Source organism: Miscanthus floridulus, chromosome 6 (assembly GCF_019320115.1).
Source record: "Miscanthus floridulus cultivar M001 chromosome 6, ASM1932011v1, whole genome shotgun sequence".
In the NCBI taxonomy this organism is placed as follows: domain Eukaryota; kingdom Viridiplantae; phylum Streptophyta; class Magnoliopsida; order Poales; family Poaceae; genus Miscanthus; species Miscanthus floridulus.
Genome location: NC_089585.1, coordinates 16,548,046 through 16,620,134, shown reverse-complemented (window position 1 = coordinate 16,620,134; position 72,089 = coordinate 16,548,046). Strand labels below are relative to the sequence as shown.

The window sequence follows — 72,089 nt, the reverse complement described above, 5'->3', positions numbered from 1 at the left end:
TCCTCTTGCTAGCTTGCTGTAGTACGTAGGTGCACAATCGTACACGGTGCCGATGCGCTAGTACCCAACCAGCACATACACGAATCCTCAGCACGTGCACGAAATTGATTCGGAGATTGATTCGACGCTGGAGAGCCGGCGGGCACTGTGCCGATCCTAGATCCATGGGGTCCCATGGTGGCGTTATTCCTCGTTGCTGGAGGATGTCGCCGTGGGACGTCAAGTCCTTGCTGGCCGCCGCGTGCAGCCGCCAAGATCCGTGCCGTGGAGCCGTGTGCGCCGAACAGGATCCGTTGCTTGACTTCACGTATCAAAACTTGCTGCCACGAATTCGCAACAAGTTGCGCCGTAGCGTCAGGTTGTCGCAGATGATGTTGATGTTGATTTTGAGATCCCATCTGGCGACCATGCTGAACCGATCAATCCCCACGTGCGCAATCGGGCGATGATTTTGTCGACCACTAGACAAGCTCCGACTTGTAGATGGATTTGATGACGATTGCCGCGCACGATGTTAAACGCCGCCGCCGATTTGTCGTAGATGTTGTTGAAGGAGGCCGTCGCAGCAAGATGAGTTGCTGCAAATGACGTTGGTCGTGAGATCCCATCTGGTTCGCCAGGGATCAGCACGCACATCCCCTACCTGGCGCGCCACTGTCGACGAAATATGGTCGGCAGTCTACCTAGGGGTATGCCCAAGGTAGTAGATTATCGGCAGATAGATGCGCAAGCCCCAAACAAGATGGTGACGCGAGACAGACACGAGGTTTTATCCAGGTTCGGCCGCCAAGAAGGCGTAATACCTACGTCCTGCGTCTGATTTGTATTGCTGTATGTCAATGAGAGATATTTTTTAGAGGGGTCCCCTGCCCGCCTTATATAGTCCGGGGGGCAGGGTTACAGATCTGGAAACTAATCCTAGTCAGTTACAATTGCCATATGTGGCCGGATAAGGATTCCTATTCTAACCGATCAGGATCCTGCTTGGTCGCCAAATCCGTCTTGATTCCTTGTGCGGGACTCCGACCAGGTTAACTGGACCGCACGTCATCTTTCGAGTGGACTGAACCCATCGATCCGGGCCAGCCCAAGCTTAGCCGTAAGGGTATAGGGGTTAATACCCCCACACACTGCATGAGCATCGTGTTTATGTGTTAGTGCATGTAATATAGGGTGTAGATCAATTTCCGTAACCCGAAATGATCATCGGAAACGTGAAACGAAAGCTTGTTTGCGACTTATGAAATTATCAAGTAAGGATGTTCGTTAATTTTTATTAGGCGAAAATGCTATAGAACGCATATACGGAACTTTAATAAAGTTTGAAGTACAAACTTTGTAGATGACGATGAAATACCTACGGTCGAAAAATGAATCCCCTAGCTAACATACCTAATAGCTTGGAAATCAAATTTGACGCAAATCCAATCAAGACTTAGTCAAATTTCTTAAGTCAGAAAATGGTTTGACAAGGCTAAGTTTGGCAATTTTTGTAGAGTAATTGGGTTAAGGAGTGATGGGGTATTAGGGCTTGTTTTAGTAACCAAACATGCCCTCTTAAGTATGGCATAGGTGGTTTGGCGTTTGAATTAACGAATTGGATTTTTAGGACGCTTTTAAAAAGCGTGCATGGCGCGTTTGGGTTGGGTTCCTTGCATTGACGCGGTCACCGCGCTCTTGTGCCATCGGCGGCGCGCCAGCCGCGCACACGTGCATGTCTGGCCGAGCCCTGGCTAGCAGTTGTTTTGCCTCACTGCCGCTTGCATCGCGTCGCCGCTGCTGCCGCTTGCGGTCACGCTTGCTGGGTCGCCCGCGTGCGCCCACGCCGCTTGCGTCGTGTCCGCCTGCGTCGCCGTCGTCCTATCACCGCGCTGCACGCCAGCTCGCTGCACCATGCTATCACCACCGTGCCATAGCATTGTGTCGCGTCCGCTTGTGCCCCTACGCCGCCGACGTCCTGTCACCGCGCTGTTGCCTTGCCCCTGAATAGCACTTGGCCTGCTGCGGCCGACACATGGGCTCTACCCACGCCGTCGCCTTGCCCCTGAATGTCACTGCGTGTGGCCGGACTCATTTATAGCGCACGTTGTCGCGTGGTAGCGCCGCACGTGTGCGCTCACTATCGCCATGTGCATCCCACCAAGACAGGGATGGGTCAAGCTCTGCCTACCCCTCTCCTCCATCACCTCCGCCCATCGAGCCAATTTGCAGTGCCTAGTCATTCACTCGGTTAGTGCTTGAGCCGGACGAGGGATGGGGAGCCTAATTTCATGCCATGCCCGTCTGCTGCCATGGTTGGGCCATAACGAGCGCCAATTTGGGATTTCCCCCACCACCGGCCACCTTAGACCGAACTATGTCGCCCCCTAATCCACCCTTCCTCAGAACCTTAGCACCCACTCCAATCGCGTCAGTAGCTTCACCGTGACCCCCTCAGTACCCTGTGTGCCATGGCCGAACCACTACCACTACCTGGTGTTGCCGGTGTGGTTGTGTCCGCTGTGGGACGCCGCCGAGCTACTTGGTCTACTCGTCGCCAGCTCGTCTTAGGTCTTCTCCGCCTCAACCACCACCCCTTCTGAGCTCATGGTAAGACCCTGGTGCTGTAGTGTCTCTTAGTTGGCCCTGTAGTCGCCTATGCTTGCTGGCGTAGCTTCGCCGCCGCCATGAACCGTGCCACTGTGGCCTTCGCCGTGGTCGATCGTGTTGCGCTTTCCCACGAACCACGCCAGCACCACCCAGGCATCTGTGCTAACCTAGCTTAGATATCCGACCCCTCCCAGCCGTCGGCGAACCCTCGTTGTGGCCAGCATAGCCGCTGTGTGTCGTGCCTCCGCCGCTCTATGCGTCATGTGCATAGTAGCACGCCTAAGGACTCTGTAGTTGTAAATATGATAACAGCAAGGAGCTCAGTGTGAAATCCCTCTCTGTTGCTATAGTGTCGCGATGGTTCTCATAGTTTTTCAGTTACTCGGGGGCCTTTTTGCAAGTTTGCCAGCACGTGGGGAGCGAGCCAGTTGGGCCGGCCTACGGTCGCGTGCGACAGCGCCCTGCTTAGGTTACGGTAGGCCGTTGGGCCGATTGAGCCGTGTCAGCCCCTTTTCTTTTTCTAAGGGATTAGAAATGGTTTTATTATTTTACATTCTAAGTTGAACTTTGAAAATTAATATCAATTTATGTAAGTATCCAAAAATTATGAAATAAATTCTGTTGAGTTCCTAAAAATGTTGTCTGTCTGATAGTGTAGTTAGTTTACAATTACCAGTGATAATGTTAGATTCATTAATTCATTTAGGAAAGCTTGGCATTATTTAGCTTAATATTGGTAGGATTTTTTGAGGCAAATTGGTAATAGCTTTAGCCATAAACTTTTTATAGTAGGTTCATTAGATTATTCTGTGCCCATTGTAATTTTTGTAGCCTTAGAATAGGTTGATAAATATGATAGCTAGTACTCCTTGTTTTATCGTATATATAGTAAATCGATATTAAGAATAAGGATGCCTTTAGTTGCTAAATAATACATGCAATGTTTCATACCTGTTTAGTTGAAATGATAGGCAACTTAGCACCTTAGTCGGTAGAGCTAGCTTAGTAGCTTGATAGATGTATTCTTATTTTAAGAGTTGCTATTGCCGTATTATTAAGTGTTGCATCATCATTTCATGCATGTAGATAACGAGTTGGTAGAGTTCGTGCCTACGGGCGAGCAGGATTATGAGGAGATCATCGAGGAGTACGAGGAGGAGATTCTCATATAGGAGGGAGCCCTAGAGTCATCAGTTGCTGACTTTGTTGACACCTCGCCTACCCAAGGCAAGCCTCAGTGCATAACCCTTATTTTGAATGATCACTGAATATATATATATATGATGTGCATTTACGTTACAGGCATTTTATGGAAACTACATGCATAGATTTACCTACCTATGAGTCCTATTAGCATAGGTCGAGTAGTTGCTATGCTCAGGATTTCGGTAGCATGAATAACCTGCCGTTACTCACAATAGGTGATTATTATTATCACTCATGATAAAAATGGTGAAAGGAAAATGGAGACCAGGCAGGGATATGGTTAGGGTATTGGTGGGTGTAAAAGGTTGTATCCTACGGCCAACGGGGCATAGGTTGGTTACACTGTTTCCCTATCTATGTCGGTTAAGGACCGGTCATTGCATTGGGTTCTAGGCAAGTCATAGACTTATTATCCTGAATACATACTTGTGTATGGGCGTAGGGAAGGCTTGTTGCTCTCTTGTCATGGGTTTTGGCTCTTTCCGAACCAATTGATTGGAGGTGGGGATGGTGGAGGTCTGAGCACCGCACTGAGTCCAGGACTCAGGAGCGGGGGCTTGGAGTCCAAGTTTGGACGGGGACCTACACCCCATGATAGGAGAGTGGTGGGTTGGCCCTGCTTGTGCCTAGGGTGCAAGCAGGGCATGTGTGTCAGGGTACCCAGCTAGGCACATTGATTCATGAATCGCCGGCGATCCGGTACGGCTTGTCTACAGTCTAGCACCGTAGTAAGAACTGAAAGATGAAAGGTGGGGAAATGGAACTGCTTGCTCAACTCCTGCTTGAAAGTAGAACATGTGCTTACATAGAATGGCTAGATAATGAAATAATCATGACTTCTGATAATAAATATATATAAGGATGCACTATTAGTATTGCTTTCTGCAAAAAGGAACTCAGCAAACCATAAAGCTTATCATATCCCTTGGAGTCGGGAAGTTATTCCCACTAGTCGGATAAGTCTTGCGAGTACATTGTGTACTCAGGGTTTATTTACCCCTGTTGCAGGTGCAGCTTGAGAAGTAGCCATTGTGTGAAGGATTCTTCTAATGGCCATAGACGGATCCTTGTATATTATCGATAGATGTTTCTTTTCATTGCGCTGTTTAATTTCCACACTCTGAATTTGGTCCTGTAATAATGTATTTCTAAGAACTCTAGATGTATGAAATAGACTAAACAATGTAAATTCATTCTCATTATTGGATCCTGAAGGAAAAATGTGGATGATTCGGGCTCTCCCTTGAGGTGTGCTCGACGGAATCCGCCCAATGTAGCTCGCTCTCGGGGTGCTTAGTGTCTAGTGGAAGACAAGCGCATCCGTAAGTGTGTTATTTTGGGTAGTTCTGCCACAAGTTCTTTGTAAGATATTTCTTCAGGAATCATAGGCTACAAGTTATTGAAATCAGGGAAGGGTACTATCTCAACAGGGTCAACCTAAAACAAAGGAGGAGGTAAAGCATCTCCCTCAGAGTCATCAGTCTGATCATCCATAGAAAGGGCCTATCCAGGCTGATTGGCATCTGCAATTTCAATCAGACCTTCAAGAGCAGCCATGTTCTCATCATTAATAACTTCTTCAATTGGCTCCTGGGGGATAGGGATCAACTGAGGTGCAACATCATCTGCAGCTTCTAGCTATTGGGCTTCAGTAGGTGGGTTTTCAAGATTGGGCCAAGCATTCCAACCAAAGCCCTGTGGATTAACATCATTCGGCCCGACATCAGGTTCTTCAGCAGGATGATGGGGAGGTCCCTGCCCAGGCTGCCCAAAACCATAGAAATTAAAATGATTGGGCTGAACATCATCATCATTATCTGGGGGCATATCCTCATCCTGAGCCACGGCACCCAAAAGAGATGCATGAAAAACTTCACATTGGACAGTCCAACTGTCAGCTTCTGGATCATCTCCTTCAGCAAAGGTGAAAAACCATGGAATTGCATCTAGGGAAATAACTCTAGCCTTCACCAAAACCCTAGCCACATTATCATGATCCTCCTCCCAAACTATGAGTTTGCCAAACTCAGAGACTGCTTTATCAACCAAAGAATGACTCCAAAGGTCTAAGTTAAGCCCAAGCATAGCAAACCAAACTTCATGTGTAATAACAGTGGACCTATTATTCCAAGCTTTGTTATGTGGAATGAAAGAAATTGTGGTATTGCCATAATGATGAGGACCACAATTTATCAGCATATCTCTATGATGCATATAATTGAAACGAATATAAGCTTGACCCAGAGGCCAAGTTGTCGTTACTCCGTATCATGAAAGACATGCAAAGCGCAGCCAGCAGAAACATTCAGGAAACGAATCGACAGAGTAACGTACGCATCCCTTTTATGATTGTATAGTTACTGGGAAGTCTCAGCAATTCTAAAAATATTTATGGCCTGATTCCTAAGAATTGAGAGGAATTAGAAAGTACTAAATCCATTCCAAATTATAGTTCGTTTGACTTTTTTGACCCCAAGTTTGACCACTCGTCTTATTCAAAAATTTGTATTAAATATCACTTCTTTTGTTGTGGATTGCTTTATTAACAAAAAGTTCTTCAATAATGACTTAAATTTGACTATGTTTGTACAAGAATAAGATGAGCGGTCAAACTTGAGGTAAAAAAAGTCAAACAAATTATAATTTGGAACGGGATATTATTCCTAATTATGCGTAGTAGCCCATGGATCTATGAAAAGATATTGTGAGTACTCTCTATGACACAAGCTTGCACCATATCAATAACGATGTAGATGGATCTCGTAAATACCTAGATGACAACATTAAAGCAACCATGACAAACGATTAGGATTTTGGCAAAGCCGACCGAAAATTCTATAAGCACAACTATAAAGAATACATGTGGTTGTCGCTCTATCACAAACCTAGTTGACCCTCTAGGACGCATTGATCCTTGCCCTATATAAGAATCTAGAGCAATAGAACTATCTAGCATAATCCTCTTGAATGCTCCTAATTGCTACTTACAAGCCTTGGATGAGACGGTTAGGAGGCATGCCTATGACCTCTACCCTTGTTTACATAGTCCCACCCAAGGCCCCCTTATACTACTCCTAGTAGTGCTCTATACTAAAGTCTTAATAACACACATCTGTTGAGTCAACGTCGGACTAAAAACAGAAACGATGATGTATGGAGCAAAGATGTGTCACTCAAAAGTTTATGGATCCAAAAAAACACTTTCATAGTTGACAGACCTAAGTGAAACCAGGACAAAAGTTAATGGACAAATGATGAATTTAACTCAAATATTTAATATACAATACATTTACCATTGCAGTTTTATTGTGTTATATGTTTCAAAGCTCAAATTTATCATTTCAAAACAAGATTATTGGTAGATGTTTTCAATGGGTTTAGGGTTGCACGGTTGCACCAACCACATGTATAAGATTAGTTGCAGGGGTGCACAAACTCAAGATCTTCCCTTAAAACTAATTTGAATGGCCCATATGTAGAAAGTGGGAGTTATGCGATCGTCCTTCCTGAGTCCGCTTAGAGTCCGTTTGTATCGGCTTTTCTTTTTCAAAAAGCTTGGCCTTTGTGAGCTGTGGACCAGCAATCTTCTTCTATATCTATATCTATATCTATATCTAATAATAAAGAGGTAAAATTTCAGCTCATTTTTGTACTCATTTTTTTTGTATGGCCTCCTCTAACTAATTATGTGAATATGGAAACTATTTATGTTCATCTCTCTATAACTTCTTCTGTTTTCTCTATATCTATATCTATATCTATATCTATATCTATATATATATACTTTATATAATAATAAAGAGGCAAAATTTCAGCCCATTTTTTTGGAACACATTTTTTTATATGGCCTCCTCTAACTAATTGCGTGAATATGGAAACTATTTCTGTTTGTTCTCTGCAACTTCTTTTGGTGATACCAGGGGAGTGTGTTGTTTCTCAATATAAGCTTTTGGTGGCAGACTTTCGTTTTCAGGTACGTGCTCGTAGGGATAAACAAACTAAGATTGAAAGAACAAAGTGGTGGAAACTAAAAGATGAGACATCAGAGATATTCAGGGAAAGGGTTATCAAAGAGGGCTCTTGGAAGTAAGAAGAGGACATAAACAACATATGGGAGAAGATGACAACCAACATTTGGAAGGTGGCCTCAGAGGTGTGTGGAGTAACCAAATGAAGTGGAGGTGAGGCTAAAGATACTTGGTGGTGGAACGAGGAAGTCCAAAGGGCTATTAAGGAGAAGAAAAAATGCTATAGACGCTTGTACCATGATAGGAGTGTGGACAACATAGAGAAGTACAAGGTGGCAAAGAAGACTGCAAAGCGAGCTGTAAGTGTGGCAAAGGGTAGAGCGTACGAGGATCTTTACCAACATTTGAGTACGAAGGAAGGAGAGAAGGACATTTATAGGATGGCTAGGGTTTGTGAGAGAAAGACAAAGGACTTCAACCAAGTTAAGTGCATTAAGGATGAAATGAAGCATCTCTTGATGGAGGAGGATCAGATCTGACATCGATGGCAAGAGTATGCCGGCCGGTTCGAGCAACGCGTCCTGGCGTAATCGGAGCGGACATACGTCTCGTCCAGCTCCTCGACGCTACGGTACAGGTTGCCGACGGAGCCAACCATGGCGTCCTTGCTCAGGATCTTGACGACCGTGCCCACGGGCAAAGTGAAGAAAGAGAAGAGGAAGTCCACGACATCCTTGCTCGCCTCAGAGTACAGCACGCGCCCGGCCTTGGTGTCCACCAGCAGCTTCATGCTGAGCGCGGGAGGGCCAGCATCAGGGCTGGATGGAACCATGTCTCGTACGAACTCGTGTTACTACTCGTATGGTCTCTGTGGTCTGGGCTATTCGTCGCTGTCGCTATGGAAATATGGAGTGAGCTGCTGATACACGAGAGATGGCCTCTATATATAGACGTGTTGAGTGAGCTGCAATGAAGGCTTCTCGGAGAGTATGCACACCGTTTGTTGGGAACTTCACGTGGACCGTTTATTTTCGTGCGATCCCGATGCAGGGCAGTAGGCGGCCGTGCATTATTGTCGCTCAAGAACCGATACTTGCATATGTAATCCCAATGCACAATGCAAGCTGCTTTGGCCCTTGAGTCCGGAGCGAGGTTGCGACTGCTCTCGATGTGCTTCACTTTGATGTTTAGCTTTAGCGTGCATATAGTATTACAGAAAATTTGAAAAGGTTCTTAGTCTATACTCCATCCCAGGATATAAGACGTAACTGTTTTTTTTCTTAGTCCCATGATACAAGGCGCATGCACTTTAGCTCCTACATGCAACAACTAATGCAGGACTAAATCTGACTCCTAGGCTCCCTCAGGAATGCATTTGTGTAGCATGCATGCATGAATGCTGAAAGTTAATTGGCTAGACAGTCCGTGTTGTGTCAGGACGTCGAGACAGTCCGTGTACTCCCTATACTTGCGCCTCGCATTCCCTCTAACTAACTCTGCTTGGGTCCAGATATACAGAGCTATAGGCAGTGTATCACGCCCGTTTCAATGCTGCATTGAACACGATAATGAATTAGCCATTAATAATTTCATCATATATAACTGCCTCGAAGAATATAGTGAACTGAAATACTTACAGGAAAATCAGTAACAAGGTTTGTATACCCTGAGGTGCGACGGCAGACAACGCATAGCTATCGATACGTCCATGCCAGAACTGTGCTACCCCAGCTGTACGCCACTATGTTATCCCACGGCTGACGTATTATGTCAAAAAAGATCCAGCTGATGATGTTGTCCGAGACGTCTGGGAATAGGAAAGCACCAGAAGGTAGGCTAGAGCTGATGAACAAGAACAAGATGATGTGAGATGGAATTTTAAGATTGCTGATAATAACGAAGTGCAGAGGGAATAATGTAGAGCCGTTTGACTTTTTGCCTCCTTGGACGGCATGCATGCGATGCGAGGTGTCCAGAGGAGAGGATCATTATTCGTTATCGAGCAGGTGATCGAGACGTCATAAAGCGGCCGCGGTTGCGGCGGGGAAAAGCGGGGAGCTGAGCCTGTTCTTTTTGCTCCACAGCTTTCAGCGTGGTATCTGATTCGAGATGATGAAATTTGTAGCGCGGAAACGGTGGTGTTATAGGACAGGAGAATCCACTAGCCTGCGGCTGAGGGTAGCCAGCAGGATCGCATGCTGAGCAGAGTTTGCACTGATGCTGCGAGCAAAGTTTTTCTGGCAAGACGCAGTTGAAAAGTTCAAACTCTGTATGCTTTCTCTAAAAGCCGGTAAGGTTTACCTCTGTCAAAAAAAAAGAGAGAGAGAGAGAGAGAGCCAGCGATATGCATGTGTAGCAAGTCCAGGGTTCAGAGAGTTCCACTTTCCTTTCTTAATACAATCCATGTATGCATTTTACTTGATCGTGAATGAACGATAGAAATAACAGAATTTCACCGCCGGAGTTCAATACAATCTGAATCTCTAGTTACTGCCCATCTCTGTTAAGCAACGATGATACTTGCGCGGACGATTAGGGAGAGCATTCTTGTTCACGTTAACACTTGGCGCAGTTGACATGCATGTATGTTCAAGATGAAGCTAGCTGACTAATCATCGTTGGGACACTATAAACGACTACTACACTGATTCCAATTGGGGGGAAAATAAGATTTGATTACCAGCGGAGACGAGCTGGCTCCCAGACGTCCGACGGCCGTTTCCGCGAGCGCCTGCACAGCCTGCCCCTTCGTCCGCTAATTTGCCAAGCCCCCACGCGCATCGCGCCATCGTCGCGTCCGTACGACTCGCTCGCAATCCGCCTTGTCCGCCTCGATTCGACCCGCCCCATCCGTTCACCCTGCTCCGTCGTGCCCCTGACCACCGGCCCCAAGCGCGCCGCGCACCACATCCGCCGACCATCGGCTCGCCGCGCTCCATTCCCTGGCGCTTGTGTCGTGCCATCATCACTCCCCCGCGTCCCTGACTCTCGGAATAGCATGAAACACGTGCAACATGAAACACTTGAATGCAACATAGGTCTGTAACAGATAAAACATCTAAAACATACACTTGCAACATATGTATGAAAACATATGCAACATCCAGATAGAACACTTCAATTTGCAACATGAAAACAGTTGTTGCAACGGAAGACGGGAACAGATGAAATATTTGAAACATACAGTTGCAATATATGTGTGAAACATATGCAACATCCAGATCAAAACGCTTGCAACATACGTCTGTAACAAATGAAACATTTTGAACAAACTCTTGCAACATGTCTCTTAAACACTTGCAACATATGCAATATCTCCGATCTATTTTTGCAACATCCATATGAAATAACTGCAACAAAGCTTTAAAACATCTGAAATACTCATATATTTGCAACATAAGGGAGGGTGAGCGCCTGTGCCGGTTAAAAATAGTGGAAGTTCATTTTATAACTCTAACTATAAACTCAGTTGAACTCAGGGTATGCAATTTAGAAGAAGTGATATAAGTGTTTAATTTCAATACATGTAAATGTTTATCAATAAGTAAATATATGAATATTTACACAAACATATAAAAACTAAAATACTCGATTAAGTCCATTTTTGGCCCCTCAACTCATGCCTTTGTCTAATGTTGGCACCTCCACTATCAAAACTGTTCAATTTTGACCAAGATCTGATTTTGAGCAGTTTTCAGATGGCTCTTGGTTCAAAATTGAAAAATTATGATAGTTTAGATGCCAAAGTTAAATGATTTTGTAGTTGGAGGTCAAAATTAGACAAACAAGAGTTGACGGGCCAAAAATGGACTTAATCCTCGTTATCTATATCTCTTGTAAACCTAATCCCCACTATAAGTATATCTCAACATGCAAGCCATCCACATCATCCACACTAACTATCCACATCATCTCTCACTAACAGTCATGTGATCCCCTAACTTTTAACCTCTTAATAGAGTTGTCCACATGTCGCGGACCAATACTAGGGTACCTAAAGAGGAGGAGCTAATGACCATCAACATTGATTCATCCGAGCAGTCAAGAGCGCGACTACAGCTACCAACCGACCCCAAGCGCGCAGCCTCCGACTCGCCCGACCTCTGGGGCGGGCTCTGCCTCGCCTGACCCCGAGGCCGTGGGCTTCGCCTCGCTCGACCTTTGGGGGCGGGTTCCGCCTCGCCCGACCCCCAGGTGCGCGGGCTCTGCCTCGCCCGACCTCCGGGGGCAGGCTCCGCCTCGCTCGACCCTAAGGACGCAATTTCTGTCTCGCCCGACCTCCGGGGACGGGCTCCGCCTCGCCCGACGGGGACCCATACCACCGTCAACCACTCTAAGTCCAAGTGTATGGGCCTGAGTTAAAACTCTGACACCAAGAAAGAGACCGGCATGTCCCGATTTAACCAGTGGCCATGACGGGCCATACCTGAGGATTCACATCAAGAATAGCGTCGGGCGTATCGGTGTTGTTCTGCCTAACCCCCGTACGAACGCTGACAGGCGCGTCAGCTCACCACGACGTCCGCTGCGACGAAATGGAACGCCATGACTGCCAGATGACGCCTGCGCATGGCGCCTGTGACGGACAGGGCCACGACGTGGAGCTGTCCCTGTTGACATCTACAGGGACGGCGGGACCCGTATGAAGGATGAGAAGGACCCGGCGATCCTGAAGGACTTCTTCTCTCTCGTTCTTCTCTTTTTCTCCGCTGTAACCCGTACTTTTCCTTGGCCTATAAAAGGGAAAGCAGGGCGTCCCATGAGAGGGGCTGATCCGATTCGAACCAATCGACCCATCGAGACCCAAGGGATCCAGATCCAAGCGAAGATAGAAAACACAAGAGCACGACACGAACACACGGTTGAGCAGCAACTGAGCTCTCAGCACCCGTTCACTCCTTCCATCAGAGACTTGGGATCATTTCTCTCTCTCGCCCGTTTGTAACCCCTACTACAAAGTTTCAGTACTACTGTACTAGTAACACGAGCAGCAGTGACGAACTGGGCGAAGGGACATTCTGCCATGAACCAGTATAAACCTCGTGTCCTCTAAGCACACCATCCGAGCCAGACGCACAATAATATAAATTTACTTGTCGGTGGTAACTCGAAACACCGACACCACATCATCTCCATTTAATTTCAATTTGAATTCTTTCTAATTGACGCAACACTTCTAGTATACTTATATTGCTTGTGGTGAAACATAGCCACCCAGAGTCAAAATTTTGACTTCTTATAGGTGTTCTTATAATCGTATTGGTGTTTCTGGGTGATTTCGTTAATCTTACGATATGATAGATTAACTCAACCGTAGACGGTGGTAATGGCCAATTTGGTAGCGCTATAGCTACTCCACTCCTAGCGACAAGCTGAGGAGCATTACCAAATGGTGAAATTTCTTCTAGCTCCACGACCTGATCGAAGCAAATCCCCACTACAAGTATATCTCAACATGCAAACCATCCACATTATCTCCACCAACTATCCACATCATCTCTCATTAATAGTCATGTCATACCCTAACTTTTAACCTCTTAATGTAGTTGTCCACGTCATCTCCACTTAATTTGATTTCAAACTTTTTTTAATCCCCGCTTCACTGCACGGGGCATCTTCTATTCTACTTATATTGCTTGTGGTCAAACCACATAGCCACCTAGAGTCAAAATTTTGACTTTTTATGGGTGTTGTTATAGTCGTATTGGTGTTTGTGGGTGACTTCCTTAATCTTAAAATATTGTAGATTAACTCAACCGTAGACAATGGTAACGGCCAATTGGGTAGCGTTATAGCTACTCCACTCCTCGTGACAAGCTGAGGAGCATTACCAAATGGTAAAAATTCTTCTAGCTCCATGACCTTGCTTGCTCTCCACCGCTCTCTCCACAATCATCCTCCTTGGCCTGCTCACATGAGGTCATGCCCCTTCCCCTGCTTGCGACGATGTCTCGATGCGCTACCAAACGATTGAGATGCACAACAAATGGAGCTATAGCAGGAACCGAGTGTAGTGGGCTGAGAGTGCTACCAAACTGGCCCTAGGTCATCACGAAGTTCAAGTACCAACTATTTAACCATAAATCTTTCAACTCCCAACTTAGAAACTGTTTACTTTTAAACTTAACTAAAATTTAGAGGTTTTCATAACAGGGTGATATGACAAAAAAAATTATAAATGAACTTTAAATTTTGTAAATTGCCCAATTAACATTTTCTAATTGAAGTAAGGAATAATAGGACTGTAAAAATAGCTAGTGCATAGAACTAAACTAACGCAAATCACCAAGTTGATGAAACAGAACCCCATACCAAATTGATTTAGGCTTTGGATAATCCTATGTGCAAATGAATCTCCTCAAAACAACAAAATTACAAATTACCTCAGAAATTGTGCCCTAATTTAGCAAATTAGTATATTGCTTTTAAACAACTATGAAAAAATATATAAATGCATATGAATACATTAGAAAATAATTTTGGTCGAGATGATATTAGATTTTAATTATGACACAAGAAATTATATTATTTTTAGACATAAGTTATACTACTTTACTTTAGATATATAAATATTTAAGCACTACAGTGCAAGTGAAAATTTGAAAACGTTCTTGTTGGAGTAAGGATTTTTCCATTAAAATAATATTCTTGCTCTATAGTGATGAGTACATATATTATAAACTTTTTTAGTTATGTCCAAAAGTTTTTGCGTCTGAATGAAAAGAAAAAACAGTGAAAATCCAACGACAGCAAGTGAAACCTGACTCGTGAGGTCTAATAGAAAAACAGTGAAATAAAAGTGGAATTCACGGACTTTGGTGTCACCAAGCACACGTGCCAGCAAACACCAAAGCCACCTAGGGCCCGCGAAAAATAACGAAATGGCAAAATATTGATGATCACCCTCTTTTTTTTTTGACAACAGATCATCACCCTTAAAAGAGTAGAGAATGGAAAAGAGGATTAGCAAGAAAAAATCTCAACTCCTCTAAATATGGTAGCCTTTAAAAAAAATCGAATCCACAAGTCAAAGGGTACATATAACCATCGACGCACGGCTAGATGAGACAAGTGCATCCAGGACATGAACGAAAGGAACGAACGAATGAAAGTCTTAGGGTCTCTTTGGCATGGCTTATGCCGGCTTCAGCTTTATCTATTTTACGCAAATCGAGACACTGTAGTGTAAGCTGTTTTGTAAGTCGGGGTTAAAATGAACTAGAAGCTGAAAAAAATCAGTTTTTCTGGCTTCACCGGCTTTGGCTTCACCGATGAAGCCGTTTTGGATGAGCCGTGCCAAAGGAGGCTTTAATCGCGCAAGCGCCTCATCGGCAAGTTGAACCCTTCCCTTTCTTTTTCTTCGATGGGGCTTTTGTGGATTTCTTCCTGAGGAAGACGTCTATGAGCATGGCCTTGGACAGTAGCCTTCAGTTTCCTCTTCTTGTTTGATGGTGCTGCGACAGCCTGCTGCCTCATGTTCTTCTTCCTGAGGAAGACGTCTGTGAGCACGGCCTCGGACTGCAGCGACGCTCTCAGCATCTCCAAACCCTGCACAACACCATTGCATTAGCACGGTAAATATATAATCTAACATGCATACTGATTTAATTTTTTAAAAAATCATTTACTACTGCAAGCTGCTTATTATGTGTCCATCAGTGCATAGTACATATGTACGTATGAAGAGCAGGGCAGAGATCATTACCTCGGCGTACCCCACCCGAACTGTCATCTCCTGGAGCGAGCTGATATCTGCGACACCCAAGGCTTTGAGGAGAGTGATGACGGAGACGGCGGACAGAGGCGCTACCTTGAGGTCGTCCATGATCGTGTACGTCACGACCTCCTTCACAAACCCCACGCCTGCAGGATCAGAGAAACCCACGACCTCTATGGGCTCGTTCATCTTTCCGCCGCAGAGACGACATGGCGCGCTCCTCGCCACGGTCACGTAGTTGTAGGCTTGTAGCAGCTGGCGTCGCCTCCCTTGCTGCACTGGAAGACTTCAAGGGCCGGCGCCGGCGCCGGCAGCTGGGGGAGCCGCGTTCCTCTCCCGTACCCGCCGGGCCGCGAGAGCAGCGCGTTCCTGGCGTCGGCGGAGGGGATGTAGGCCGAGTCCATCTCCTCGACGCTGCCGTAGAGGTTGCCGATGCAGCCGATCGACCATGGCGTCCTTGCTCAGCATCTTGACGACCGCGCCGACGGGCAAGGTGAGGAGGGAGAGGAGAAAGTCCACCACGTCCTTGCCGGCCTCGGCGTACAGCACGCGCCCGGCCTTGGTGTTCACCAGCAGCTTCATGCTTAGCGTGCTCCTACAATCATTTGGGCCAGTTGTTGGGGCCATCCTTGGACCGAGACCGGTGCTATGGACTATGGATCGGAGCGTACTTGCAGCTTGCAAGCGGAAGTGTATGGCAGGTGTAGCACCGCGTGAGAACTGTATTGTATGTATACGTATAGTCTGAGAAGGGAGCGCAGCAGCATGTGAGAGCAAGGCCAATAAGCTTGCGGACTGTTCGGCTGGTATTAAAGTCGACTGATAAACCGGCTGAAGCTGTTTTATTATGAGAAAAAAAATACTATAGATTCTAGTTTACGACTGATTAGCAGTCTACCTAATCTTGTGACAACACAAGAGACAAGCAATACAACAGCTTAGCTGTACAAAAAGTACTCATGTATTTAATTCACTGAAGTACACTGGACCTGGTGATCGACACTAAACACATCTCTGTAGCTACTTGTGTTGCTGGCACATTCAGATCAATGGACATGTTCACAAATAAATCAAACAAGGTGTCGACTGAAGCAAATAAGCAATAATATTGTTCACTAGTAAAATATAATGGCTCTTACAACCAAGTCCACAGCATTAGATAGACTAATGACACACGCAAACTTAAAAGCTTAAGGAATAAAACATGGTCTGCAGTGCAACTAAAACTTGATCCACAAAAGAAGGCTACTACCATGAGCAGCTATTAAACTAATGACATGGAAATAAATCTAGCATCCACAATTTATCAATTTATTTAGCCATATCTCTTGATGAGCAGCAGCCGTCCCACACCACAAAGGGCCGGGAGCTATAGACACCAGCGTGGATTTCATCGAAGTTGGTGGTGCAAGGAAACACCCAGGCCCGGAGGACCCTGGTGGTGCCACGGGCGACATGCTGACGGACGGAGAGGAAGCCGGAAAGGGGTGAGGCAACGGCGCCACCTCTCTCTTCGACCGGCGAGGCATCCGATTTATCCAAGGCTAGGGTTATCACAGATGGAAAATCATCAAACAAATTGTGGGGAGAACTTAAATCGACATTGAAAGAAGACGATTCGGCTTCAGGAGGATAGGATTTGGCGCCTGGTGGAGAGGATTTGGCGCGAAGGGGAAATTGCCGCAGGAGAGAGCGGGCTCGGGGAAAATTGTGGCGGGAGGGAGAAGGGTGGCGATGCACACGGGATCGAGAAAGGAAGAAAGGGGACCACAGACCGTCTCCGTAATCGACCGGTTCAGCGCTAAATCAGCTCTAGCGCATTGTTTCTCGTGCTGGAGCCCGGCACAAGATGTGACGCCAAGCTCGCTCTCTCTTTCACCTAGGATTTTGCAGACATGGCTTAGGGCAGTCCCGATGATCAAGCCTGTTAATTTGGCTGGGCTTGTTCATTGCTGGATCGTGAAGAAGTATCGTTGGCTGGCTTGGTGTGAGAGAAAAATAATGTTCCGGCTGAAAATTTACGATCGTTTATGAGGGAATAATCCCAGCCGAACAGGCTGAGAAACTATACATAATATTTCGGAATTGCTATCTGTTGCCCGTGTGTTTCTTTTGTTGGCAGCACACGGTTTTTTGCTGCATTCATCTGGCGATGGAGGGCTAGGAGCGCTGGTTTTGGTGGAGAGTGAGGTGCCCTTTTGTTGTCTGGCTGATGCGTGGGTCCCACTGCTACTGTTTGTATTTTGGAAGTCGCGCCTGGTATCTGATGGGTCGCGTGGCTCCCCCATTTCTCTCGCTCACATTGCCTTCCTCCCGGCGGTAGTCGAGGGGTCGCGTCCCATTTCTCTCGCTCACATCGCGGCGACGGCAACCCTCTCCCTCCCGGCGCGGTGACCAGGCGGTGTATCGGCGGCAGCGGTGCCTCCTCCTATTGATCTGCTCGGTGACCTGTCGACTAGCTGCTTCCCGGTGCGCTAGAGGCGATTTGATCGGCGGAAGCGGCAGTTGCTCCAGCTCGTTCTTCTTTGTCTCGGACTCATTGTTGAGGTTCGTATTCGATCCCGTTTCTGTGTTGGTAAGATTGCTGGGTCTCAAATCTGTTGGATTCCGTTCCGATTTGGTTTGGGTTTAGGGTTTTTTTGGGTTGTGTTTGTCAATTTGGTTGCGGCAGCGGATGTGGTTGAGGATTAGGTTGCAGCCGAATCCTCTCCGCATCGCACGGTGGCGCTGGCAGTTTCCTCGTCGGTGCTGAGCTTTTACACCGCGCATAGGCGGTGGGTGGGGCGGAGGTTGTATGGCAGGCGGCGGGTGGGTTGGAGGTTGTCCGCGGCAGGGAACGGGTGGGGTGGAGTTGTGGGTGGGGGCGCTTTCCTTGCGCTTCGCTTCCAACTGTGCTGTGGTGCCTCGCTCAGGCGGTGGGTGGGGCGAAGCTTCTTCGGCCTGCATTCCGGCGAGCTGTGAGTGAGGTTGTCCTCCTTTTCATGTTGGTCAGGTGCTTGTGTCTGTACCTGTCGATTTAGAGCAGATGTGGTTTGTTTGTAGATCTTGTTTTGATGCATTGCTTATTCTTCTGCTAGTTCCAGATTAGGATGTTGTTTTGGTTGTTCTTAGGGATCGCTTATTGAGGAGCACAATTGTTGTCAGTGTCACCATGGCTTTGTTCCATGTTTATGTGAATTGTTTGATTGTAAATCCCACTGTTCCAATTGCTTCCCTGTTAACCAATGTCCCAATTGCTTGCCTGTTAAGTCTGATTGTCTTTCTGAACTGCTGTGAAATATCTGAAAAGGGAATTAGAACTCCTAATTGATTAGTTAGGCCATTTGCTCAAAAGGGAATTAGGATTAGTCAGGCCACTCCTAATTGATTATAGTGGAGATTAGAGTGATGGAGTAGGTTTAGTATAGTGTCAACACTATCTGCATTTTTTGTGTTGCTTGAAAACTACTATAGATTGGAGTGATTTTGGTTTTCTGTCTTGGTGCAATCTCTTTTCAAGCTATAGTTTGGTTGGACTACTTTAATCGTTCTGTTTGATAGTTTGATTGCTATCTGGATAGTAGGAGCTAACATCTCTTAACTGTGTGTTGCATATACTGTACAATAAAGCTATGTTTAGTATCTATTTCTTCATTGCACATTTACTAGAAGTAAGTTGCACAGTTTGATTTCTGCAATTTTGTTGTTTAACATGTGCAATATGTGGTATTTACATTTAGATTTCACTCTAATCTGCTTCAGTGCTTGTTTGCTCCTGTCCTGCCCAAGGTGATTTCATTGGCGATGGCTCGATTGGTCTGGAAAACTCGCGCTGCCCCGTCGCGCGCTGCTGAAGGTGTGTACTTGATCCCTTTTCGATGTGTCCATGGACTGTTTAGTTGTTTTTGTGTACTGCTCTGAAATGCCTGAAACATTATTCGGAAACTAAAATTGTGAATATGAGCACATGGCGTCTGCTTGCTCTCTCTAATCTCCCAGCAGCAGTGTTCTTCACTGAACATTCATTTCTCTGTTTCTGTTGGTTTGAGTTGTCCTTTTGTGTTTAGTAAACTGTGAACTGGTATGAACTTAATTGTGAATATGATGTTTAGTAAACCGTGCGTCGCCCTGCCTTCACCAATCGGTTGCTTGCTCGTCGTTTGCCATTGCTAGAGCTCTGAGGTACCTGCGTTCACCACTTTTCTCCCTTCATATGAAGTTTGCCTCATCTTTTTTCCTAATGGATGGAGATTTGGGTGGGGGATTTTGGGATGTAGCCTGGGGATTCGAGCATTTCTCTTTGGCATTGATGTGTAGGTCGAATTTGTGTTGGATTTGGGGGATTTTGTCTGAGTTCATGGAGGGATGGAGTGCGTTTGCTTTCTCCTCAGCTAGACTGGCCTCGTCTCATCGGGGATTTGCCTTGTGTGTCGTCGATTCCGCTGCAGATGGGGTGGGGATGATGTCAAGCGTGGATTGAAATGCTTGGAGGGATGGTGCTCGGCTAGAGGAGTTGCAGTCCGTGAGTTGCTGTGGAAGCTGCTCGATGTGCTTCCTAAAGATCATCATTGCTATATGTAGATAGTGCTGCAAAATATCTTATATGCATAGGTTGCAGCATGTGTGTTGTTTGGTATTGGCATTTTTTGGGTTTGTGCAGTTTGCTATCTTTAAATTCTTTTGGCTATGCTTGTATTTCTTGTTATGAGGTTTTCAAGGGAGAAATGATGCTTAGACATGGAAATTGATGCTTTGGGTTCGAGGGTGTGGGGTTGGCAGCTGTGGTTGGGGTTATATTAGGGACCTTCTCATTGTAGTGCATGTGTGAAAACTTATTTTATGGGGGAATTTACACATAGGGCTGTTGGCATCAATATTGATAAGATACAATATGCTAATGGAACAAGGGAATTGAGGGCTGGCTGCATATTTTTTGGGGGCTGAGTTATTAATGGCACAAGTGAATTGAGGGCTGTTTGTAGCATCAGGTCTTTTGTTAAAGTTCTTTCTCCTCGGGGAAATTGCCATGTGGCTGCTTGTGCTCTTGCATCATGAGTTTGCGACTCTGTATGCCATTTGATGTGCTCCATCTAACACCTACAGTACTATCAATTCTGAGCTTTAGGGCCATAGTTTTCTGTTATCTTTTAGCAAATGCAAACCAAGCTTCCAGCTGGTTCTAATCTTCCACCTGTTTTCTTTAACTATTATTTGACCGATCTTCCTATTGCATCCTATTATGCATGGAGGAAGTGTACCGATCTTCCTATTGCATCCTATTATGCAGGGAGGAAGTGTACTGTCCCTCTTGTTCTTCTAAAGATGACGATCTGATCCGGTTAGTGATCTTACCTGCATTACCTTTTTTTTAGTTTGAGCATGATATACTTTGCTGAATGTCCTCTATGTTCTAATGACACATGCTTTCCCCCATTACTTGTTGTTTGAATGTCCTCTCCCAGTTAAACATTGCTACCTGCTGTGACCATCCATTTTTAGTACATTCTTCTCAGAAAATATAGATGATAAAATAAACGTGCCCAACTGGGAGAGGCCGGGCCATGGCCCCTCATGTATTAGTGTTTTAAGTATCCAAATCTGTATTTTGTACTGAATTTTAATTCTCTGATTCTTATTCTTGTTTTTTTCAGGTTGATTAGTTAAATTACATTATCCTGTAACTTATAGTTACACCAATTGGGTTTTCTGTGATATGATTATGAGTTTGACTTTGATCTTGCAGACCTAAATGTTCAAGTATGATTTTTGTGCACACACACAGGAAGCACCATGAGGTAAGCTGTCAGTTAAAGTCCAACCAGCAGCCGATGGAGATCATTGTCCTCACTACCATGTCACCAGATGAGCTTTGCATATTTTTGCTCATCTCAAACCTTTTGATGGTGGCTCAGCAGCAACTCAGTGTAAGGATTATGCTTTGAAGACCTCTCATCAGACAAAGCCCTGGGGGTGTCTTCCCTGTGGCTTTACTTTCTTACATTATTAGTCATACTATGTGTGGTATTTTTCTGGACAGAATTGTACTAATTGATGCTTTTGTGCAGTGGCTGCTCATCTTACAGGAATACACAGTGCCATCAAGACGCTCAATAGCAGGGTCCGTGTTATCCATCAGTATTTCATTGCCATGCAAAAAGGTTCGTACATATATGAAGTGCTACATTGCTTTATCTCTCGCTACTGAGATAATGCTCTATCGTGCTTGCCCATTTAGTTTTCTGTTTTGTGACTGCTGCTCTATGTTACTGTAACACAGAGCAAAGTCCTCAAGTTGTTGGGATTCATGGGTTGTACTATTGAAATTTTGTTACATATATAGTCAGGTTGTGCTTAGTTTGGGCTTAGGTGGCTATATCTTGCACTCTGTGAGTGTATTTTTCTATGAAATTAATTTTAACTTGTCTAAACTGTGAACTAGTATGAACTTAATTGTGAATATGATGTTGCTTCAGCAGTCCAGCATAAGTTTTTTGAGCTGGACAATTTTTTGACCTGCATGTAGCCATGGAGATTGATGAATTTCTACTACAAACTACATTAGAATTCTACTGAATTGTGATTTTATTCTATTCCTTTGTGTACAAGCACCATTTTCTTGATTGCACATTTATTAGTAGTAAATTGCACACTTTAAGTACTGCAATTATGGTGTGTAACATGTGCAAGATCTGGTCTTTATAAATAACTTTGTCACTATTTTTAGTTAACTTAGAGCATGCAATTGTCCTTGTCCTTTTGGGTATGTTCTGTTCGGGGGTGGCTGTTTGTGCTTGTTTGTCTTTGCAAGATAGTTGTTGCTGCCCCTAATTGCCTAATGACCACTCTTGATTGGTGTGTCTTAGCTCGTGGGAACACCCATCTCTCCACTCTGGTGAACTACACATAGCGGTCATATGCTCCTCTATGCTCAACAACAAGCAGGCTGATGCGATATTTTCCTGAAGTTATTATATTTTCAGTCTATGCCAGACATCTACATGTAACTCCACCACCTTGGTCTTCCCTTTTGTTTTGTGTTATTTTATTTGCATGATTTTTCCTTCTCATTTCCCCACTTCCTACCAGCACATCAACTCCTGAAAAGCTTCTTTTCAGGTAGATGGTGCTCATATAAGTGGGGTATGCCTATCTCTCTGCACTTTGCCACATACATTGGCTGCACTTTGCCACATACATTGGCATGTGAAGAAATTCAATTCTAGTGGCTAACTTGAAATATTCTAAATTTCATTTCTTGTTTTCTCTTTTTTAGGGTTAATATATTTGCTGTGTTCAGCCTACATCTGTTGCTGCCCTAGTTAGTTTTTTGTGTGTTTTATGTACTATCTGATGATGAGTACAGGCCCGATCTTCCGAGAGGTAGCCGGTAAGTTCGATTTGTGGAGATCTCGACGTTGGCGATCCGGCTTCAAATCAGACACGATTCGAACCCTGCAACCGTTACACCACTGCTCCGTTGGTTATCAACCAAGCACAACTTGATTGACCTCGCCAAGAAGGCTTTTCCTGCAAGCGCATCGAAGAGCATAAGCAAGAAGGTAAAACACGCAATCTGAAATTGCAAATATGAATGACGCGAATATCAATAGAGGATTCAAGAACTCGGTTCCAAAGGACTAATCGACACAGTGGAGGAGATCAAGAACGGGGGCCCTAGATCACTGTAAAAGGATTTGTCACCACAGTTACAATGAACGATTCAGTTTCTCAATGGAAAACTAAACTCTAAACAAAAACCCAATTGTGTAGCAGCGGCGACGGCTGTGTTTATAGTCTAAGACTCGACCTAGGGTTGGGGACGGCCAGGGGTTGGGCGCCCACAACTTGGGCTTAAGGCCCGACACGATACATGGCCAAGTTGGCCCAAATAGGTGACGCAACACCTTGCTGTGGTCACACAGAATGATCCATGGACCTTCTGGAGCTGGGACCAGATCCAAAACGACGGTGTCGTCGTCCCCTTTCCAACGCATCCAAGAACGGCCCGTTTCGATGTCGTATGAGAAAGTTATGACCGAAACAGTGACGACGTGTCTGCTGAATCCGAGGGCGACGTGGCAGCTGAGTTGGGAACGAATTGCAACTTGGGGAAGACCATGGCGTCGGTGTGTCCAGCGTGGCGATGTCCTCATCATCTGAGGTCAGGGCTCATCCTTGCTACACTTTGCAACTTCATGCTATGGTTGCAGTGGGTTTGTAGTGGAAAAGAATCCCACATACTGAGGTAGCTGTTTATTTTTCAGATCTTATCAGCCTTATAGATCATTTTTTTCTGTGCTATGAAACTGTCAATTAATTGAAGATCTTATCTTATTTGCTAATTGCAGGGAAGAGATTGATTAGCTAGAACTTAGCAAGCACTGGCCTGTGTTGGCTGTTCATATTTCTCTTCACTTGGTTATTCCTGAAGGGGAAAACTTGCACAAGGCAGCTCAGATACTACAACAATGGATAGGTAACTTTTATATTGACCGGCTATTTTAGGTTGCTACACTTCTTAGTTCTACAGATTCTCTAGTTTAGGTTATTTTTGTCTTATAACATGTCTACGCAGATTCAAGTTGATTAAGGAAGTTGGCTATGGGACTTTTCGGGAGTGTATGGCGTGCTATAAATAAATAGAATGGCGAAGTTGTATGTATCTGAAGATAGAACTTCTATGGAAACATTTTTTTACTGTGAACTCTGAATGAAATGATAATTACATGAGAATTTTGTCAATGCTTTAATGTAGGTTGCTGTTAAGAAAATGAAGAAAAAGTATTATTCTTTTGAGGAATGTATGAGTCTGCGTGAAGTAAAGGTATTTTAGACCAGTGATGTTGTTTTTATCATTACCTGTTATGTTCATATTTTTTTAAAAGCCATTTTGAATTGGTTACTGTTTTGTCTTGTCTCTACAGGGTTTTGTCTGGAAACTTGCTTTATGTAGTCATCCCCTTCTCCATCTCCAAGCTCAAGCAGCCTGAGGACCTATAAGCTCTAGCTCTCTCTATTCCTGTTTCCTGACTGCCTTTTTATCAAGAGCTATGTCTTTAAAGATATGGTCACTTTTTGCACCTAGGCCATCTTTATCTCAGTGTGTATGTAGAGTATTGTAGGTGATATGTTGATATAGATAGCATAAGAGTGTTATATCTGCGAGTTTTACTCATTTACTGCATACCATATACATTGGATGGTCTGAATCCGAGATTTTGCATTGAACCTGAATTGTTTGAGAAAGCACATTTGTTTATTTTCGAGCCTAATGGTCGAGGCAACAATTGTCATTCGTGCTACTGCGTTTTTTGTTTGATGTTCTTCTCCATAGTAGTTGTAGTGCTATGTTCCTATTAATCTTTTGTGTTAAAACAAAACAAATAAATCATTCGGTTAATTAATTGCAATCACCAATGATGCAAATTGCAAGTACTGAGCACCGCAATTTTAGTTCGGAGGATATGCAAAATGTCCCTTTTTGCTTGCAGAGGTTGCCTATTAGTAAGGAAATCATTCTTCTACAACAATCCTTCCAACTCTGTTGACTTGGGTGCTGTTGCACTGGGTTGTATGTGGTTTCATTGTAGTTTCAGAGCAGCCACTGCACTGTCACTCAATATTGGTCACTTTCTGGACTTTGGTGATGTATTCATTAGGGATCAGCCTAAGGATTGTTTCCCAAGTGCACTGAAAAAGTTAGAAATCTATGACTGATAAGCCAATCCATCACTGCCCAAGGTGAATGAACTTCCAAGTTCAATTTGTGAAACTGGTTTTCTCTGATTTAGAAATGTTGTACCTATTAGTTTAGTGCATGTTTGGGGAATTCCTGCATGATGCTCTGATGCCTGCTTACTTTTGGTAGCCTCATCTTGTCTTGAGTAACTCATGTGTTGTTCTTGTTCCGGGCTTAAATGCAGATCATCAGTTACATGGTAGAACATCTCATGGGCATGTAATCTGTTTATTGTTGTTTGTCGCAACACATTTCACCAATCTTGAGATGAGGGTCAGTGGCCTTTGTTAACTTATGATTTGTGCTGACACACACCTCATTTTTGTCCTTGTCATTACATAGAAAAAATTGTTTTTTGTCATTTGTGCTAACACATCTTGAACTTTGTTTATTGTGATTTGTGGCAAGACACACCTCTTTTCTGTCCTTGTCCTTTCATAGAAAAAAATTGTTTCTTGTGATTTATGTTAACACCCCTTGTCCTCTTTTTATTGTGATTTGTGCTTTCCCCAAGCCAAGTTTTTGTCCTTGTCTATTCATACACTTGTGATTTGTGCTAACACATCTTGAATTATGTTGATTGTGATTTGTGCTAGCACACATCTATTATTTGTCCTTGTCCTTTCATAAAAAAATTGTCCTCTTATGATTTGTGCTAACACATCTTAAACTTTGTTAATTATGATTTGTGCCAACACACACCTCTTATTTGCCCTTGTCCTTTCATAGAAAAAAATTGTCTCTTGTGATTTGTGCTAACACATCTTGAACTTTGTTAATTGTGATTTGTGTCAACACACATCATTTGTCCTTGTCCTTTCATAGAAAAAAATATGAGCGGTTTGGGATTCATAGTTTGTCTGTTTTCCACATTTTCTACAATTGTGTAATGTCTTACTGGGCCAAAACTTTTTCCTTGTTTATTGTGATTTATGCTAGCCCACACCATAGTTAAATTAGTAATAATACTAGTACTTTTCTAATAGCCAGAGGCAAATCATTTCTCCCTTTCAATACTGAAGCTGCACTTGCACGGCAATGCTCAGTATTTAGCTCTTCAAAGTTGATAGCAGAGACAGAAGTTTCCTTCAGTATTGCTATTGCTGTGTCATTTAAGTTCTATAGCCGTATGCAAAGCTAACCTGCGCTTTACATATAGTTTACTACCATGTTTCATTTATCCATTTCTTGATTGCACATTTATAAGTAGTAAATTGCACACTTAAATTACTGCAATTACGGTGTTTAACATGTGCAATATCCAGTCTTTATATGTAACTTTCTCACTATTTTGTTTTCCTTTTTACATTTCATTAAGCAGGAAAAACATATGTTCAGAAAACCACTACATATAAAGGATATTACAGCTTCATTCTCTCCTAATTGAACTCTTTCCTCTCCCTAATTCAAGCCTTCCTGATTTGATCCTTTGATCCTTTCCCGCCTAATCAACCCCTACGACAGCGCCTATAGTTATTACCAACCATAACATCTCTCCCCTCCTCTGGAAAGAGCTCGTCCTCGATCAAGGGTTTAATTTGTGCCTATGATATTTTCTATAATATCATATTGCTTTCAGATTATAATTCTGTTAATTGTGATTTGTGCCGGCACACCACTTTTGGTCCTTGTCCTTTCATAGTTTTTTTGTGATTTGTGGCAACACATCTTAGATATTTGTCTCTGTCCTTCCATAGAAAAAAATTGTCTCTTGTGATTTGTGCTAACTCACATTTTCCTTTTGTTTATTATGGTTTGTGCTTGCCTAGGGCAAGTTTTTGTCTCTGTGGAACACAAAAACCATAGTTTTTTTGTGATTTGTGGCAACACAAAAACTAGTTTTCTTAGAAGTTTCCCAGTGCAGATTCTTTGGGACTTAAACTATTAGAAAAGCTATTAGTGTTTGATCCAAAGGACCGTCCAACAATAGAAGAAGTAGTCCTTTGCTGTTGTCTCAAGTAGAAGGTACATTCTCTATGCAACACACTCTTTGAGAAAACTCGTTTGATGCTATCTGATCTACTCTTGCTGATATTGAGACTCTCTGTCTTAGTTAGTGGGTCTCTCTGGCACGTTTTTATTGGGCTGAATGACAGTTGTGGGTCTTGTTTGCCTGATGAAATTTGTGTGTTGCATTATCTTAAAACACATGTTTTTTTTTCCAGTGTTTCAGTTCGTGTGTTTCTTAGGCATCTAATAACTATGTGCTAACTAGTCCAAAAACACATGGTTTTTCCTATGTTAAAATCTGTGTGTTTTATATACAGCCAACAACCATATGTTAGCTTATGTTAAAACACACGTGCGTAGAGTAGATAGACTCAGACTCTAATATTTAAAAAGATCACGTCAGTAAAAATCATCTGTATAAACTAACTCACACAGTGCTAGAGTCTTCGGATAATAAATGACTTTTTTCCTCTCTCCTTGCCCCTTCCTCTCTCATCTCCTTCTCTGCTTCTCTCCGGCGAGCCAGCAGAGCGAGCACGCACGCGCAGCACACCTGGGCCGTATCGCGGCGCGGCCAGCGCGGCTTGGGCGTATCGCAGCGGCGAGCGAGCACGCGGCGGCCGGCCAGCGGAGCGAGCACACACGCGCAGCGGCGGCGCCTCCGGTGAGCACGCGCAGCACAGCCTGGGAGTATTGCGGCGCGTCCGGCGCAGCCGGCCCGGCCTGGGCGTATCGCAGCGGCGAGCGCGCGGTGCGGGCGAGCCCTCGCGGCGGCCGGCGAGCGCGGTGGTGGCCGGCAGGCGCACGGCGCGGGCGAGCCCTTGCGGCTTCCGGCGACGCGAGCGAGCCCTCGCGGCCACAAGCGCGACGGCTGCGCGGCCTGGTGCCTGGGCGACGGCAGCGGTGTCCTGCTTGTTTCCTGCGCGGCAGCGACGAGCGCGGAAGAGTCATTGGTGGCGAGAAATCCCATCGCAGGAGCAGTCCCATCGCGGGCCCTACGGCATAGAAGCTATTCGTTTCCTCCCGACGCGAATTTCGCGGTTTCTACGTGCATCGTTTCACGGCGTAGACGCAGTTTCTCCCCTGAGTAACGGTTTCATAAAAAAAAATATCTTTCTTCGTTAATTCGACTGCCACGTTTTGCTTATTGCGACTGCCCTTACTGTACCTGCTCTGAAACATGACTACTTTTTCGCTGGAGCGTTTCCCAGGAAAATGACTACTTTTTTCACTATGAAACATGACTACTCCCTCTGTCTCATTGAAAATATCGTTTTTAACTTTTAAACTTTTTATTTCATCATTTGTCTTATTCAAAAATTTTATATAAATATTATTTATTTTGTTATAACTTATTTTAGCATTAAAGATACTTTAATAATAAGTTATTTATTATATTATTTGTATAAAAATTTGAATAAGACGAACGATTAAGTAAAAAGTCTAAAAGTCAAAATGACATTTTTAATGGAACAGCTTGCAGTCCCAATGCTTTGCGCATGCGGCAGCTAGTCTTGGTTGCCTCTTGCATCTAGTAGTAGTACTACTATTGAAGAATCCACCCCATAGATCCTCCTAGCCTATGGAATAAATTCTCGCACTGCTCAATCCGTTAATCAATCGATGTAAAACAGTTACTCTTCTTTCCTCAAATAAATCTATTTTAGAGTTGTCTTAAATATAACTTTTAACAACCAAAATTATAAAAAAAATCAATATTTATAACACTAAATTAGAAACCTTATGAAAATAAATATTTATGAGTTGTCTTAAACAATTACTCCTCTGCTTGTTTGGTTCTCTCCTCACTCTGGCCTAGGTAGCGCTTCCAGGCATCCGATTTTCGATCGCCTGGGCTAAGATTGAATGCCTGGCAGTGGCTGGCAGCTGCCTGGGAGGTCGCCAACCAAACACACCATATATGTGTGCATTGTAGGAACCAAACACAATCTGTAAGAGACGTGAAAATAAACCACCTAACAAATTTGAATGGAGCATTGCAATTTGCAAGTTTTTTGGCTCATGTACTGGTATGAAGTTGGAACCCACTTCTCTTTAGGTTCCTAGTTGACCTAAATTTCTAATAGTCATATATCATGTGCCAATGTAGCCTTGTCATTTCTTGTTAGGGAAGTACAATAGGCTTGACAATTTAGGGCGTATTCGATAGTGCTCTGCACGAACGCCAACCAAACGTGCAAATGCCACTCCTCTGAAGAATCTTTGCAAATCGCGCTAAGAGGAGCGAGGAGTATGTAAAATAATAGCTTCATCCAGTTTCTTCTCGATCCCTTGGGACCGGCAAGCATCGCCTGTGAGGACACGACACCGTGGGCTAGGGAAGGGGAGGGGCAAACCAAGGAGACGATGGAAGACAAGATGGTAGCACGGCATGAGCCGGGGAACTGAGACAGTGGCGCGCCCCAAGGAGACAGCAGCATGGCACCGCACAGGCAAGGGAGGGGAGAGGAGGGGTAAGCCGATGACCGTGAAGGCGTTGGAGAGGAAGAAGAAAGAGCAGAGGATATGCACAGTGAGTTCGGCATGTGAGAAGATAAGGAGAGAAAAGAAAAAAAAGAAAAAAAAATAAGGATGTTATGCATATTTTACTCTTTTCAACAAACAAGAGAAGTTTGGCTAAAAAACAAACAAGAGAAATTATTTTACCAAAGTTTTTCGAGAACAAGTGAAGCTAGAGTCAGGAAAAGTTGTCTCATTGGAAAAGTTATAGTTGAAGTTGTTTTAACTAGGGCTGGAGCTCGATCTACTGGCTAGGATGCCAAAAGTGGCAATCATAGAAACACTACGCACCTATACCAACAGACGGTGCGACAACCTCAACGCTGAATCATTAACCAGCAAGCAAATAGTAAATTTGTGTGTTAATCTTGCTAAATAAGTCCAGATTTGGAAGAGAAAATTCAATCACAAATAGTTCAGAAAAATATTAAATTTACTATCAAGGATCGCATGCTAAGAAAGCACAAAAGATCTCTTTGGTTGCACTGCACATTTTTCTCTAGCTTTTCATGGTGCTTGTGATATCATCAAACGGGTGAAACATCGTGTGAAGCTTTATTTTTTGTTATGGATTTATTTCATAATGTTTGAATTTTGGTACCCCTTACATAAAATCCTACATCAATGAGCACCCTTATAGAACAAAAAAACCTAGATCTACCACTGTCAAATGTATTATCCAGGGCAGTAGGGCACGGATCCATCAATGGACATTTTCACGGTGTTGCTTCAAGGCTCTCATATTTTTTCCAATGTTTGTAATTTAATTTTCATCTTGTTTGGAAAGTTTCGTAACATTTTCATAGTCCAGGATGGAGGCAAACGCCTTATGTTGAGCGTATAAGAGTGAGTATAATGACCCCGTTCGCTTCGCTGAACAAATAAGCCGAAACACTATTCCAGCTGATTTATTATGAGAGAGAAAACACTATTGCAGCTGAAAAAATAAGCTGAAAAAGACGGATTATAAGAGAAGCGAACAGACCCAATAAGGAGCTGCAAGCAGGTTAAATGTTGAGATGGAGGAGAGAGGGAAGAAGAGATATGAGAGGTAGGCTGAGAGGTAGATCGTAAGAATTCATACAGCCAGCAACTGGCTATATTATTAGTCTTGCTCTAACAGGGGCAAAGCAACGTGTACTTATCGGGGTCAGCCTACCTCTACAAATTTTGGCAAATCCTAACGCCCTGTTCGCTTGGCTTATAAGTCGTACTTTTTTAGCCAACGAACAATATTTTTCTCTCACAATAAATTAGTCAACAGTACTTTCAGCCATGGCTTATCAGCAAAGCAAACAGAGCATATATAGATTCACTGTTTGCTAGTACATTTTGTACGATGATCAATGGTGGCCAGCTGACCCTTGTGATTTTCGTGCCTGGCTTCGCCACTGGTGTAAGGATGCAAGTAGATATATATCAATAGTGTTTTGTTGGATAGTTAATTGTTTACTTCATCCCCTTAAACTAATTACTAAGTATTTGGCACGCTATTTTATTCATTGTCCTGTTCGCTTGGCTGATAAGCCATGGCTGAAAGTATTGTTGGTTAATTTATTGTGAGAGAAAAATAATGTTTGTTGACTGAAAAAATACGGCTCATAAAGCCAAGCGAACAGGGCGCATGCTATTTAATGCCTTCTTCCTAAAAATGGGCATACAATGTCCGATTCAATCACTAGAGGCCTCCAAAATTCTAAATTCCAAACATAATGATTGCTTCAAGGTACAATCAACCATACGAGTCTTGGGTGTTTGGTTTGCATCTCCTAAAGTTTAGCCACCTAAACCAGTTCCTAAACTTTAGTTAGTCCCGGTTTGGTTTGGTGGATTAAAAGAGACTAAAAGAGGTCTTTTAGTTCCTTTTCGTAGGGTGTTTGGCTCCAAAGTGACTAAAAAGATGAGGTTTAGTATAATTTAGCAACATTTGAGTGACTAGTTGGCTAAAGTCCTTTTAGTCTCATTTAGTCAAAATGTTTGGATAAAAAGTGACTAAATAAGACTAGATTTAGAAGACGAAGAGTGAACACCCCTTTACAAAACACTTAGGGCCTGTTTGGATTAGTCCCTGACTCCATGTGAATCTTGCCTGGCGCATGTGCGGCTCCCCGGTATCCGATTTCGAGCGCCTGGGGCCAGGATGGCTGCCTGGGCGTAAGCTTGCGTGGGAGGCATCAATCAAACAGGCCTTAGTGATGCTTCACGGCACAACCAACCACAAACCACATGCGTCTTCAAATTACAAACACTCAATGATTGCTTTCAAGGCATAATCCACCATAAATCACATGGGTTTTCTAACACAGATATATACAAAGCTTAACAGGGTGGTACACAACATAAAAGCCATGATCATTTTCCATGAAGAACATGAGACTCACCATAAAATGAACAAAATGCAGAAAATGACACAACACACCAGCTTAAGCAGCACTCTGTTTTGAATTCGAGCCTAGGAAGACATCAGTGAGCACCGTCTCGGACTGCAGCGACGCCTTCAGCGTCAAACCCTGCAAGGCATATGGATCATCATGAAACCCACCACAAATCACATGCTTTTTCGAACACAGATACAAAGCTTAACAGGGTGATATACAATCCATGATTAATTTCCCTGAAGCACCATAAAATAAACAAAATGTAGAAATTAAATGACTCGGCACACCAGCTTAAGCAGCACTTGTTAGTTGATCTCCACTAATAGGCCCAACGGCCTATTGGGCCCTTGCCTCTACTCCCTGATCGGGGGAGCCCAACCCTAACTGGTTGGTGGGCCCTTATCGCACAGCACATATATAGAGAGGAGTGGGGAACTAGGCTCAGGTAATGAGGTTGACCGGAGCCGCCACACCCACCTACAGAGAAAACCCTAAACCGATCCTAAAGAAGTGCTGCCAGCGACGGGATGTGCCCCGCCACCGCCGTCGCCCCTGCAGGATCACTACCGTACCACTACGGGTCACCACAGCGCCACTAGGTCTACACCGGGCCACTAGTGATCGTCTCCATGGTGATGGATGCCTACTACACCGACGGCATCAGCGTCTACCCGCTATGGTGCATCTACTGAGAAGGCAAGGAGCCTTCACCGCATCTACGGTTACACACAGAGAGGTACACATCAATCCTAACAATGGTACCAGAGCTAGGTTGCCTCTATGTGACTCTAACCCTAATCGGGTAAAAGAAACAGAAAAAGGGACCAGGGATGGCGGAGGTCACTGGAACCCCGGTCACCACCGCCACCGCGTGGGAAAAGTGCCGCACTAACACGGCAAGAAAGAACAGATCCATGTTCGGATCAGAGAAGAAGTAAAGGAAGGGGAAAAGAAGGATTCGGTACAAATAAGAAAAGAAAAGAAATCAAAAGAAAACCGAACCCTAACCCTAGATCCCCTTTTTGGGTGAACAAACGAAAAGAAAAGAAAGAAATGTGATTCGGCTTAGACCCGCTTAGATCCGAAGGGGAAGAAGAAAAGGAACCCTAGATTCAAACCCTAATTCCCTACATCAGTTCGGATAAGAGAAAAGGAAACTCAAATCAGAGAAAGGGAAAAGGGGTAGGTCGTTTTTCAAACCCTAACCCTAGTTCTAAACCCTATTCTCATCCACTGGTTTGGAAAAGAGAATAACACAGTCCAAATCGAAAAGAAGAAGGGGATGGGAAAGGAGAAAGGGAGAAGGGGAAAGGAACTGATTCGGATGGGAAGGGAACCCATTCGGATGAACAAAAAGAAAAGAAATCAAAGAACAGAAAACCAAATCGGCAAAATCGAATCGAAAAGCGAAACCCTAACCCTAATTTTGACCCCATCCCCACCATGGGTTAATCCCAGAAGAGAGAAGGGACGGGGAAGAAGGGAAAAGGGGGATGGACCCACCTTCGCCGGTGCGGGAGAAGAAGGGCCAAACCGGGGCAGCTGCTCGCCGAGCTCGGCAAAGGGGGCACCACGGCCAGGCCACTCGACGGCGGCGTGCTCACCCATTGGGGAGCACGCGCGCCGGCGAGGGGGCCGGTGACGGCGCCATGCCTCGCTCCACCATCCGCTCACTCGCCGTCTTGCTCTCGGTGGCTACTGTCCTTGCGCTGAGAAAGATAGAACGACGCGAGAGAAAGAAAGAGAGAGAGCGAAGAGAGAGACAACGAAGGATCAAATGACCTAGGGTTTTTGGGACTCACAGCCACGGTGGGTTTTTGACCTCCCGAAATGCGCGGGCGAGTCGTCGATCAGATCGAACGGCTACAAATGATCGGGCCGACTCGCAGCCCAGGCAGGAGCGCGCGGCAGCGCGCTTTGCCGGCCCAGGCCCAGGTTGTGGCCTGGGTGCAGCCTGCGCGTGCACGGTGAGCTGGGCCGAGCTGGCTTTTGCCGGGTTTTGGGCCGAGAGAAGCAGAATGAGCCCACATTTTCTGTTTTTCTTTTTTAGTAAATTGAAAAATGGAAAATGGCTCAAAAGAAATAGAGAAAAGAGAATTTTCCCGTGGGTAAAATTCAAGAAATTGAGTATATGTTTTCCGCTGCTAAAGAAAAAGTATATTCTCCAGTGTTTTTGAACCGATGTGATATTTAACTGGAGAAAAAGAAAGTTTTCCAGTAATGTTTATTTCCTGGAAATTGATTAATGGATTAAAGAAAATAGAAAAAGCAATTTTTCCCTGTGGGTAAAATTCATAAAAAGAGATTTTTCCGCTGCAAAAGAGAATGTTGGTTCTCCAGTTATTTTGATCCAATGTGGTATTTAATTAGAGAAAAAGAGATTTGACATGATTATGATGTTATTTTCTGACCAACGTTGTTAATAACAATATCATAATTTTAATGATTTATGCATTAATTCTACTTCTGTCTAACGGTGATGTAGAATTAGTGTATAAGAAGAGTTGTAAATTTTAATGATTTATGCATTAATTCTACTTCTGCCCAACGGTGATGTAGAATTAGTATGTAAGAACAGTTGTCAAAGTTAATGATTTATGCATTAATTCTATTTCTGTCCAACGGTGATGTAGAATTAGTGTATAAGAATAACTGTATGTTTTGATTTTGACCAACGTTGGAATCAAGGCATTCAAATGGTGTTATTTTATGTTAAGAAAAGTTTTGACCTGTTTTTCATCTTGTCTAAGGTGGACTGGGTAGTCACCTCACCGTGTTCCACTGAGTTTGTGGCACCGGTGAGGGAGACAAAAGAGAATGATGCCACTTGGGCAACTAAAGAAAGGGATTTTGAATCCCAAAAGATGTCCTATGACTTTTGGGCATAGAAAGTAGGTCACTGTCAACAAGAAATGTTTGGCTGTGATAAAGAACATGATTGAACCTAAAATTGTGGGCTCAATCCCAGAATGTGACACGGTCACCGAGTACCTCGATAGAATAAAGAGTCAGCTCACTGGCTCTTCAAAGACATATAAAGAGTTAGTTCACTGGCTCTTCAAAGATATATGCCACTCAGCTAATGAAGCAGCTGGTGACAGAGTGTTAATCTAGAAATGGTGGCATAAGAGAGCTCATGATGCGTCGTCAAAATTATGGCACTATCGTTTAGGCTATATTTTGAGGGGGAGAATAGAAAGATAAGTTAAGAATGATATTCTTCCTCCATTAGAGCTCTCAGATTTAGAACAATACAAAGAATGCATAAAAAGGAAAGTGAAGCGCAGGAATTTTACAGATTATTCACACAGACATCTGTGGTCAGTTTCCTGTAAAGAGTGTGGATGGTAATGATTCGTTCATAACATTCACAGATGATTACTCCCATTATGGCCATATTTATCCAATCAAAGAAAGAAAAGATGTATTGGATAAATTTAAGATATTAAAGATTAAGATAGTTAGGTCTGACCATGGGGGAGTACTACGGTCGGCATACCCTAAAAGAATGGCATAGTAGCCCAGTATTCTACACCGGGCAAACCTCAGCAGAATAGAGTAGCTAAAAGAATCAATCGTACCCTAATGGATATGGTGGGCAGTATGATAAGTTACTCTACCTTACAGTTGAGCCTATGAATGGAGGCGTTAAAACTGCCACTCATATTCTCAATAGAGTATCAAGAAAGTCGGCGCCCAAAACACCGTATGAGTTGTGGACAGAAGGAGTACCCTCGCTAAACCACTTCTGTGAATGTGGGGAGCCCTGCTAAGGCTAAAGTGTTTAACCTAAACATTGGAAAGTTATATCCTAAAACAGTAAGTTGTCATTTGTTTGGCTACATAGAAAAGTCAAAATGTTTTCGTTTCTACTATCCAAAGAGACACACAAAGTTTGTGGAAACAAGACACGTTTTCCTAGAGGATGAAAAGATGAGGGGGAGCATGGTAGCTCAAGAAATTGACATTGAAGTGAAGCGGGTGTATGCGCCCACTCCAATGATTCATGAGCTAATTTTCTCACTACATGCTGTCGCTGCACCGACAGTGCAAGATACTATGATATCAGCACCTGTTGTTATTCCACCTATGGCAACAATGAATGAAAATGAGAAACATGTTCTTCAGGATCCTATAGAACCTATTGCCACACATGAGGGGGAGCAACAATAGCCTCAAACAGTAGGTGTGCCAAATGTGGAGGCTCCTAGAAGGTCTCAAAGAGTTAGAAAATCAGCTATTTCTGCTGATTATGAGGTGTATAACACTAAGGAATTTCAAATGGAGGATGATCCCACCTCATTTGAAGAAGCCATGAGAAGTGATCATTCATCAAAGTGGCTGTAAATGGGTCTACAGAACAAAACTTGACTCTCAAGGGAATATAGAAACATATAAAGTGTGACTTGTGGCAAAAGGCTTTATGCAAAGAGAAGGGATTGATTACAATGAGACCTTTTCTCCAGTCTCATGTAAAGTTTCCTTCAGAATCATAATGACATTAGTGGCACATTACGATTGAGAATTACATCAGATGGATGTAAAGACGGCATTTCTCAACGGAGACTTGGAGGAAAATGTTTACATGGCACAACCAAAAGGTTTTGTCATGGAAGGAAAAGAACGAATGGGATGCCGCCTAAAGAAATCCATTTATAGATTAAAGCAAGCTTCAAGACAGTGGTACTTGAAGTTTGATCAGTCAATAAAGATTTTTGGGTTTTAAAAGAGAATGTAGAGGACAATTGTGTCTATGCAAAGTTTAAGAATGGGAAGTTTATCTTCCTTGTCATATATGTAGATGATATCTTACTTGCTAGTAGTGATGTTAGTCTACTATAGGAGACAAAGAAGTTTTGTCCTCAAAACTTGATATGAAAGATCTTGACGAAGCCTCGTTCGTTCTAGGGATCGAGATTCACCGAGATAGAAGAAAAAGGGTATAATGACTGTCACAAAAGGCATACATGGAAAAGATCTTAAAGAAATTCAGTATGCACAAATATAGTCCCTCACCTGCTCCTATAGTCAAGGGCGACAGATATGGAGATTTTAAATGCCCCAGTAACTAATATGAGCTCAATCGATAAAGTGAAAGTGGTTCCATATGCTTCAGCTGTCGAAAGCTTGCAATATGCTCACGTATGTACGCGCCCTGACTTGGCATTTGTTATCGGGTTTTACTTGGCAGATTCCAGAGTAATTCTAGAATAGAACACTAAAATTAGTAAAGAAAGTCTTGCATTATTTGCAAGGAACAAAAGGCCTCATGATGACATATAGAAGATCTGATTCACTCCACATGGTGGGATATTCAGATTCTGATTATGCGAGAGTGAATGCATATCTAGACGTGGATTTTCTATCATCTCGCAAAGGGGAGCTATTTCATGGAAAAGCTCAAAGCAAACTATCACTACATCGTCCACAATGTATGATAGTTTGTAGCGTATTATGAGGCAACGGGCAGGTGAACTGACTAAAGAAGTTCATACCCGGTTTGAAGGTGGTTGACGACATCTATAGACCACTTAAAGTTATACTGCGATTATAATCTGGCAGTACAGTATGCTCACAACATAAGTCAAGTGGTGCTGCCAAACACATTGACATAGAGTATTATGTTGTGAAAGATAAAGTCCAGGATCAAGTCATGAGTCTTGAGCATATAAGTATAGAAAAGATGCTCGTGGATCCGTTTATAAAAGGCTTACCACCCAACATGTTCAGAGGACATGGTGTTCAGAGAACATGTAGCTAGCATGGGTTTAAGGGAAAGCCTATAAAATTCCTGGACAAAAGAAGGCCCAAAGATAAGTATCTATTTTAGAACAGAGTAGTGAGTTGTAGCTATTAAGTCTATCGGCAATGGATCATGACAATGAGACATGCTCTATGAGCTAATCTGTAATGGAATGAACAAAAGTAAATGATATGAAAGTGAAAGATAGAATGAGATCAAGGGGGAGAATGTTAGTTGATCTCCACCAATAGGCCCAACGACCTATTGGGCCCTTACCTCTGCTCCCTGATCGGGGGAGCCCAACCCTAACTGGTTGGTGGGCCCCTGTCGCACAGCACATATATATAGAGGAGTGGGGAACTGGGCTCGAGTAACGAGGTTGACCGAAGCCGCCACACCCACATATAGAGAAAACCCTAAACCGATCCTAAAGAAGTGCTACCAGCGACGGGATGTGCCCCACCACCGTCATCGCCCCTGCAGGATCACTACCGTACCACTACAGGTCACCACAGCGCCACTGGGTCTACACCGGGCCACTGGTGATCGTCTCCATGGCGATGGACGCCTACTACACCGATGGCATCGGCATCTACCCGCTGCGGTGCATCTACTGAGAAGGCGAGGAGCCTTCACCGCATCTACGGTTACACATAGAGAGGTACACATCGATCCTAACAGCACTCTGTTTTGAATTAGAGCCTAGGAAGACATCGGTGAGCACCGTCTGGGACTGTAGTGACGCCTTCAGCAATGCCAAACCCTAGGCATATGGATCATCATGAAACCGTCGTCAGAATGTAAAGAACACACTAATGAATCTCGGTGAAATCAAATGTGCCTAAAGACGATCTAAGATATAGTATGAGAAATAACCTCTTTGTGACCGATCTCCACGTCCTTGGCCTGCAGCTCGCTGATGTCGGTGATGCTGAGGGAGACGAGGGTGGTGACAGTGGTGATGGTGGAGATGGGCGCCATGGAGAGGTCGTCCATCACGGTGTACGTCACTGTATCCCGCATGTACCCGCTGCTGCTTCCGCTTCTCATGTTCGCCGCTGCCGCAGCCACTGTGCTGCCATCGGGCTCCACGAGCTGCACCTCTATGGTAATCTTGCGTTTGCACATGGGGCACAACGTGCCGCTAACCCTGGTGGCATAGTCATAGCACCTCGAGGAGTAGCTACAGCCCTTGCACCTGAACAGCTAGCCGCCGTCTAGCTTTGGCGATGCCTCCGCCGGAACCGCCGCCGTGGGCGTGGCGGCGATGAGCTAGGGGATGGTGGAGGGCTTCAGCAACGCGTCCTTGGCGGCATCGTAGCAGCAGACGTGGCCACCGGCGTCCAGGCTCTCCATGCTTCGGTACAGGTTACCAACCGAGCCGACCATGGCTCCCGTCGCCGTCGGGCGCTTGGCCATCCGCAGTGAGTTGCTGGTCGAGCGGTGAGACCGAGCCGGCCCTAGTGCTCGTGGCTGTTGGCAATAGATCGTCAATCACAAGCGTGTACACACGGTGGCTAAGCCTAGACACAAGATCACGCTAGATCAGAGATGAAATCGGATGAACATGAGATGAACACACACAGTAACCGCCAGGGTGACGGTGCCCCTTTTCACCTTCGACTAAATAGAATACAAACACAGATACAAGTGTTCCAAAGCTCTAACTCACACTTCTAACTCCCTACTACTTATACTAGTAGCTAATGAGCACACTTACAACACGCAAATTCAAATTACACACTGATACATGTTGGCTAAAACAAACTGTCAGACACAGACACATGTCGTGGGCACGGTCACCCCGCTCTACCCTGTCTAGTAACTATTCCCGCCAACGCCGTAGTTCAAATTATGCTGCAGCTTCTCCCTAACCGGTTACACCACAGTGTGTCTACCACCTGGGAACACATCATGCTTACACTAAGATTCTCCCCCTTAAGCTTGATGTGGACTCAGTTCACGAACTCCCAACAAATGCCTCATCACTGCTAGCTTCACTACAGCCAATGGCTTGGTCAGGGCATCTGCTTTCTGTTCACTTGGTACGGACCTTCTTCACCAAGATCTATCCACGCTCAACACATTCACGAATGAAATGATACTTAATATCAATGTGCTTGCTACAGCCATGAAAAACTGGGTTCTTCATCAAGGCAATAGCAGAATTGTTATCCACTAACAATGTCACCTTCATTGGCTTCTTTGCAGTCAACTCTCCCAGCAGTGTTCTCAGCCATAAAGCTTGCTTTGCTGCCTCTGTTGCTGCCATGAATTCAGCCTCACACGATGACAAAGCTACTGTCTTTTCTTTGTGGGAATTCCAAGTAACTAGACCCTCATTCAGATAGAATGACATGCCTCTAGTGCTTCTTCTTCCAACCAGATCTCCTCCCACATCACTATCAGAGTACCCCACCAGTACTTCTTCTGACTTGGTCTGAGTATACACCAACCCAAACTCCAAGGTACCTTTGAGATACCTCATTATCTGCTTGACTGCATTTCTATGCTTCACAGTTGGCTTTTCCATGAACCTACTAGCTATGCCAACAGAGTAAGAGAGGTCAGGTCTTGTGTGCAGCAAGTACCTCAAACAACCAACAATTCTCCTGTATTCAGTAGCATCCACTCTCTCACCCTACTTATCTGCATCAAGTTTGACTCCAGGATCCATTGGGACTTTGGTTGGGTTGCAATCTGCCATCCCAAACTATGACAAAATCTTCTTTGCATAGCTGCTCTGTCTAATTGTGATGTGATCCTCAAGTTGCTCCACCTCAATCCCAAGATAAAATGACAATAAACCCAAGTCACTCATCTCAAACTGTGAGGTCATCTGCTTCTTGAATTTGTCTATCTCTGAAACATCTTCACCAGTCACAATTAGATCATCGACATATACACCAAGTATCACTGCATTCTTCCCAATTCCCCTTTTGTAAACAGCAGGTTCACTAGCACATTTACTGAAACCCAGCATCTTCAATGACTTGTCAAGCTTAACATTCTAGGCTCTTGGAGCCTGTCTGAGCCCATACAATGCCTTGCTCAATTTGAGAACCATTTTCTCCTTGCCTTTCTCAACATAACCTTAAGGCTGTGCAACATACACTTCCTCTTCCAATTCTCCATTTAGAAATGCTATTTTCACATCAAGGTGATGAACTTGCCATCCTCTATTTGCTGCCAATGCTAGAATTATTCTGATAGTATCTAATCTTGCAACTAGAGCAAACACTTCATCAAAGTCTACATCTTGCTGCTGCACATAGCCCTTTGCTACCAGCCTAGCCTTATGTTTCACAACTTCACCATCTGCATTTTTCTTGAGCTTAAATACCCATTTTAGCCCAATTGTTTTCTGCCCAGGTGGCAAAGTGGCAAGTTCCCATGTTCCATTTTTGTAGATTGATTGCATCTCACTGTCCATAGCCTGAACCCAATTTGGATCATCAACTGCTTCACTGAAACATGATGGTTCCTCCATAACTGTGAGCAATGCAGCTACCTCCACTGCATCTCCCTGCTCATCTGAGCCTGCATATTCCAGATCATCTTCTTCTGGTTCAAGAGTTACTACATGAGAGTGTTGATACACTTCATTCATGCTTCTGAACCTCTTTGGTGTTTCATCACAATCATCACTGTCCATGGCCTCCATCATTTCCTGATCCTAGCCTAAACTCTGAACTGACTACTGTGGTGACTCTGTCTGCATCCCTATTGTTGGATTTTGAACAGATTCTGAATTGCCTTCAGTATCTGCTGACTCCATGCCTCCCCCTACAACTAAATGCTGTCCACCACTGTCTTCTACACTCTGATCAGCTGGATGATCATCATGAGCTCCTGCATTATCTCTAATCTCAACACCAGCATTTTTCTAAGAGTACCACTGTCCACTCTCCATCTCAACTAAAAAACATTCAGTATCTATAGCATCCCAGTCCCACATCACTATCTCCTCAAAAACTACATCCCTGCTAACCATAATTCTGTTGGTTTGAGGATTAAACATCTTGTGAGCCTTGTTGTCTTCCTCTATGCCAAAGTATACCATTGGCACACTCCTATCATCCAATTTCTTCAAGTGTGGCATTGCTGATCTGACATGACCCTTGCACCCAAATATCCTCAAGTGCCCTAGATGTGGTCTCTTGCCATTCCATGCCTCATATGGTGTCCTATACCCCATAGCCTTTATTGGTAACCTATTCAGCAAGTAGACAGAATGTCTCACTGCCTCTGCCCAAAACCTGCCAGGTACCTTCATGCTCTTCATCAAAGCCCTTGTCATCTCCATAACTGTTCTATTCTTTCTCTCCACTACACCATTCTGCTGAGGTGTATATGGAGCTGTGAATTGCCTCCTGATGCCTGACTCATCACAAATTCCATGGAACACACCATTCAGAAACTCACCTCCTCTATCAGATCTCAATACCTTGATGTTGTTCCCATAGTTATTCTCAACTTGAGCTTTGAACTTTTCAAAGGCTAACACTGCCTCATCCTTGGATTTCAGCATATACACAGTACACCACCTAGTGCAGTCATCAACAAGCAACATGAAGTATTTGTTCCCACTTAGTGTGGAAGGTGTGATAGGACCACACAAGTCCACATGAACTAGCTCAAGTGGCTCATCTGCCCTCCAATGTGTTGAATGAGGAAAAGGTGTCTTAGTTTGTTTTGCAACCAAACAGGACTGACAAACTTGATCAGGTTTCTGAATCAGTGGAATACCCCCTGCCATTTCCTTATCTGCTAGCTGTTTCAGAGAATTAAAATTAACATGCCCCAATCTCCCATGCCACAACCATCCCTGATCTCCCAAACTTGTCAACAAACAAGCAGGTTCAACAGCATTGAGCTCTATCTTATACAGCCTATTTGCAGTTCTCTAAACACACATGATCAACCTAGGTGGATTTTTCTCAGAAACAGTAATCTCATCATCATCCATCACAACTCTATGACCAATTTCAGTTAACTGCCCAAGACTTATCAGATTTGCTCTAAGCTTTGGTATGAAATAAACATTTCTTAGCACCCACTGATCCCCAGTTTTACCCTGAAACACAATGGACCCTATCCCCTGAATTTCAACTGCAGAACCATCACCAAAACGCACCTTACCAGTGAATGATGAATCAATCTCCTTGAACTTGTTCCTGTCTCCAGTCATGTGGTTACTAGCACCGTTGTCGAGGTACCAGATCTCTCCAGTGGGCTCTCCATTGTCGGTGAAGTGAAGCTCCGGCTGCATTGGGCCACCACTCAGACACTGCTTCTTCTGAATCTTCTGTGGTGAGAACTGTAGTGGATCAGACAATTCCAACTCCGCATACAGCACTGATGGCTCCATCTCTGCCCTTGCATGATGCACCTCCTCTTCTTTCTTATGTCCCGGACAGCAATTAGCATAATGCCCATAGCCATGGCATTTGAAGCACTTGATGTGACTCTTGTCACGTTTCTCTGTGCCTTCTCTCCCTGCATAACCGCGCCCACCGCGGCCACTGTGGCCGCCTCCATGACCACGGCCTCTTCCCCGGCCGCCACTGCTCTATGATCTCCCACCACCAGAGCTCTTGCCACCCGACTTCTTCTGCCTCGCCTCCCACTCTGCTTGAGTGAGGAGAGCCTACCCATTCTCAAAGCGCACACCACCAACTCCCCGCTTGGTGCGCTCCTCAAATGTTCTGAGCCGGCCAATGGCTTCATCAAACGCCAAGGTCTTCAAATCACATAATTGCTCGATCCCGGCCATGATTTGGATGAATCGACCGGGCACAGTGTCAAGCAACTTCTTCACCATGGCTGAATCCTCCAACGATCCTCCAAGATTGCTGTATCTGACTGACATCGCCGTCAATCTTCCGGCAAACTCATCGATGGATTCTTCTTCCTTCATCCTGAGAGCATCAAACTCTGCCTTCAAGGTCTGCAGCCGCACATCTCTGACATGCTCTGCCCCCACAAACCTTGCCTTCAACGAGTCCCAAACTTTGTTCCCTGTCTTCTTCTTGGCAACTTGCATCAATAGCTCATCGGTCAGGCACTGGAACAGGTGCGCCCGCACCTTCTTGTCCTTCCCCGCCGCCGCCTCCGTCAGTGCTCTCGTCGAACTGCCCTCCGGTGGTTCCACAACCTCCCACCAACCCTGCTCCTCCATGATCGCCTACACCCGGATACTCCAGCTGGTGAAGTTCGTCGCCGTCAGCGTCGGGAACACCTGCCGGTACCCGCCACCGTCGCCGCTCCCACGATCTCCATCAGCAACCGTCAAGGACATGGATGAACTCTCGGTGCAAATGCTTAGTGATTGCTGCTCTGATACCAAATGTTGGCAATAGATCGTCAATCACAAGCGTGTACACACGGTGGCTAAGCCTAGACACAAGATCACGCTAGATCAGAGATGAAATCAGATGAACATGAGATGAACACACACAGTAACCGCCAGGGTGACGGTGCCCCTTTTCACCTTCGACTAAACAGAATACAAACACAGATACAAGTGTTCCAAAGCTCTAACTCACACTTCTAACTCCCTGCTACTTATACCAGTAGCTAATGAGCACACTTACAACACGCAAATTCAAATTACACACTGATACATGTTGGCTAAAACAAACTGTCAGACACAGACACATGTCGTGGGCGCGGTCACCCCGCTCCACCCTGTCCAGTAACTATTCCCGCCAACGCTGTAGTTCAAATTATGCTGCAGCTTCTCCCTAACCGGTTACACCACAGCGTGTCTACCACCTGGGAACACATCATGCTTACACTAACAGTGGCGAGGAGCTTCATCACCGCGGAGAGGGGGAGGGCGAGCAGGGAGAAGAGGAAATCGATCACCTCCTTGCTGGCCTCGGCGTACACGACCCACTGCGCCTTGGTGTCAACCAGGAGCTTCATGGTGAGAACGGCGGCGGTAGCTGTAGGTTTTGGTGCCATCTCAGGAATCGCGCGCGCCACGCGGTGGAGGAGCGGCAGCGGTGCAAGCAGTTTGGCGAAAGCAATGAGAGCGCGAGACAACTTCATGCGCTGGAGATTTATTAATATTCTGCTTGGGAGACGAAGGGATTTGCTTGCACTGCATCGATGGTAGTGTGTGTGCGAGGACGGAAGCCAAACGCTTAATTCGCCGCGACCGTCAAACTGTCTCGCCTCCGTCCTCGTTCCTCGGTCCTCACTACGGCGGACGCGAACCGTCGCAATTCTACATGCACATGCACACGACCGGTACGATTCCGGCTTGGGCTTTAATTCGGAGGCCCAGAAGCCACGTGTTGACGACGATCATGGGCCAGCGCTCGACGTACACATGTCTCCCCACTCTCTACTGGGCTAAACTTGCGTAGGCCGAGTTACCAAGCTTACTGCTAGGCCCCAAGTGCCCAAAGGCTCATGAACCTTCCCATCCGGCCATCCGCATTTCCGCACACGAAACAGCAAGGGGCAAAATAGTACAGTAGTATATAGAACCCAAAAGCCAAAACCCATCAACAGCAGGCCAGCAGCACTGTGAATGCCTTCCCCTCGTTATTCACCACGCTAATCCTCCTCCGCCTACTCCTTACCTTTGATTTTTTTTTCTGCTCCTCTTATTGTTTTTATTACACGAGATGGGTGTACCCTGTCCGATTTCGACCGTTCCCATCTTGCCGTGCGAATGTCGTCGTTGCTGATTTCCCTCTCTATGTTTGGATGGTGATTGTCCCACTCTTCACGCGCTGCCTTGGCCGGTTAGGATTCCTAGGGTTTAGTGGTCGGGCTAGAGTTGGGTTTGGATTTGGGCCAGGGGCCCAAAGCTCTATTCTGCGATGGACATGAACAAGCAGAATGTGCAGGGGATCATTTATAATTGACTGTAATTGAGTATCTGGGCATTGGGGGAATCTGATCCTAGGTTGTCTGTCACAATATAGGATTATAGGTTTACAAGATTCTTGTGCTCAAACGAAAGTGATTTGCACGATTTCCGCTAGTTGTGATTTAAATTTGGTTGTCCCATTAATTTCTGTCTCTCCCAAGTCCCAAGTGGTACGAAGAGTTTTTGTACCTTGTTTTTATTTCCATTTTCTGCCTCCTCTGAATACAGCTGAATCTGTATACCTATACCAGTTTGACAAATTTGAACATGATGATGCTCTGTTTTTTTTAAAGGCCGTGATGCTGTTTTATTACTGGGCTATTGACCATCAGGGAAATGTAGATCAATTGGTACTCAGCTAGTAACCAAAGACGATGTTCTTGTTGTGCGATCAGTTTCTCTTGGTTTCTACTTTATAGATAGAAGTTGACACAATAATAATGTTTCTCATTCTGCTTATCACCTCCATTAAAATCAATTGTTCTGTTGCAAAACTGAAACACGCATTTTTTTACTCTGTTCTGGTAAATTCGAACTCTAACACTAGTTAACTATGAACGCCTGTATAACTTCCTTTCCCTGGTGGCAGTAGCAGACACCAATAAGCCACCAAGAGATTGGAAGACTTATCATAAGGACAGGATATAATGGCTACTAATGAATTATCGTTGAAGCTCTTGATTGATACCAAGGCTCAGAAAGTCTGCTTTGCTGAGGCTGGCAATGACGTTGTTGAGTTCCTCTCCACCCTCTTGTGCCTCCCTGTGAGCACCATTACCAGTTTGCTTACCAAGGAGCGAATGGTTGGCACCATTGGGAATGTTCTTGACAGTCCGCAGGAACTGGACGCCAAGTATGTGATCTCAAGCAAGAGCAAGTAACGCTATGTCAGCCCAGCCGTCGCTCCCAGTGTGCTTCATCCTTTGCAGCAGCTTCTGGATGCACCGCTAAATGCCAGTGATAGTTTTTTCACATGTCAGGGGAAAACGGACAGCTATGGAAGACTTGCTGCACCTGCATGTGGTTATTTTTCTGCTATAAAGGGCACCATATGCCCTAGTTGTTCCAATTCAATGAATGTTGCAATGAGACATGTCAAAGCCGATGGGTTGGTGGCTGGGACTGCCACGTACACTGTCAAGGACGATCTCTCAATAACTCCGGCATCTAGCGTGTCTAGCATTGCCTTGCTTGCACAGAGTGGTGTGAAGGATCTGAGCACGCTGCAAGAAAGGATCGTGAAGATTGGCAAGGAAGAGGTTGCATACTTATTTATTATTCTCCTTGTAAGTTGTTTTGGTACTTTCAAGCCTGTTGTGTTTATTGTGATTTCTGTATCCAAATGCAGGTGTTGGAGATACTTCTTGCTTCCTTGAAGTCTAAGACAGTCCTGACCGATGTCTTTCTCCAGAAGAAAAAAGTTCGATGCAAGAAGGAAACTGCTGCTTAATAATGCATGCATGGCCCCATTTCTATTGGGCTTCTCATGTCTAGATCACCACCAGTAGTTTACTCAGAATGGTAGTTACAAGTTAAAGCTAGTGGACAGAGGACAAATCAGCTATAACCCCTTTCATGCTCAAGAACTACTGCCAGTGGAGTCTTCCATGCTTTGATGACCATTTCACATGGTATGAAGCAAATGGATATATGGCCTTATCTTGTGTTACTTTTTTCTAGCAGTGATTGAATAATTTTAGTAGGCTGTTGATTTCTTATGTATACATTTCAATTTTCAGTTGACAGATACTTAATTGGAGGTGCTTGCAACTGCGGCCAAAATTTGTGTTGTGATTTCTGAATATTTCCTCAATTTAACCACCAAATTCTGTTGACACCATAAAATCAGCTGGCTGGACTTTGGAGCAGAAAAAGAGTCGAAGCCAAGAAATTTGAATCCTAGGACAACACAGAAGCTTTTGACTTGGCTTTGGGTTATCTTCTGTGGGGAGCAGTTGTAGGAGGAAAAAGGGGAAAAAAGCGTATCCTTATAGTTCACATCTACCATTGTCAAACTTTGTGCGTGTCTTTGTCATGATTCTAGATGCTTAATAAACTTCACATTAATATAGGATAGTACTTTAGTTTATCTCTAGCACCAGCCAATACTTTATTAGAAGTTTCCCTAGTCAAAGTCTCAGTGTTTGTGAAGTTCTGCCAAGCAAACCCATATTATGACTTCTTCACAATGCTGATGAATAACATTTCTTTCTTTCTTTCAATGCACACATGCTTCCTGATTATTGGCATTAGCATTAGCATTAGCATTGGCTATGATTTCTTCATGTTTCTGCCAATTATTGTGCATTCAGGCATGTCCCTATGAATAAATCCTCCTTCTCTAGAAAAGAAAAACATAATCCAACTCCTCGTCTATTATACCAATACAGGAGAGATCACAAGAATCACTAACCGCCATGGCATCCAGGACCAGCTTCAAGAGCTTTCTTCTGCGAGTTTCTGCAGCTCTTGTCATCCTAGGAAACCTCACCTGCAGTTGCTTCGAATTCAGCTACCCAACCTTCGACACAGCCAACCAGGCTGATTTCAGCTTCAGCCCAGGCTCAGGAATTGCAAATGGATCCCTGCAGATCACCCTGAGCACCGGAAACATCAGCGGCCGATCAGGAAGGGTCTCCTACGTAAGGGAGACTCTCAACCTTTGGAACAGCAATATGACAGCGCCTGCGTCGTTCTTCACCGAGTTCGTGCTCAACATCCAGCCACAGAACGGGACTGTTGGAGAAGGTATGGCTTTCATACTCACAAATAGCCCGGCACTTCCCAGCGACAGCAGCGGGCAGTGGCTCGGCATCACCAACAACCAGACGGATGGCGCAACCAAGAACCGGGTTGTCGCGGTAGAGTTTGACACGAGGAAGAGCTTCAAGGACGACCCCGATGGAAACCATGTCGGGATCGACATCAACAGCATCAACTCAACTTACTGGTACCCAGTCAGTAATCTTTCCATCGTTCTGTCTAGTGGGTCTGATGTGTGGATTAGAATAGAGTACTATGGCACTGCTGCAATGTTGAGAATACAAGCAGTCCAGAAAGGTCACACCTTCGAGTATTTTTGGCCCCTTGATCTGTCACGGCATCTCTTGTTGGAGAACCTCACTCTCAGTTTTGCAGCTTCAACCGGCGATTTCGCTGTACTGAATCAGATAAAGTCTTGGAATTTTAGTACTCCTGGCGCCGACTCCAACAGTAAATTGGGGCATAGGAGGAAGCTGACTTTGGTTCTTGCCTTACTGGCCCTATTTCTGATTGCTCTGTCATCGTCTCTGGTGTTCTTCGTATGGCGAAGGATGACAGGACTGCGAAGGCTAGCCTACCGCAACCTGGAGAAGATGATCGACGCACATGGTCCGGTCAGATTCAAGCTCAGGGAGCTCAGGAGTGCAACTGCCAACTTCAGTCCTGCTCGTAAGCTTGGCCATGGCGGTTTCGGCACAGTTTACCTTGGCTACCTTCAGAGGATGACGATGAACATAGAGGTGGCCGTGAAGCGGGTGTCGACGAACGGAAACTCCAGCCGAGGGGAGCAGGAGTTCCTGGCGGAGGTGAACACGATCAGCAAGCTCTCGCACCGCAGCCTCGTGAAGCTCATCGGGTGGTGCCACGAGAGGGGCGAGCTGCTCCTCGTGTACGAGTACTATCCCATGGGCAGCCTGGACAGGCACCTGTACGCAGGCGAACGAAGCGCCGCCGCCTCGACAGCGGCGACAACCGCCGCCGCTAGTCCGGAGCTTACTTGGGAACGGCGGCACAAGATCATCTGCGGCGTGGCGTCCGCGCTGGAGTACCTGCACCACGGGAGCAGCAGACGGATCCTCCACCGGGACGTGAAGGCCAGCAACGTGATGCTGGACGAGGAGTACAACGCGCGGTTGGGCGACTTCGGCCTCGCCCGCGTCATCGAGCGGGACGGCGTGACGCACCACTCCACGAAGGCGGTGGCCGGCACCCGCGCCTACATGGCGCAGGAGAGCTTCTTTACCGGCCGCGCGACCCTCGCCACGGACGTGTACGCGTTCGGCGTCTTCGTCATGGAGGTCATCAGCGGGAGGAGGCCGAGCAGCCCCGTGCTGTACGGCAACATCAACGGCGACGAACGCGATGAGCCAAGCCGCAGGCGTGGCCGGCACCGGCAGCAGCAGCAGCAGCAGCCCATGTCCATCGTGGACTGGACCTGGAGGCTCTACGGCGAGGGCAGAGCGATGCATGCTGCCGACGGCACAGTGCTGAACAATGGCGCCGAGCTTGACCCGGCGCAGGTGGAGCGCGCGGTGAGGCTGGCATTGGCGTGCTGCCATCCGAACCCGAGAGAGAGGCCGTCCATGAGGACGGCGGTGCAGGTGCTGATCGGCGGAGCTAAGGCGCCTGAGCCGCCGATCCACAAGCCCGCGTTTGTTTGGCCTCCTCGCGGTGATGAGGCTCCGGAGATCGAGCTGCCGGATGTCGGTCTGCTTTTCACGGGAGGGCAGACAACCTATTGTTCGTTGAGCTGTTCATCATTCACTGGAAGGTGAGATACGTCGGCTGTATTTGTAGTTTTGTGCAGCTGTTAGGCTAGGGAATTAAAATAATACTAGTAGTTAGTACAGATCTTTCATAATAATATTGAAAGTGTGTTGTATCCGTATGTGCAATGACTTGTCTAGTTTTCAGATAGTTTTTTTTTCTCGAATACGCAAAAGATTTACGTATCATTGTAATTAAGAAGAAGAGTTTAAGCATACACACGACACGCTTTTAATGAGCGTCCTAGGAGGTATTACAGTTGTGACTGGACCTTCCTAGCATACTGTTATGTTATTCGGAGGTCACTGCCGTGTAAACATTGTTGCATGTGTTTGTTTGTTTTTTTCAATCCCTTTCTGCAAGCATCGTTCATTTGCATATTCAGTTAGACAAATTCCTGAGGGTTCTTTTTTTTTAACTTTAGCCTGATCATTAGTAGGAATGCGGGCATGTGTTCACTTTAGGGACTTCTAGGGATGGAAACCCATCCCTAATTTTTGAGCTCCATCTCCAATAGACCCATCCCTAATTTTTGGGATACACATCTATTCCCTATAATCCTATTTATGTTTGGATTTGGGGACACATGCACTAAGATGAAGTAGCTAACATACGGGACTCGTGTGATCAAATCAAACAGTAGCCATTGATTCAAGACTATTTACTCTAATGATTTACCGGATTCAAGTAGACAAATTTGAGCTAAAACCCATGCCAAATTCCTACTCCGTGACACAATTTCCCTTATGCCTTGTTGTGAACAACTTGTCAATTCCCAGTGTAAGAAGACTCCTGGCCAAGCGCCACTGCTTCACCTCAGTTCCGCGTGGCACCTTGACGAACCGCTTCAAGATCCGGACCAACTCCTCGTTCTCCTCGCTCCACCCTCTTACGGAGAAGCCATGGCGCTCCCCCGCAAACTCGACTAACTCCACAGCCTTTCCCACCTCCTCCAACCTCGCCGCGTAGCGCCGCATGTGGTCCCGGAGCGTGTCAAGCCCTGGCACCACGACGAGCGCCGGTGGCAGCGGCAGCGGCTCCAGGCCGGGGCTGTTCCGGGCGAACGGGTTGGCCAGCGGGTGATCTCTGGTGGCGCCCGCCGGCAGCACCAACCTCCAGATCTGATCGAACACGGCCGTCAGGGACACGTTGTCCGCTGACTCGGTCTCCGTCGCCGTGCGCTTGGCGCTGCCAAAGAACGCGGACAAGAGCACGTAGCCGGCGATGCGCGCTGGGTGGACCGCGAGCTTCCCCGAGGAGATCTGAACCACGACGTGGTGGGCGAGGTTCGCCCCGGCCGACACGCCGGACACGAACGTCTGCGCCAAGTCGGCCGACTCCTGGAGCCACGGTTCGGTGCCTTGGGCGCCCGCCGCGGCCTGCCTTCGCAGCCAGGAGAAGAACGTCACGCCGTCGTCGATGGCCGCGGGCAGGCGGTGCTCGGGCGCGAGGCGGTACTGGACGGAGAGCACCACGGCGGGGAGCTCGGCAGCGAAGCGCTGGCAGCAGGAGTGGAACATGGGCTTGTCGTAGCCGCCGATGCAGTACCCGCCGCCGTGGAAGTAGACGAGCACGGGGAGCTTCCCGCGAGCCGACGACGACCAGTACACGCGGGCCTTGAGGCCGCGCGCCGCGTCGTAGGCGACGTCCTTCCACTGAACGCCGGGGACGTCAGGGAACGGCCCTGCCGGCATGAGGACGGATTCGTCGCCACGGACAACCGAGCCGTCGCTGAGGAGACGGACGACGCCGAAGATGTCCTCGACGACGTGCGGCGCGGCGTCGCTGGACATGGTGAGCGATCGATCGACGGCGTCGGCGAGACGAGAAACTGGCCTTGAAAGTGGCAACACGCCACGCCATGCACGGTTTCAGCGTTGGATCTGAATGCAACTGAATAGAGGCTGACACAGACACCTCGCACTCGCTCGCACCGGACGTGCCAGGTCGAAAATGTGATTGCGAGGTTTCATATGGCAGCCATGGCCGGGAGAGAAATATCTAAGCCAATTCAATAGTCAACACGAGTTTTGCCCCAATATAATAAATTAAATACTTTAAAAATCCGAATACTAATCCGGATACGCAATACACGAGATGTGACGATACGAGAGTGACTTGAAGCCACTGCCAATATATCAAATTCTGAATCGGAGGCCCGTAGGTTAGATGGTAAGTACTTTATCTAATTAAGCTCCGATGATATGCTTGTTGACGCTTAGGATGACTTATGGAACAATGTTCATGTAGATCAACATAAAATTATCAGCTCAACTAAAACTATACATGCAGCCATTTATTTAGATTATAAAGCAATGATTAATTAGTTGCATACAACCAATTGCTTCTAAGCCTTACTATTAACATCAACAGTTTATATGTATCACAAGCACCATAGAAAACATCATGGTCCATCACAATTTATTTATTTAAATGCCTTTATTAATTTAATTAGATAATTAGGGGAAATAACAAACATATACCAAATGTGCACAATAAATTCTCAAAAAATTACAGTGGCCTCTAAGTGCTCTCAATAGACTACTATAAAAATTTCACACCATTTGAACATGCAGAACATCCTCTACAAAAATGACAAGCTGGCAAGGTTTATTTTAGTGAAAATAGTTAACCCTATAGAAAAGTGTCAAACAACAGATTCTATATTTTCCTTAGCTTCGTACTAGTGCCATAATACTGTACAAAAATTTGCAGGGCAATATATTTCTTATTTTTATCCCTATAATTTTCATTAGAAAACATCATTTATTAATAGATAAATAAAAAGATCATATTTTAATCATGTTTACTGCAAGTTTATTATTTTTTCTAGCTAGAGCATGTCAACACAAGACCAGCAAAATTAGAATCTCTATTTTATCACTTTCCTAGCTCAAGTTACACATTTTAAAAAACTGCAAACATCCAAAAAGCACTTATCTAGCTATATTTTATTTACCATGAAAAATACTAGAAACAGTACATTTTATATTTTTATAAAATACTACACTTCATGAGGAACACAACAAAATTTGGTTTACCAAAATTGGACATCTACAACTCAACTTATGATTTTTCAAGGTTAGCATAAAATCTGGAAAAGAATAAACTAAAACCCTAAACTGTTCTCACTGACATCAGGGACCCACAGGTCGAGAGGACCCCACACGTCAGTGAGCCGAAACAGAGGAGCGCGTTTGACCGGCTCTATCTCGCCGACGGCGAGCTCTCCGGCCAAACCAACCTCACCGTCGTGTTCTACAACTTCACCCCACGTCGATTGATACCCTTGGTGGCAGCGCGGACGCACCGGAGCTACCTCGTCGCCGGCCATGGCGGCACGGCGGCGCTGCACTGAGGTACGCCGGCCATTACAGGTCACGGCAAGGCCCGACGAGAAGCGCACAAGCTCCCCGGTGACCAAGCGACTCTATTACGACTACCTAGGCTAGGCGAGATGCTCCGACGAGATCCGACCATGTGCGCGGTGGCGCGGCGACGAGGGTGCGGCGGCGCGGACCAACGTGTTCCACACCAGCCAGGCTACTGTCCATGGTAACGTCATGCCACGAGCTAGTACACGCCCTAACCAAGCCCTAACATGAGGAAGCAGAAGAAATGCGCATGCGAGCCGAGTAGCGGCGAGCTCGCCGTGAAGGCGGCCATGGAAGCCGAGCTTTTCGGCGAGGCAAGAATGGTGATTTCACCCTCACCGAAGCTTATCTGGCACTACGGCTGTGGCTAGGAGGTGGAAAGGAAGATTGCGCAGCTGCTGGCAAGATAGAAACAGCGACGGTGCGGTGGCGTGGGCGCTAGGCGACGACGGAGCGGTGCGGTTGCGCGTCGGCGAGGGAAGCTCCGTGGCGAGAGCAAGAAAGAGCAGTGGAGAGGGAGGGAGCACGCTGGAGTGAGTGAAATAAGGCACGCGGGTTCTCAAATATCATGTGCCAGCATGCTGCGACGAGGGCCCAACGCTGGCTAGCGGTGGCCACGCAGCGGCTAGGCTCGGCCTCGGTTGGCCACGACGGCGCGACGCGACTTCGGCCATCAGAGCCCGATAGGGCGACTGACAGCACGTTTTGACGATGCTTAAGCGCCTAATCCACGGCTAATTAGTGAAAACTCTCTTAGTAGAAGTTGTAGCTCTACATAGCAGCTCCAACATTTCTTAAATGATCAAAGTCTAATTCGCAACGGTTTGCAAGTTAAATCATCACAAAGTCAGCCACAACGAACTGTTAAATCAGTTAGGACTTAGAAAATTTTCTAAGTGCCAAAACTAGTGTTTTGCTGATTTTTGCGAGCTCAAAATGATCAAGCTAGTGTCGATGTTTCACCACCGATAGCCTGCCACGGGGGTACCCGGGGTAGTTTGTTCGGGCTTCAGCGTATGCAGAACTCGATGGTTAACGCAAGAGACAGTCGATTTATCCTGGTTCGGACCCTGGACTGTGATCGAGTAATAGCCCTATGTCCAGTCGGCGTTAGCCCTTGCGTTGGATTGGTTGTAAAAGTGTCCCGTCTCCAGGAACCTTACCCTGCTTTATATAGTCAGGAGGCTAGAGTCCTAGTCGGTTTATAATTAGAGTTTCTAGTAGGATTATAGAATAATACTACTATTAAGATTACATGGGAAGAATCCTAGTTAGACTAGATCTTCTCCCTTCCTTGCGGGGTATCCCATGGGTCCCGCATCGACAAGCCCCCGAGCACTTCATGGTTGAGCTCTGGAAGCCTCGTCTTGTTCCTTTAGGTCTTGCCGAGTAGGAACAAGCGTCATCCGAGTGCTTTCTTGAGCGAAACCGTGTAGCGCTTCTTGGGATCTTCGAGTGGTTTGTGCTTTTTTGAAGAAAAAGTACACCCATATGGGTGTAGCCCCCGAGCCTCTTGCTATTTGGAACAAGGAGCTAGAGGGTCTTGTCTTGAAATTGCTCTAATTCTTTGTCGAATTCTTTATCAAAAAGAACTCGGATATAGCTCGGTCCGGGTTCTTTTTGTCGTGAGGTCTTGAAGTGGTCTGTCTTGAAGAAGTCTTCTTGGTGACGTGTGCTTTTTTGAAGAAAAAAGTGCACTCACTGAGTGTAGCCCCTGAGCCTTTTGCTATTTGGAATAAAAAGTTGGAGGGTCTTGAATCTTATGTTGTTTAAAAATTGCTATCTTGAAGAAGTCTTCTGAGTGATGTGCGCTTTTTTGAAGAAAAAGTGCACTCACTGAGTGTAGCCCCCGAGCCTCTTGCTATTTGGAACAAAGAGTTGGAGGGTCTTGAATCTGAGTTGCTCAAAGAACTGAAAACCTCTCCTATTGCAGCCCCCGAGCATATACCTAGGTTCTTTTATTCAAAAAGAACTCGAATATAGGATCTTGGCATGTTCTCTGGTAGTCTGCTGTTGTCAGATGTAGTTGTATCGTGGTGGTTGAGAGTAAATGCTGTTTGTTCACAAGTTATACAGTGTTGGTATATTCTTCCGAATATGCTCGTTCTTGAGTACTGTTCCTTCACGCCTGAGTCCTCTTTCATTGAATTCTGTCTTTTCACTGTGTCCTTTGTTAGGTTTGTTCCGTTTGTGCTCCCGGTCTATGTGCACCGCTTCTTTGGTCTATAAATACCCTTCTGGTGTGCTGTTTTGATTTATCGAGCATTTTGTTGCGTGGTCTAAAATCTCCGTAGTCATGAATATGATAGTTTGTGAAGTAGAGCAGCCCCCGGGCGTATTTTGTAGTTCTTGTGTATCTTGTCGTAGCTGGAGAGAGTCTTGTGATAGGGATTAGAGGTAGACTAATCTCGCAACGGCATTATACCAGGAGGTATGTGGCGGTAGTTGGAGGAAGTCTTGTGATATGGGATACGTTCCTTCATCCAGCAGTTCTAGGTTGATCTTCCTTGTCTGTCCTGCGACTGTCCGGTGTAGATCAACAGCTGATCCTGCATCACGTTGGGTTTGGGTAGACAGATGCCTGTAGGCCTCCCTTGGTCCATGTTGTCCTGCCGTGCTGCTGATTTCCGCCTTGGATGTACTGCGTTCATCCTTTGAAGAAAACAGTGTATCCGAGTGCGGTTTGTTCTGTCGAGTAGTAATTTGGAACATGTAGTCGTTCTAGAGCCTAGCTGTGTCCGTGTTCCCTTTTGCTACCTTGCTTGTTGTAGTACCGAGTTCGTTGGGTCTTGTAAGATGTGTAATCTTGTATTTTTTGAAGCCATTTGTAATGGAAAGAATCTTGTCTTCTGAGTTATCATTCTTTTTTCTACTGATATCCTGGTTGTTTATGAGATTCCTGAGTTCTTTCTATAAGAACGGGGTTCTTGTGTTCCTTGTGAGGTAACCCTTCGTTGCTTCATGGTTGATGAGTTCTTTTTGTAGCAATATGATAACTCTGCCATGGTGCTGGTTGGATAAGTCTAAAATCTGCCTGTTGAACTGTACCGTTGTGTAGAAGTGTGCCATCCGTCATTTCAGCTGTGTCAGTTGTGGTGAGAAATGGATCGTTGCGTCCTCATGCCGTGTTTAAATGGGCCTGGTGGGCCGTGTTTCTATTGCTGTAAAATCTATTTAAAGGCATTTCTTCTTCTTTTTCTTTGCTGCCCTGCTTTTGCCTTGAAACCCTAGTCTTCAAAACTCCGCCGTCACCATTGTCGTCGTCATCTTAGCGCCGCCATCTGAGCATCATCATTTCTTAGTGCTTTATTGCTTTTGCTAGTATATGGGTAGGAAGAAATCAGCGAGCAAGTCCCAGGCAACCTTTGTAGACAAGGAGGCATCGCTTTCTATGATTGAAAATCAAGAATTTATGGCCATGAGGGCTGCTCAGAAGATCTGGCCAGCTCCGACTATGATTGAGGATCAGTTGCGCGAGCTTGTCAGTGATGGTCTGATCCAGGGCAAGGAGTTTATTGATTGGAAAGCTCTAGGCCAGCATCGGGTCCCAACTTTAGGTCCTGATGAGATTGTTCTTTTTGTCTCCTTTATCCATGCTGGACTCTGCCTTCCTACTTCTGCTTTTCTTCATCGATTTCTCAATTATTTTGGGATTAGCTTGAACCATCTTGCTCCCAATGCTGTCCTTCATCTTTCTATTTTTGTTCATCTTTGTGAAACTTTTCTTGGAATTCCTCCTTCTCTTTCTCTCTTTCGTTACTTCTTTTGTCTAAAGCCACAACCCCGCCGCGATGACACCCATGTTCTTGGTGGCTGCGGGATTCAGTTTCGTCAGGGTCTTAAGAGTAAATTCATTGATTATGACTTGGTTGATTCTGTGAGGGATTGGCGTGCCGACTGGTTTTATGCCGCCAATTTGATTCCTCCTCTTGCTGTTCATTCTGGTTCTAGTCCCATGGTTAATGACCGATGGGAAAAGAATCCCCTGACGATGGATGAGCTCCAGGCGATCAAGCCATTTCTTAAGAAGATATGTACTCTGAAACAGCAGGGCTTGACTGGCTTCGGTATCGTTTCTAGTTTTCTTCGCCGCCGTGTTTAGCCTTTGAAGGAGCGAGAGAATTATGGTTTTGAGTATTCTGGGGCGGAGGATCCTTCTCGTATGGTCCCTGCCCTTGAGTTGACTGATGAGGAGGTGCTCGAGCGCCTTCAGAAGATGTTGAAAGGAGTAAGCATCGTTTCGCATGCTGTCCTTGAGTATTGTGCTAACAACCCGTCTCCTACTATGAGTTGTTTTTCTTATGCGGGTACTTTTGTATTTCCTTTGCTGTCTCCACTTTTTGCTTAATCTTTCTTGTCTGGTTGTTTCTCTTTTATAGGAATTGGGGCGTAACTTCATTGATCCGATCCCCCTTGATGACTGCCCTACCATTGTGGAGACTGGGGATAGTCTTGCTGGGGCATCTTTAACTAGTAAGTTTCAAACCACCACGATGTTCCCTGGTCTTTCTTCTGTAGTTCTTAACGCATATGTAGAGTATGTTCCTTGTCCAGTTCCTCAAGCTCCTCGTAGTGTCGGAAAAAGGGGGCGAGCGGATTGTTCTTCTTCTGGTTTGTCTGCTACCAAGAAGTCTCGCCAGTCGAGTACTCGTCCAGGTACTCAAGTTGTAGGTAGCGTGCTCCTAGGTGAGCATATTAATATGTTTTGTCTTTTTGTTGTCTATTTGTGCCTTTAACCGAGTACTTTTCTCCTTTTTCAGATGGCGCTATGGTTGCCTTGTTTGAGAGTGAGGTAGATGATGATGCGGCCCTTAACATGCGTTGGTGAGTTGTTTTCTTGTTTTTCTGTTGTTGAACACCTCTTTTTGTTCTAGCTTTGGACTTGTTCTCTTGTAGTAAGCGGTCGTCGAGCTTGAGTTCTTCTGGGGCTCCGGTACCGACCACGCCGCTCCTATCACAGGGTGGTGGTGATATTTTTGCCGCTATAGTTCCCCCTCTAAGGTCTTCTGTTGGTTTTATGAAGAAGAATATAGCTGAGTGAGTGAATCCTCGTTATGTTTCTTTGTTTCTATTTTCCCTTTTTTCTGATTCATATTCTTATCATCGAGTTTCCTTATCATCTTGTAGACCCTCGCCTTCCCTTAACCCTTAGTCGACCTCTTGTCAGTCCTCTGGTGCGCCCCTGTGTGCTGAGTCTTGGGACTCAGAATGTATGATCGGTGAGGTGGCTGTGAGGGAGATAGGGTTCCCTGGTGATCACACTGCTGCTGATTTGCTGGCTCCAGGGGTGACCGTGGCCGCGGCGGTGGGTCCATCTAAGGAGGTAGCCGGGGCTTCCTAGGATACAGCCCTAGTCTTGCCTTCTTTGCATCGGCCGGCTTCTCCCTCTGCTCCTCTTGGTACTGGTGGTCAGTGTTTGGATGATGATGTGTTGCAACAATTCGATGCCACTTATCGGTTGTCAGAGCTGACCGCTGCCTGGGGAACCTTTGCAACTTCTTTTGGGGAAAAGCTCCAGGTAAGTTTTTCTAAAGTTCTTTCTTTGGATGTTCGTCTTTCTTCTATTCTTATTCTCTCTCTCTCTTTTTCGGTCTTTTTCTCGGGATCATACCGGCTTCTTTTTCTTGTCTGAAACCGAGAAAAAGTTATCCTCTGAGGTTAGTGCCCTAAAAACAGAGCTTGACCTCTATCGGGCCGAGATGGAAACTGAGCGCAAACGCACCAAAGGGAGGAATAGGCTCTCCGTGCCTGGGTGGTTGAGGCAGAAAAGCGGAGGGATGCTGCTGTCCAGGAGGCCTTGAAGAACGTGGTGGCCATGAAGAATGAGTGCAATGGTATTGCGGGTTCTTTTTGTTTCCTTTTGTATTCAAATTTCCCTTTCTGTTGACTTGTTTTTTGGTGCCTGGTCTAGCTCTCTGGGTTGAAAAGCAGAAGCTCTCGGAGGGTATTGAGGAAATGAAGATACTTGTTCGCAGTAGTCACAACAAGGCTGAGGAGGTAATTACTCGTGCTGAAGAAGAACTCACGCTTGCCAAGTTGATTAGGCATGGAGCTGACATGGATCTTGTGCAGGTCCAAAAAACTGTTGAAGTCTTGACTGGTAAGTTGGCGACGACTACTGAGAACTGGAATGCTTTGTGGAAATCATTTCGATCAGTAGCCGATCTTCTCCGGACTCCAACAGATGATGGTCAATCTTGGGCTCAGTTTATTCCCCAAGTTCCGACCTATTTCTAGGAGTTCATAAAGAGGTGTGTCTGACTATGTACCAGAAATATTCTTGCCCAGGTCCGGGTTCTTGCTCCGGAGTTGCCTTTGTCCAAGATTGCAGAGGAAGCCGAGAGTCAAGAATACCTAGATGCCATTGAAAAGGTGGAGCCTGAGGTCGAAGATTTAGCTAGGAGGATTGTGGATAATCTTAATATTGATATTTCTTCTCCTGATGACGATGCTTGATGTAATTGACCTTTGTACTCTAGCCTCTGTAATAGGATATTATACTTCTTCTTGAATGAAGATTCTTTATTTTTTGTTGATATCTTCTTTGCCTGGATGTCTTCGCCTTGTTTATTCTTTGAATGAGTTGTCCAAGTGATCAAAATATTTTCCGAGTAGTTGTTTGATTTGCCGAGTGCTTGTCTGGCTTTCGTCTACGCCGTGTAAATAACTTGGTATATGTAGATCGTTGTCTTGACAAACTTTCTTGATTTGTCGAGTGCTTGTCTGGCTACCGTGTAAATAACTCAGGGTAAGAAGATCTTTGTCCTTACAACCCTTTTGTTCTTGTTAGTACTGAAAAGACTTAGGACCAGCGATCTCAAGTATCTTCAGCTTCTTCTTTTTAGCTTTTTTTGCTTAACTCGAGATATGGCCAACATCTAGCTCTTTCCCTAGTTGTAAAAACATCTTAGGATCGGTTCAGGTGTTGGCTTATCAGCTACCCTCATCGGTAGGCTCAAGCATCTTTTCAGCATTTTTGTTCATAGCTGGTATGCTCAGGCATAGTTTCAGCCATTTTGCTTTTTGGCTCGGGTGTTAGATTATTAGCTACCCTCATCGGCGGGCTCAAGCATCTTTTCAGCTCTTTTGCTCTCGGCCGGTATGCTCAGGCATAATTTCAGCCATTTTGCTTTTTGGTTCGGGTGTTAGCTTATTAGCTACCCTCATCGGCTGGCTCAAGCATCTTTTTAGCTCTTTTGCTCTCGGCCGGTATGCTCAGGCATAATTTCAGCCATTTTGCTTTTTGGTTCGGGTGTTAGCTTATTAGCTACCCTCATTAGCGGGCTCAAGCATCTTTTTAGCTCTTTTGCTCTCGGCCGGTAAGTTAAGTGAAAACAACTCGGGGAAAGCCATAATAAGACATATGTTGTGGAGAAAAACCATCTTTATTGATCATGAACGTTGATAAGCCATAATAAGACATATGTTGTCGAAAAAAACCATCTTTATTGATCATGAACATTGATAAGCCGTAATAAGACATATGTTGTCGAGGAACACCATCTTTATTGATCATGAACGTTGATCTCTTATGGCTTGTATATATATTCTTCCTTGAGTTGTTTTCATGCGTAGAATCTTCTTAGTTAGCTGATGTGCCATGTATTGTTGACTTCTTTTCCATCTTTAGTTATCAACTTATACATGCCTGGTCCGATGACTTTTGTGACAATAAAAGGACCTTCCCATGGACTGAGTAGTTTATGGCGTTCATCAATTTTTTGTATTCTTCTTAGTACTAGGTCTCTGATTTGGAGTGATCGAGGCTGGGTATTCTTGTTGTAGTGGCATCTTAAACCTTGGAGGTATCTGGCTGATTGAAGGGTACCATTTACTCTGACTTCTTCTGTACTATCGAGTTCTAATCTTCGGGTGTGTTCTACTTCTCCTTCGTCATATTGTTCTATCCTTGGTGACGTCCAGATCAAGTTAGTAGGTAGTACGGCTTCTGATCCATAAACTAGGAAGAAAGGTGAGTATCCGATGGCTCTGCATATTTGAGTTCGTAGCCCCCATACTACTTTGGGTAATTCTTCAATCCATTTGGATCCGTAGTCCACTAGTTCTTCATACAATATTGGTTTTAATCCAGCTAGTATGAGTCCATTAGACCTTTCTACCTGCCCATTGGCATCTGGATGTGCGACTGATGCGTAATCTATGTCGAAGCCGCAATCATGTGCCCCACTTTGGAATTCTATAGCTGTGAAGGGAGAACCCAAATCTATGATGATTCAATTAGGCATGCCGAAGCGGTGCATAATGTCTTGGATGAACTCGACTGCTTTGGCTACGCTATATTTTGTGAGTAGTTTGTATTCAATCCACTTGGTGAATTTGTCAATTGCTACAAAGATATACTCAAAACCGCCCTTTGCTTTCTTGAGAGGTCCTACTTGATCCAGCCCCCAGCAGGAGAAAGGCCAAGCGGACGGGATGCATATGAGATTATGAGCTGGTACGTGAGCTTGTCTTGCGAACATTTGACAACCTTTGCATTTTCTGACGAGTTCTTCTGCATCTTTCAAAGCGGTTGGCCAGTAGAATCCGGTGCGGAATGCTTTGCCGACTAGTGTTCTTGGAGCGGCATGATTTCCACAGCAACCTAAGTGTATTTCGTCTAGGATCTCTTTGCCTTTTTCAAATGAGACACATTTTAGGAGTACTCCTGATGATGTGGCTCTTCTGTAGAGCTTGTCCCCTACTAGGACGTAGTTCTTGCTTCTGTGAACGACTCTAGTAGCCTCCTCTTTATCTGCTGGTAACTTATTCTCTTTGAAATAATCAATAAAAATCTGGGTCCATGAGGTGGTGATTACCAAAATCTGGGATGCCTTTAGCTGGGAGATCAGGGGTTATCTCACTGGGTTGTTTGATAGAGGGAGCTGATAACCCTCTATGAATACACCCGGTGGGACCTTCGCCCTGTCCGATCTGAGCTTGGCGAGGATGTCTGCTGCAATATTAGAATCACGTAGGACATGTAGAATTTCCAATCCTTGAAAATGTTTTTTGAGTTTTCATATTTTAGCACAGTAAACGCCCATGTTTTCTTTGGTGTAGTCCCAATCTTTGTTGACTTGGTTCATGACTACTGCCAAATCGCCGTATACGAGTAATCGCTTGATTACAAGGGTAATTGCCACTCGGAGCCCGTGGAAGAGGGCTTCGTATTCTGCTTCATTGTTTGTAGCTTGCCATAATATCTGAAGGACATACTTGAGTTGTTTTCCATCTGGAGAAATGAAGAGAACGCCTGCACCGGCTCCGCCTAGCTTGAGCGATCCATCAAAGTACATCTTTCAATAGTCAAAGATGGTATTTGACATAGGTTGTTGAATTTCTGTCCACTCGGCAACAAAATTGGTAAGGGCTTGAGATTTAATTGCCTTCCGTGGGGTGAAATCGATATTGAGAGCACCAAGTTCAACTGTCCACTTAGATATGCGCCCTGTTGCGTCTCTATTGTGTAGGATGTCTCTGAGTGGGAAATCTGTCACCACGGTAATCTTGTGGCTTTCAAAATAGTGGCGAAGCTTGCGTGAAGTGATCAGGAGGGCGTAGAGTAGTTTTTGCACATGCAGATACCGGATTTTTTATTCTGACAGTACTTCACTGATGTAGTATATGGGGCGTTGTACTTTATATACGCGCCCTTCTTCTTCTCTTTCTACGACTATCGCTGTGCTGATCACAGTAGAAGTTGTCGCAATGTACAACATCATGTCTTCATATTTCTTTGGAGGTGTGAGAACGGGCGAGGAGGTAAGGTATGCCTTAAGTCTTTTGAAAGCTTCATTGGCTTCTTCTATCCACTCAAACTTGTCTATCTTCTTTAGTAGTTTAAAGAAAGGTAATCCTTTTTCGCCGAGTCTTGATATGAAACGATTGAGGGCCATCATGCAGCCTGTTAGTTTCTACACATCTTTGACACTTCGAGGAGGGCCCATCTCTGTTATGGCTCAAATTTGCTTGGCGCTGGCTTCGATTCCAGGATGACTGACCAAGAATCCGAGTAGTTGTCCTAAAGGAACTCCGAATACACACTTATTTGGGTTCAATTTCCACCTCCACCTTTTTAGGTTTTTGAAGGTTTGCTTTAAGTCTTCAATTAGTGTGTCAGGGTTCTTTGTTTTCACTACTACGTCATCCACGTATGCCTCTACGTTTTCGCCAATCTGTTCACCAAGGCACGTTTGGATAGCTCTTTGGTAAGTGGCACCAGCATTCTTGAGTCCAAATGACATGGTCTTGTAGCAGTAGGCACCGAATAGAGTGATGAAAGATGTCCTGCTCTGGTCTTGTTCCTTTAATGCGATCTGGTGATATCCTGAATAGCAATCAAGAAAGGATAATAGGGCAGATCCTGCTGTTCAATCAACTCTCTGATCAATGCGTGGTAGCTCGAATGGATCTTTCGAGCAGTGTTTGTTGAGATCTGTGTAGTCGACGCACATGCGCCACTCGTCTATATTCTTTTTTTGTACTAGAACTGGGTTTGCTAGCCAATCTGGATGAAGGATTTCTCTGATAAATCCAACAGCCATTAGCTTTGTGATTTCTTTTTTAATTGCTACCTTCTTGTCGGGTGAGAATTGTCGTAACCGTTGCTTCACAGGTTTGGAGCCTTCATTGATATCAATTCTGTGCTCAGCCAACTCTCTTGGGACACCTGGCATGTCAGTCGGCTTCCAAGCGAAGATATCTTTGTTGTCCCGAAGAAAGTTGGTGAGCACGAGTTCCTATTTTATCGAGAGGTGGGCGCTGATGGTTGCCGTTTTGGAGGGATCACCAGTGCCTAGGTCGATTTGCTTGACGTCGGCTTCTTTTGGTGGTGCGATGATGCTGGGCTTTTTAGCTGGTATCTCTAGCTCTTTTAGGCTCATTTCTATGGCAATAGTGGCTATTTCTTTTCTACCATTGGTGGCTTGTGCTTTGGCTGCAATTTGGATTACCTGAACGTCGCAGTCGAAAGCGCGCTTCAAATCACTTTGAAGGGAAAGGACACCGTTAGGCCCTGGCATCTTAAGCAATAGGTACAAATAATGCAGTATCACCATGAATTTTGCTAGTGCTGGGCACCCGAGGATTACGTGATATGATGAATCAAAGTCTGCAACTTCAAACTTGATGAACTATGTGCGGTAGTTTGAGGGAGTTCCAAAAGTAATCGGTAGAGTGATTTGTCCAAGTGGCATGGCTGCCTTGCCGGGTACTATCCCACAAAAAGGGATGCTCGTTGGTGTAATCATCTCGGCGAGTTGTAGTCCCATCTTCCTTAGCGTTTCTAAGAAATAATGTTGAGTCCGGCTCCCACATCGATTAGTACTTTTGTGACAGTCATACCGGCGATAGTTGGATCTAGAACCAGTGGGTAATGGCCTGCGTTTCCTATGCTAGTTCATTGGTCTTCTCTTGAAAACTAGATTGGATACTGTGACCAATTGAGATATCTTGGAGTAGCCGGTTCTGCTGCCATGATGGTTCATAGAGCTAGTTTTTTGATGTTTGCTTCTGGAATCTAGGGCCCCGACGAAGATCACTGCTACTGTCCCCCTGGATTTTTGGAATCCCTTGTCTTCGTGGTTGTCTTCATCTTTTTTCTGATTGTCTTCTTTAGTGTTTCCCTTACTATCTTTTCTTGTGTATCGATCATTGAAGGTGTAGCAATTTCCGATGGTGTGATTTCCTTTAGGGTGCCAGATGCAATGCATGTTTTCAATGTTGTCATACCTTCTGGGTTTGGAAAACTTCCTTGATTTGTCAGCCACCGCTATGGTGTTGTCTGGTACATGTTTTCTTTCCTAATGTCTGATGTTTCGATGATTCTGCTTGTTCGGGTTGTCTCGGTTGTTTCTATCCGGGAACCTTTCTTGTGTCTTCTCCTTTGCAGTAATCATCTTTTCTACTGTGCTTCTGAATTCTTCATTGTTTCTCAGGTTTTCTTTGCAGAAGTCCTGAAATTGCCACCTAGCCATGATTCCATGAGAGAAAGCCTCAATTACTTCTCGTTTGGTGATGTAATGTACTTGAGCACGTAGTTCGCCAAATCATCAATAGTAATTTCTAAGACTTTCACCCCATTTCTACTTGAGTCCTTTTAATTCTACGTGGGTGATGGGGTGCGTAATGATACCCACGAAATTTTCACAGAAAACTCTTTGCATGTCCTCCCAATTTCTGATTGACCCTGGATTCAATTTGTCGAACCATTGGAGGGGCATGGTTTCTAGGGCCATGGGAAAGAACAAGGTCTTGATATCGTCGTCTCCTCTCGCTAGTTCAATCGATTGCGAGTAAATCCTGAGCCACTACTTTGGTTCGGTTTTGCCATCATATTTAGAGTGGTTGGATGGCTTGAACTTGTGAGGTAGTCGTATTGAGGCAAGTCTGTTTGCAAAACAGGGGAATCTATCGTGCGTTTTGGCTTCTGTATATTCTGATTCAGCACCCCCTTCTAGCCAACTGTTGTTTTAGTGAGAGTAGTTTTGCGTGGCTGTCTGAATAGGTACTTTGCTTCTGATCTTTCTTGGTTGTTCGACTCGGTAGTTTTGACTATGGTCCCTTCTACTTTCTCTGTTGTGACTTCCACTTGGTCTAAGTCTCTCGAAAGTGGACTTCCTTTGATTTTGATCTTCCTGCTCATGAGATGTTGACCTGGCAGGTAGTCTTGAGCGGGTCCTTCCATCGTGCGTCCTTAGGACTGTTGATCGGAGAAAGTCCTGGAGCTGTTCCTGTTTTTCACTGAGATGTGAGGTCGCTCTGAGTTCTTCTAGTGCTTCTTGGATCCTATTGTAGGGTGTATTCGCCACGCGTCTTTCTTTGACTTCTTGTTCTGATTTTCTTCTATTGTACTCGGCCAGATCTAACTCATATCTGATCTAAGCTTCCTTGCGCTGCCTAGCACGACGTTGGCGTCCTTGTTTTAATTTGTTTTTTCTTTCTCTGGCTTGCTTCTGATTCTCGGTTTCACCATCGTGCCCCTGGGTAAAGGGTGATATGTTGGACTTAGATTCATCCGATGATCTGATGTTGGGTGCTTCTGGGGGAACCAATGGTGATCAAGGACGGTGAACCATGAATACTTCTCGTGCGTGAATTGTTCTGTTATCGGCGTCGGTTTCCACACTATCGGAGTTGTTGATAACTTTAGTAGAGGCTTCAAGGTCGCAGATCGAGTCTCCTTCTTGGTAGGGTAGAATTGTTGTTGTCGTCGTGCCGACTAGTCGGGTACCACTATCCTCAGGAACAGAACCTGGCCAGTGGACGATGCAGTCTTGAGATATTATAGTTAGTACGAGACCTTCCTGAGCTCCTTTCAGTGGCATTCTAAGCACCGGATCGAGGGATCCTTCGGGCCATGACTGATAAGATGTTGCCATGTTGTGGAGTTCGAACGGAAAAGGACCCGACTTCTTGAAAAGACTCTGAGTGTACTCTGAGTTGTATTCTTGATAGGCCGAGGCCGCGTTCTAGAGTCCCACCAGAAAAGAACTCGGACTACTCTCAAGAGAACTCTGAATGTTTTCCGAGTTGAATCCTTGATAGGCCGAGGCCGCATTCTGGAGCCCCGCCAGAAAAGAACTCGGTTTCTCGAAAGAACTCGGATAAGACTTCATCTCAGATGCGGAGCCTGAGTTTGAATCGGATGCGCAAAGCCACAAAATCTGAGTTGGATCGGACTTCACGAGCTGCGCGAATCTTCCAGCGAGTTGATCTGTCGTAGTCATCGAAATAGAAAGGTCTTCATGGTGATCCAAATCTTTAAGGAGATGACTTTGGAGCTTGCCATTGTCGCCTGCCTCGCAGATCCATGAACCGAAGATGAAGGTTGATCCCATCGAGAAGATCATGTTGTCGAGGTCCGTCGAGCTCTCGGATGCAAATTCACCGAAAGCCCCTACCTAGCGCGCCAGCTGTCGATGTTTCACCACCGATAGCCTGCCACAGGGGTACCCGGGGCAGTTTGTTCAGGCTTCAGCGTATGCAGAACTCGACGGTTAACGCAAAAGACAGTCGATTTATCCTGGTTCGGACCCTCGACTGTGATCGAGTAATAGCCCTATGTCCAGTCGGCGTTAGCCCTTGCGTTGGATTGGTTGTAAAAGTGTCCCGTCTCCAGGAACCCTGTCCTCCTTTATATAGTCAGGAGGCCAGAGTCCTAGTCGATTTACAATGAGAGTTCCTAGTACGATTACAGAATAATACTACTACTAAGATTATATGGGAAGAATCCTAGTTAGACTAGATCTTCTCCCTTCCTTGCGGGGTATCCCATGGGTCCCGCATCGATAGCTAGGCACTGAATTAGCTCAAAACCCAAAAATAAAAGTTGTTGCTCTAATCAAATACTACAACTTTGCTTTAGGGTACACATCCATGCAAAGGCTCTATGACATGGGCCTGTTCACTTGGAGGAATTTTGGAGAAATTTGGATGGTTTGGAGGAATGCTGGAGGAATTTATGAGAGAAAAACACTGTTCCGGATGAAAAAAGAAGCGGATCAAGCCAGGTTTAAGGGCACGCGATAATTCAACCTAGGTCAAACATATCACTTGTAAATGATGACTTACACTATAACTATGACTTAGAGACCAAACTATTCTTAGTCATGAATACCAAAGTTGTTTCTAGTAACATTCTAAACATGTTTAAGGTATTCCTAAGGTTCCACAATCATTTTATACATTGGTTACATATAATACTTCCTAGGTGAACAAGCATATCATCACTTAGGACCTTAATTAGATAAAGTGATCTACATGAACATTGTTCCATAAGTCATCCTAAGTGTAGCTAAGGTGTTTTAGTGACCAACATCAACCAGTTGCACTTATTCACACATGATCATAAGCATACACATATGGAAACATAAAATAACAAGACATATTTTACATGTTTCAATTATACGTTTCACATGTAAAAGCTTATATATGAATGCTTGATGATCATGCTCATGCAATGCAAGTAAAATTATGCAAGCCTAACACCTAGGGTGTTACAATCAACATGGGTTTTGCCCCAATATAATAAATTAAATACTTTAAAATCCGAATACTGATCCGGATACGCCATATGAGATGTGACGACACGAGAGTGACTTGAAGCCATTGCCAATATATCAAATTCTGAATCGAAGGCCCGTAGGTTAGATGGTAAGTATCTACCATCTACATCTAGATCTACAACCAAGTAAAAAACGTTGAAGGGTTTCGTCCACCGAACCTTGGTGCACGTGCCTGCAATAAAAGAGCCACGCCGACATGTGCGCCCCTCGCCAGCCACGTCTGTCCGTAGCACGGCTTTCTCCTCTCATCGGCTCGTCCAATTTCCTCGTGCGCGCCCATCCTGGGCAAGCGTCGCCTTCGCGCGCGTGTGCAAGCAGCTAGCGGCGGCAGCACCGCATGCCGAAACCCAGCCGAGCAGGGCCACTCTTTGCTCGATGCAAAGGTCATCGTGACATCATGCTTACCTCATGCACCTTCTTTTACCTTGGAAAATACTTCCTCCATCCCAATACTTCCACGTATTAACCCCAAGTTTAACCACTTATTTTATTAAAAAAAATGTGCAAACATAGTCAACTTTAAGTCATTCTTGAAGAACTTTTATTAATCAAGCAAGCCACGACAAAAAAGTGATATTTTGCACAGATTTTTGAATAAAACGAGTGGTCAAACTTGGTGTTAAAAAAGTCAAACATTTTATAATTTGGGATGGAGGAGAAAATCAAGAATACACTACCAATACTAGAAAGCAATGCGCAGGAGCCGCCGCTCACCTCACACTCTAAGTGGTTTGCCCTGCTAGCGGTGGGACCCACTCAAACAACAAAGGAGCATTTGCAAATGCTTTTGTAAGCGTAATTAAATTAATTATTAAATGATTAGAACATTTACATGTATATTGGAGGTGTAACTATAAGAGAAATTATTATTGGTTTTTTCTGTGATTTTTGGAGAACTTATGTAATGCTTGGGTTTCTAGAGCAAACCAAAGATGCCATGCAGATGATGGTCTTTTGATTTACTTTTGACTTTTAAGATAATTAAATGATAAAAGTCATGAAATGTGCTCTGTAATTTCTACGTAATGAGATTTGTAAATTTTAATACATTTATCTAAGCCACAGGCCAAGTACGTCGCTGTCCACGTGGGTAAAAGTTCATGAGCCGGTGCAATGCACGGGCATATATCTAGTCATTACACTATAAAAGAACGAGTTTTTTTTAGGAGGCTCTCCCTCTATGATAACTGTTTGATTTAGACGTCGTGCTATACGAGCCCTCCATCGTCCGTGATCTTACATGTAAGACGTAGGACTCCTCCTAAACCAAGATTTCTCCTAGACTTCCCCGTAATCTCTCCCGTAATCTCAAGATTCCTAAACCAAGATTCCAGCACACAACCAGATCATGGCACAACACGTCGGCCGCCGAGCAAGCTGTGTCCACGCTCGAAGCCGTACATCGAGGACACCCTCGGCCGCGACTCTCCTCTCTTCAACTCCTCACGCGTTCGAAGCCGTACCTCGAGGATGCCCTCGGCCACGACTCTCCTCTTCGACTACTCACGAAGTTCTTGGTTCGTCGATGGAAGACGGAACGCCAGAACAGACGCAAGCAGCCGAGTAGAAACCGACGAAGTCGAATCCGTAGGGCTGGCCGAGCAACTGCTACGATGTGCAATCAGGATCCATCCTAGAGGCAACGGGAGATCGGGCCGGCAGCTGGTGTCGTCGCGTGTGCGATCCAACCAACATTGGCACTGATGCGACTGCCTACTGGCTACTAGCTGCGTCTCGTCGCTCTCGGCAGCCATCTGCATGCAGCATGCACGTTGAAGACTAAACTTGCACTCGTGGTCTCTTGAAGGTAATCAGATATGTGGACATGTAGGAGTCAATTCATTTTGCTGTTTTGCACTTGCACTTGTTGGATTGATCTCTAACCTAACTGGACCCAACGACCTAGTTGGGTCTTTTGATTTGCGCCCTGATCGGGGGCGCCCAGCCCACCATGGCTGGAGGGCCCCTGTCACCCTGCGCTATATAAAGAGGTGGGGGCCAGCGGCTCTAATCACGAGGTTGATCTGAGCCGACCTCCCCACCGACACTAACCCTAATCCGATCAAGAGGGGCGCAGCCAGTAACGGGAAGCCACCAGCCGCGCCGCCCCGCTCCAACGACGGCAACTACACCGACATCTTCCCCGACCATCGCTGCCCGTGTGCAGACTGCATCGACGAACCTGATGGAGGCCAATGGATCTTCCACCCCTGTGGTCTCAGGTTCGAACCCCTATCTCTCTATCTCTCTGTCTCCATCTCTCTGTCTAGATGTACTAGGGCTTGTTTGGATCAACTGGTTACCTAGAAGGTCCTCGGTTCTACCCTAGATCGATCCTATGGTTTTAACAATGGTACCAGAGCAGGTTGTTACCCTAGGTGTGGATCTAGATCTTGGGGTAGAAAGAGAAAGAAGTAGAATGATTCGAATTTTGATTCGAATGAAAGAAACTCTAACCCTAACCCTAGATTGGGTTTGGGAAAAGTGAAGAAAAGGAACATCCAAACCCTAGATCGGGTTTTGGGATAGAGATGAAAATATGGTTTCAACTGGAAACCAAACCTCAAACCCGTGAAGACATCACGGGAAAAAGAAAACAATGAAACCCCATCCCCAAACCCTAACCCTAATCCCCAAATCGGATGAAATCTGAGCACAAGAACCAAAGAAATGAAAGGGGAAGAGGGGGAAGGGGTGGCTTACCTCGCCGCTGTGCAGCGTTGCTGTCACGCCAGCGCGTGGGGAAAAGAAAGGGCCGGCCGGGGGCACTACTCGCCGGGATCCGGCCATAGGGACGCCGCGGCCAGGCCGCTCGACGGCGGCGCGCTCACCCGCTGGAGAACGCGCACGCTGACGAGGGGGGCGGCGACGGCGCTGGGGCTCGCTGCTCCACTGATTCCCCAAAGTGAGAAGAGAGAGCAGAGTGAGGCGAAGAGAGAGAGAGGGCCAGGCCGAAGGGCGCTAGGGTTTGCTCGGGGGCGCGCCGCGTCTGCGTTTTATCCGAGCGAGATGTGCGCTCGGCCGTCGGATTAGGACGGATGGCCGAGATCGAATGGGCCAACTCGCGGCCTAGGCGGGCGGACGCGGCTGAATACTTTGCCAACCTAGGCCTAGGTTGCGGCCTGGGTGCGGCTGGGTGCCGCTCAGCTGTGTGGGCCGAGCCGGTTTTGCCAGTCTTGGGCCGAAATAGTAAAGAAGGAGCCCGTTTTCGCATTTTTTCCTTTTTCCAGAAAATTGAAAAAAATGGAAATTGGCACAAAAGAAATTAGAAAAGTGATTTTCCCTGTGGGTAAAATTCAAGAAAAGAGTTCATTTTTCCGCTGCGTATTTAAAGATATAATTTTCATTATTAAATTCGAACCAACGGGAGAATTTAATTTTGAAAAATGGATATGTTTTAATTGATTATAATATTATTATTATTCTGACCAACGTTGATT

At 45.3% G+C, this 72,089-nt stretch overlaps 3 protein-coding genes and 2 pseudogenes across 3 annotated transcripts; 2 read left to right on the top strand and 3 right to left on the bottom strand.

Annotated features, from left to right (window-relative positions):
* Positions 1-15,071: 15,071 nt before the first annotated feature.
* On the bottom strand, positions 15,072-16,107 carry LOC136460271 (uncharacterized). The gene is made up of 2 exons (XM_066460041.1): positions 15,469-16,107; positions 15,072-15,311 (listed from the first exon to the last, which is right to left on the bottom strand). The coding sequence occupies exons 1-2, from the start codon at positions 15,667-15,669 to the stop codon at positions 15,072-15,074; spliced, it is 441 nt and encodes a 146-aa protein (XP_066316138.1). The 5' UTR covers positions 15,670-16,107.
* A 23,750-nt stretch (positions 16,108-39,857) lies between these two features.
* Positions 39,858-40,322, bottom strand: LOC136460270 (secreted RxLR effector protein 161-like). The gene has a single exon (XM_066460039.1). The coding sequence runs from the start codon at positions 40,320-40,322 to the stop codon at positions 39,858-39,860; it is 465 nt and encodes a 154-aa protein (XP_066316136.1).
* A 6,002-nt stretch (positions 40,323-46,324) lies between these two features.
* On the top strand, positions 46,325-47,299 carry LOC136457747 (uncharacterized; annotated as a pseudogene).
* A 752-nt stretch (positions 47,300-48,051) lies between these two features.
* On the top strand, positions 48,052-50,215 carry LOC136457746 (probable L-type lectin-domain containing receptor kinase S.5). Its single transcript, XM_066457757.1, has one exon. It carries the CDS (start codon positions 48,095-48,097, stop codon positions 50,213-50,215), a length of 2,121 nt encoding a protein of 706 aa, XP_066313854.1. The 5' UTR covers positions 48,052-48,094.
* Positions 50,216-50,929: 714 nt separating this feature from the next.
* LOC136460268 (carboxylesterase 15-like) lies at positions 50,930-52,085 on the bottom strand (annotated as a pseudogene).
* Between the last annotated feature and the right edge of the window lie 20,004 nt (positions 52,086-72,089).

Excerpts from the sequence above, each read along its gene's own strand:
- LOC136460271 (XM_066460041.1), bottom strand. The coding sequence starts at position 15,669 with ATGAACGAGCCCATAGAGGTCGTGGGTTTCTCTGATCCTGCAGGCGTG. Across the intron at positions 15,312-15,468 it reads TTCGGGTGGGGTACGCCGAG|GGTTTGGAGATGCTGAGAGC; the intron begins GTAATGATCTCT and ends GGTGTTGTGCAG.
- LOC136460270 (XM_066460039.1), bottom strand. The coding sequence starts at position 40,322 with ATGGAAAAGCCAACTGTGAAGCATAGAAATGCAGTCAAGCAGATAATG.
- LOC136457746 (XM_066457757.1), top strand. The coding sequence starts at position 48,095 with ATGGCATCCAGGACCAGCTTCAAGAGCTTTCTTCTGCGAGTTTCTGCA.